Below are 58,551 nucleotides of genomic sequence, written 5' to 3'. Positions count from 1 at the left end.
TTTCCTTTAACTGGGTCTCAACATTTTTGGCTGCTCTAACGGCTGCCTTCATCGTACTTGCCATTTTGACTGTTGGGCCAAAGTCTGATGGCAATCCGTTAGCAAATTTCTCGATCTTGGCGAGTTCAGTCGGCACCAAGTATGGAAATAACTTCATCTTCTCAGTAAACGCAGTAGCATAGTCATCAATGCTCATTTTCCCTTTCTTCAAGTTTTGGAACTCATTGTTTAGATCGATCAGATCTATCTCGGAGCAGTACTGCATCTTCAACTGCTCCAGGAACGCTTCCCAAGAGATCTTCAAAGCTTCTCCTCGTGGCATCGTATCCGCCAACAATTTCCACCAGCTCAAGACTCCGGTCTTCAGTTGTCGAACCGCAAAGACGGTTTTCTGCTTATCACTACAGTTGCAGCTTTCAAATACCATCTCCATTTCGGAGATCCAATCCATAATCTCCAAAGGACTTGGGTTTCCGAAAGACTTGGTGGTTTGGCACCCAAGAAGTTCTTATACATACGTCCCTCTCGGTCGATTTCCCTCTCCGTGTAATTCCTTCTTACCACTGGGGGTTCCACTTGACTGACAGTGCGACTGTTATTCCCTTCTTCCGACTTTTTGTCATTTCGTTCTGGTTGTTCAACAGGCATTGAAGGTTCGCTTCTGTTATTAAGCAACAGTTGTCTCATTTCTTCCATCTGTTCGGCCATCATAGCCCGAATCATGGTTTACACTCCAGCCATTGTGACTGGCTCAGGTGCAACTTCGACTATCGACACCTGCTTAATCACTTCGGGACGAGGCTGCTGATTCCTGTTTCCATTTGCGTTCCCAGCTCCACTTCGGGTTCTTGCCATCTCGATATATACACCAAGTTAGGTGAATTTAGATCTTTATTTAGGATAGATGTTTAAATCACCCTTATCACTCCGAAACGTTTACATGCTAGTTTTAATATCGTAGTCGTACGTTTAGAATCCTAAACACATAAGGTTTCCAGATCTGCTCGGCAACAGACCATAGATCCGAACAAATAACAACATATTAGGCACAAAGCATTTAGCACATAAAAGCATTTTAGGCATAATTCCTAAAATAAAGTAGTGCTCGTGTCTAAAATATGGGAGACACTCATATCACGATTATCGCTTAGCATTCTAAGTTTAAGTCTAGAAATCCTACAAATTCCTAGTTCGCTTAAACTAATGCTCTGATACCAACTGTGACATCCCCATTTTCACGGCCAGAAAAGACCGATTTTGTTTATGCTTGTTTGAAAATCAGAGTAACATTTTACATAAAAGTGTTGCGGAATTTGTTCCCAAAACAAAATATGATATAAATTTTATCACAACATTTCTTAAAGAAATGTATTTCCATTACATTACAAAAACTCGGGATGTCAATCATCGATACAGACCATAAGCATAAACTAAAAAGAAATAAACATCTTAGGCCACAAAACACTATCTGGCCTCAAATCCGTAATCTCTCGTCAAATTATCCAACTATGCTTTTGCCACTACCTGTAATACAAGAAACTGAGTGGATCAGGTTGGGGAGCCTGGTGAGCATATAGGGTTTTCAACCCACAATAATAAGTTCATTATTTATTTTAATCAAATTACTACCCCGATTACCCGTTCCCGTTATCCTCACTTTACGTCCCTAGAGCATCTATTATAAGGGACCTATCCTAAGGAATTTCATCGGGATGGACACTACTGCTAAGGGGGTTCCTCAGCCATATGTGTCCGTAAGGCAACCATGGGGGGGGGGTGGAGTACACCGGTGAACACTTCGTTCACAAACACCTACAGGTTGCGAGCCTGTTAGCGTTCCACTGGACTTCCTAGAAAAGTCTGTGGTCGTCATCCATACTCCGCTAGATGACTGGAACAACGTCAACATTGAGGCCTCTCATCATTTTATTTCACCACACCAACTATTTTATCTACCCATGTTCTACCCAACATATTTGTAGATATAAAATACATACATGGTCCAGATCTGTAAAATAAAGCTTACATCTTTTATCCAGCATAACTTTTAAAGCATAAAATACATATATAGTCCAGATCTGAAGGAAAGAGGTTCAGATCTTTCATCCAACATAGATATCAAAGTATACAGTTTAGATCTGAAGAAAAAGTTTGGATCTGAGATGAGAAAGTGTAGATCTGAAGGAAAAAGTTTCAGATCTGAAAGAAAGAAGTTCAGATCTTTCATCCAACATAGATCTCAAAGTATACAGTTTAGATATTGTGACATACCCATTTTCACGGCCAGAAAAGATCGGATTTTGTTTATGCTTAATAAAAATCAGAGTACTTCTTTTAATAAAAATCTTGCGGAATTTGTTCCCAGAAAAACATGATAAATACGTTATCAAAGCATTTCCAAAAAAATGTATTTTTATTCATTTTAAAACATTTGGGATGTCATCGTTAATACAGAAACATAAGCATAAACAGAACTTACATTCATTTACACTAGTGATCTACATCTCTTTTAAATCTCTCAGTGTAATGTAACTTCATATCGACACCTGTGATACAAATAAACTGAGTGGGTCAGGTTGGGAAACCTGGTGAGTACATAGGGTTTTCAACCCACAATAATATAATTATTATGTTTAAACATCAAACAATCAACCCAATTACCCATCCCCATTATCTTCTTTACTCTTAAGGATCTACCCTAAGAATAAATTATTCCTCATTCATTCATTCCTAAGGATCATCCTAAGGAATCGACACGAAGTCCATCGTTGTCAATGACACAGCTGTCAAGCACAGTTGCTAGTTCTATCACTTAGGCGCAACTGCCAGAACTGTGACATTCTAGGTGAGGCGCAGCTACCAGTATTGTCCTTCGAGCACAGCTGCTAGGGTTATCTCGTTTTATTGACAGTATCGTTTTTGAGAGTCCACTCGCAATACATGTCAATGAGTTTTTAGAGTACACCGGTGAACACATCGTTCACAACACCTACAGGTTGCGAGCCTGCCAGTGTTCCACTGGACTGTTTAGAATAGTCCGTGATTGTCATCCATACTCTGCTAGATGACGGGGCCATAATTTGGGAAAGGCTTCTCACATCGTCCACCTCTCACACTCACCTCGTGGTCTATAACACCTCTCAACTCATCATCCAACTCATATTCCATCTATTACGTATACCCATGTTTTACCCAACATATTCTCGTAGATATATATATATATATATACAGTTTAAATCATTTAAAACATGTATAAAATCGTTCATCCAGCATAGATAGCAAGTATACAGATAATATGCACACATAGCACGTAATTTATATAAAATAGTTCATATCTATGTGTAAGATGAAAGTAACTATGCACTCACTTGAAAAGGTGGTGATTCTGAACTCAGACAACGCTTCGCTTCTTAAAAATAATTTCCTTCGACGAAACCTAGTATAAATACCACTAGGGTTTAGTTTTAACGTTAACCGCGACTAATTAATAGTCTAGATATTATTATTATTATATAAGCGTTAAATAACACTCAATATAACTCATAATAATAGCCCAAATAATTATTTTAAGGACCTAATAACATTACTATAATTATTTAAAAGTTATATTAAAAATTGCGTAGGCGTTCGTAGCTCACTTACAGTGAATTTTAAAGAAAACTGGGCTTTGCTCGGAGCAGCGTTTCCGAACCGAAAGACCCTTTTTCTCGGGACTCCGGGAGCATCGGGGCTTCCTTTGGGTGCTAGGGGTTCACCTAGACTTTAAGGGTGGTTTGGGGAGCTAGAGAGAGAAAGATCTTAGAGAGAGAGTGAAGAAAGGTGTGAAAAATCCGGAAGAGTTCGCACCCTTTTATAGCCTGCGAGGCCTCGGACTACACTGGGCGTAATCCTTGGCTACGCGGGGCGTAAGTTCGGATAGGGTGCCACCTCGGATCCAGCTGTCTCGCACTCGTCGGAAGGATAAGGCCGAAGGTACGCGGGGCGTACCGGATCTCGTACGCGGGGCGTAATGCGAGGCTACGTGGCGTGATCCGAAGCGAAGCCTTGGTCAGCAAGCAACGGCTCAGATGCGGCCACGTCATCCACTTCTCGCAGATTTCGTAATTTTACACTCCGACTTCTAAAAATCATATCTTTCGCATACGAGCTCTGTTTTCGACGTTCTTTATATCCACACGTAGGCGGGAACGTACTCTACAACTTTTTTTTAGACCCCGTCGGCTAATTTTGACTCGATTTTAAATGTTATATTTTTAACAGGCCGGGACATGATTGGTCCGTTAAAAATTCATAACTTCTTCATCCGACGTCCGTTTTCGTCTGTCTTTTTATCGTTACGCTACAAATAACGAGATCTTCGATTCTAGTTTAGTTTGTGTCGGCTAAAAACCACTCGTTCTAATATTCGAATTTCGAGCTGTACACCGCTAAGCCGAAACTTCGAAAAATCATAACTTCCTCATACGAAGTCAGATTTGGGCGTTCTTTTTTTGGACGCTCTCGCTTTAACGTATTCTACGACTTTCGTTTAGATCGCTAAGGCTGAATATCGCTCTATCGTAAATTCACTATTTACGCTTCCCGGTGCCGTGCCGGTTTTGCCGTAAAACTTCGACGGGTCATAACTTCTTCGTTATAACTCGGATTTCGGCGTTCTTTATATGTACGAAAACCTTGAGACATATTCTACAACTTGGTTAAGATTATTTATTCTAAATAATCTTTTGTCGAAAAGTCGTTTTCGACCCCTATTATCTCTAAATCGACTAGTCCGGATCTACGGGCGTTACAGATATGAAGAAAAAAAAGCTTAGATCTGAGGTGAGAAAGTGTAGATCTGAAAGAAAAGGTCTCAGATCTAAAAGAAAAGTCTTAGATATGAAAGATAAAGTGTAGATCTGAAGGTAAAAGTTTCAGATCTGAAAGAAAGAAGCATAGATCTTTCATTCAACAACATCTCAAGTAAATAGCTAACATATACCTATACACATAGCACATAAAATACTTCATATCTATGTGTAAGATGAAAGTGACTATACACTCACCTGATACGGAGTGATTCGGACAACACTTCGCTTCTAAAAATAATATTCTTTGACGAAACCGAGAAGTTTGCTTGAAAACCGGGCTCCGCGCGGGCAGAGTTTCAAACCGAAAAACTCTTTTTCTTGGAGCCTCCGGGCTCTCCAAGGCTTTCTTCTAATGCTAGAAGGTTTTCCTAGGCTTTTTGGGGGGTTTGGGGGGTGTTAGAGAGTAAGTAGAGAGAATAATAAGTGGGTTTTGGTATGAAAAATGAAGGAACTCTCGGGGGGTATTTATAGGCTGAAAAAGGGGTGAACTCGTCGAGTCGGTGCCACGTTTCGTCATCAGATTGTGCCACGTCACCCACTTCGCTGCAGCACCATGCCGACTTCTAAACCCCATAACTTTCGCATACGAGCTCCGTTTTCGACGTTCTTTATATTCATGCGTAGGTAAAAACAAGATCTACAACTTTCATTTTGACTCCGTCGGCTAATTCTCGACCGATTTTAAATTTAACAGTATGAGAAGATTATACTGTTAAATGACTACGTAAATTTCATAACTTCTACATACGGACTCCATTTTCGTCTGTCTTTTTACCGTTGAGTTCCTATTAGTGAGATCTTCAACTCTCATTTAGGTCGCGTAAGCCAAAAACCGCTCGAACTAAAATTCGAGTTTCGGGCCGTGTACTGCTAAGCCGAATCTTAGAAAATTCATAACTTCCTCATACGAAGTCAGATTTGGGCGTTCTTTTTATGGATGTTCTCGGTTTAACATATTCTACGACTTTCGTTTAGATAGCTAAGGCTAAAAGTCGCTCTATCGCAAATTCACTTTTTACGTCTTCCGGTGTCGTGCCGGTTCTGTCGCGAAACTTCGACAGGTCATAACTTCTTCGTTATAACTCGGATTTCGGCATTCTTTATATCCCCGAAATCCTTGTTTCGACCACTAAAAATTTATATAAAGATATTGGGCTTATCTCACACTTTAATTTTTTACGCATATTTTTATTCTTTATTTATTATACATTTATAAATAAGTAATAAGCACATAAATGCACATAATTCACATAATACTCAAATAATTCATCTTTATTACTTCAAAAAGAGTTACAATAGTTGACCTAGACTATTAAATCATCTACTAATTCCTAGCCCCGAAACACGGGCGTTACATGATCCATGCTCAATCTTGGTTGATAATTTAGATATTAACAAACTATAATATCCAAGTTGACTAAAGTATTCTATTCAAAACATGTTTTTTAAATAAAACTTCATTTAATTGATTCAATTCAAACAAGCTCTTGCATCAAATAATTAAATGCCATTAAAATCTTGCAACAATTACCAACATTCCTCATAAGTTCGGGAATATGAACATCTAATCTTTGATTACACTAATCTTGATCTTATAACAGCCAATTAAGTGCATGTTACTAACATCAAATCATAAAACATATACGAATTTCACAATTTGATTAACTAGATTGATAAGAACCCTAATTCCTTGATCAAGTGAAAAGAGAACTAATCAAACATATAATTAAAATCAAATCAAAGATTACTAGATGATAAACACAAAGTCAAGTGCAAATTACAATCTAAAAACAAACACTTAGAAATCTAGAATCGGAAATGACAAAGAAATCAGCCACACGTGTCTAAGTTAAACTACAAATTCAACAAGTATGATCTTCAAATTAACTTACAAAAAACAAATTAAAGTGTTTCCAAAGTGTTAGATGATGATATAAACTCACAAAACGCCCCCTTGAAGTTCCAAGTCGAAGTTGTGTCTGAATGTCCCAAAAACCGTAGATAAATCGGAAGTTAAGACTTTGAAATTCCATCAGATCACGTTACACGGCCCGTGTAACATATGCATTATCATTACACGGCCGTGTAATGATCATGATGTGCTGAAAAGTTTCCAAAGCGCGGCCGCATAACGTATGTATTGCCAAAGCGCGGGCCGTGTAATGAGCTGTGAAATAGCCAATTTCCAATTTTCTTCATGTCTTCAATTTAGCCCCGAAAGTTCCAAAATTTCACCAAGAGCTTCCCTTGACCATCCTAAGCATGCTTCAATCTTCAAATCACCCTGAAACATCCACAGAAAATGGTGAAATATCGATAGATCCTCGATTATGTCCTTAAATGCAAAATGTATGAAAATTACACTAAATATGCAATGCAATGCTACAAATAAACATGAAATTAACCTATAAAAAGGTGCAACTTATGCACCTAACACATATACAAACACATAGCCTGATAAATATACTATTTTTAATCTCTCTCGACCACCTGCCTAATTTATACAGTTAGGGGGTGTCTGTTTCACATGATGTTTTAGAAGAAACTGGAATCTGTCAAAAAGAATTGCGAATTGAAGTAACTGGATATGTCTAGCATTTGCTTGGCAGGAAATGTAATGGAATTCAATTCCATTACTTTGTATATTTCAGTTTTCTTTATAAATCTATTAGAGGATTTGGAATGTAAATAATGGCAAATGACAAAATTGCCATTCATTGACTTTTTGTAAATCATATTTGTTTTATGGTGAATTATATCGACATAGAGCAGTGTTTATTAAAAAAGATTACCTTAACATGATTAATTTTTGCCGTGTCTGCTTCGTGAACTCTTATGGAAACCGGAAGAAATTGGACTATAGCCGCCTAAAGTCGTTTTCTTTTACGAACATGGCGCTTGAGAAAGGTAATTGATGGTAAAGTTTTTGTATTTTTTATATTTATTCGCGGTTTTTGGAGTTTCTGTGTAAATCAATAATTTTTTTTAATACTTTTCCTGCATTTTTAAAGTTTTTGTGTAAATAAATAATATTTCATTTTACCTGCTTGTGCATGGAAAGAACAAAAATGCATTGCTTCATGTTTCTTTTTTTGTTATGTGTCCATCTGCCGAATGCTTCAAATTGTGAGGAACATTTCCCCCTTTCTCCCGAATGTTTTTCACTTTTAAAGTCTAATAATATATTTTCTTGCTATGGATTAAAAATAGCAAAAGTTGATATTGCCCCTGAACACTGTTTTTATATTAATAAAAATCAATTTCTATAGTTTTAGGACGTCATTGCCCCTCCACACTGTTTTAATATTAAAAAAATAAATATTTGCATTTTTAGGACCATATTGCACCTGCACACTTTGTATATTATTAAAACTAATTTTTTATAGTTTTAGGACCACATTGCCCCTGCACACTGTTATTATATTAATAAAATTCAATTTTTTCAGAAATACACATCAATAGATGAACACTCAGAGCTTAATGCATTCATCACTCCTCAATTCAATTCCTATGATGCCACCACTTACACCACTCTTTAATCAATGAAGAACCGGATTAATGAACTTCAGGTTAGTATCAATTATTTTTATCTTATCAATTTAATATTATAATTATCATATAAACAATACTATTTCTTACATTTAATCATTTCATAACTTTTCTCAGCAACATGGTTCTTCTCGAGCTTCTGAAATGGAAATGGAAATACTAAAACTAGACTGCAAAAGATCCATGCAAATGGTCCAACAATAGAAGAAAATGTATTAAATTTTGAATCAGTTTTGTGTTGGTTAGCTTTTAGATGGAGAAGGTGATGAAACCAACTTGATGCTCTAAAAATTTTCAACCTCTTCTTCTACTTATGATTTAATACCTTCTTACCCGTATCATATTTATCATGTTATTCAAAATTTTGTTGTGTTGAAGTTTATATATTTGAGAGTATCGACCCAAGTTCCAAATTTAGTAGCATTTTTCCCGTAAACTTAGACAATTTTTATTTATAGTAGCAACATACTTACAATTTTTCACGACTAATAGTAATATGTAAACCCATAATAACAACATAGTCATATTTTTATTCCCGATAATAGCAATATGTAAGTCCATATTAATATTTTGTACAAAATTCATAGTGAAGCCATCACGTTCTGCAAACAAATTGTCCATGCAAGAATATCTACATAAGACAGACCGAATTACTATATAACCATTTCTATCGATAATAAGCACGAAGTGGCCAAAATAATCGAAGCTGTCTAAGTCCATCCCCGCAAAGCGGGGCTCCTCATCTAGTTTAGATTGTAGGAGTGTTTTCCATTAATTAATTGCATCGTGTCAATATATTTGCATGTGAAATAATTTAGAACTAATATTTTTTGTATAAAGGTGAAAATCATAAAAAAAATGAATAAACAATAATAAAAGTATTAAATTTTACTTTTATTAACTAATTATCTAAAAAAATACAAAATGCAAACTAAAATAAATTGTTATTCATATAACTTATTGATGCACTTTACTAAATTATGATATAAAAATATCGAAGAACATTTATAACCATATTTAAAAAAATGTTACGTGATACGAGTTAAACAAAATATAAATTGAGAGAGAGAGAGAGTCAATAAAAAATAAAAAGTTTTTTTATAACCGAAAAACAATTTCGTGGATGTCTACTTGTAATTTTCAGCGATCACCCCTGGCCCGAGCTCCTTTATCAAGGAAAACCAAGCCCACAAAAGAATATAAGAGATTTCCCCACATTTGGCACTTAAAGAGGTATTACATTATTTGAACTCCCGACTTTCCGGTATTAAGCCCGATGCATTCACCCAATTAAGTTGGCCTTCATTAGCAAAATAATAATAATAATAATAATAATAATAATAATAACAACCTATTCTTTTTAGTGAATTTGTATTCAAGAGATTTATATAATATAATAGAAGTAGTTTTTTTATACCAAGGAAATTATAATTTTTTTTACCAAACCCAATCAATAAATTCATAAAATTATAATTCAAAAGTCTTTAAATTGATCAGAACCATCTAACCAAATGTTTTGAATAAACAATTTCAATTCCAAAGAATATCATGTCTTCACAAACATATTTCATTGATTTTTTTTTTTTAGAAATTAAACAACTACAACTTTATTCATTTTTCAAACACTCTATAAGTCTATATAACAAAAATGAAAGGAGATAAAAATATGAATAACCAGTAATGGGAGATAACTTTTTTTTATATAGATAAAATATTATAATTAATCATTTAATGTATATCATTAAAGATAATTAAATAAAGAAGTTGAAAAGTTAGAGAATTACAAATCAATATAATTAAAAATATAGAAAATATTTGAACTTGATTTAAATGATTTATTTATAAAACTTATATAGATCAAGGTTGTCAAGATCGGGATCCTATGTAGGATCGTTTTTGGGTTTGCAAGATCGGGATCGTAAAATCCGGATCGGGATCCTAAGATCCCACAAAATAAAATATAATTTTAATTTATAATTTTTAATCATGAAAAATATTTCAAACATTTAATGTTTCGTTCAAAAGTTATATAAACTTTAAAATATTAGTCATAAGTCACAACACAAAATGATAAATGGTAAATTGGTAATGGTAAAAGACATAAAGTGGTAAAAAAAATTCATTTGCAAAAAAAATAAAATAATAATAATAAATCAATGGAAGGTAGGATCGGATCGGATCTCGATCCTACGATCCTACATACGATCTTACGATCCTATCTGCGATCCTACCCCAAATACGATCTGTTTACGATCCGGATCGTTTTTCATACCTAGGATCGTACGATCGTACGATCGTACGATCAAGATCTCGATTTTGATAAGCATGATATAGATTATATAGATATACTTTTATATATTTAAAGCACTCACTAATGCTAAAAGGATACAACTTACCCTTTTCTATGTGAGTGTCAAAGATAGATAAAAGTTTTATCTTTGCAATGAGAATCTGTCCGTTAAAATGCAAAATTCTACAAAAGATGTTAGTACGTAAGGGAGATAAAAGTTTAATAAAAAAGTTTTAGGCTATGTTTGGCGTACTAGCTGAAAAGCTAGCTGTTAGCTGAAAAGCTAGCTGATAGCGGAAAAGCTAGCTGTTAAATAAAAAGCTAGCTGTTAAATAAAAAGCTAGCTGATAGCTGAAAAGCTAGCTGATAAAAAATAACGTTTGGTAAAACTAGCTGAAATATATAAAATTACATAAAAGGACATGTAGGAGTATGTGTTTCTATAATTAATTAAGGGGTGTATTTGGAAATTTTTAAAAAAGCTCATAAAAAGCTAGTCTAAGTAGCTTTTTCAAAAAGCTAGCTTATAAGCTAGCTTAAAAGCTACTTTTGGCTTACGAAACACGACAACATAAAAAAGCTCGGAAAATAAGTTAGCTTATCAGCTAGCTGTGGCACGCCAAGCACAGCCTTAATTGCAACCAATAAAAATGTATACCATAAAAGAAAAACGAAATATATATTTGAAAAAATCATTATAATAAATTAATAATGATGTTTTATTTCGATCAATAAAAATACATATCAAGAAAGAATATATATATATATATATATATATATATATATATATATATATATATATATATATATAAACATAAAATTTTAAATAATTATAATTGACCATTTATTTGTACTTTGATAAATGATCCATGAGTTTATTTCGAACTCACTATGAATATATTATGTGCTTTTTTTTTCTCATTTGCAAAAATAAAAAGTTTTCAAAGAGTTTCTCCGATAATAATGTTCATTTTGAATTGTCTAATATCGGTTTTCTTTATATCAAATTTCACATTTTAAACCATTATATCTTATTTACTTCTTATTTGTTATATTTCTTTAATTTTTCTTAGATTTCAATAAAAAATCAAAATATCTTTTTTTTTCAAAATTCATGATATCTTTATTGGATTTTGAAATTATGCTTAAAATTTTAGAATATATATATATATATATATATATATATATATATATATATATATATATATATATATATATATATATATATATATATAAAAGGAGTTAAACATGTTAGTTCAAAATATATTTTTTATAAAAATATTTATTTAATGCGACATAAAATAGTATGAATATCCAAAACTTCCGGTTCTAAATAAAGATATTATTTTTTTAAAATTTTAAATTTCTTTTATTCTCTCAACCCTATAATTATTTTTATATCTTTTGATGTAATGGTACTAGCAAGTTTCTAAAAGTTCTTCATGACTTCAAGATTTGTATTTGACGTCACATTTTAACAAAATATCGCTTTAAGTTATATACATATATCAAAAAGAATAATAGTATATATATATATATATATATATATATATATATATATATATATATATATATATATATAATATTATTAATTATATACAAAATTATCGTCTTAAGTTATATCTTACAAACGGCATGACTCGTCAGGACTCGTAAAAACTTGAGACTTGATATTACCGATAAATCATGTCTATCATTATTTAGAATCTTGGGTACTAAGAATCTATCGCTATTATATTTTGATTTTTAATGAACAATTTTACGAAAAAACTTTCTATATCTTATTTTTTTCCCTACTAAAAATACTTTTATACTTTTATTAAAGAACAATCGGAGTTTTATTAAACTTTCCATATAAGCCAAAGCTAGTTTAGAGTTCTTTTTTAACTTTCTTTATTCTCCATGAAAATTATCTCGGGTTTGCCAACTCTTCATACAAAGTCATCGAATATTCATTAACTTTTCATAAAAGTTTACATGAAAATCAATTGAAATTTGTTAATTTAAAAAACAAACAAACATAATATTTAAATCCAAAGCGTCTTTCAAGGATTAGTGGTTGGATTCTTTTCTTTATAAAACTGGTTTCCTATAGGGAAAAAGTAAAAGATAAAGACTTATACCATATTGACATATTCCTTTCATTAAACATGAATAGGAACTCTAATTCTTTAATTCATTTTCACCGTTTGTTCCAAATGTTTTGATATTTATATATTTTGATCTTGCTCCAAAAAATCCATATATTATTTTAAGGTGGGTTTACTAAAACGAACTTCAGTTATCTGGATTTTTTTACTTGAACAAAACATTCCAATATTCGTAATTTTTTATTCAAATTGTACACGACAAGTGTTGCGTATTTTGATTTCTTAACAAAGAAAACAAAATAATATTAACCAAATATCATTGCGAAAAGTAATACATACATATATGTAGATAAAATATAAAACCTCAAAGCAATTTAAGCAAAGCAACAACACGATAATGGGACACAATACATAAAAGTAGAAGGGAATATATTATAATAGGACATTATTACTCAGTGCTTGTGGAATGTCTCTGGGTCCTTCACAATTGTCACAGCACAAGTTGCAGCTGTCAACACGTAATTTGTCACGCTTCCCAGTATTATCCTGCAAATCACGATCCACATAATTCAAGTTACCAAACCAAGTCACGCTTTATGATTATTAGATGATTGATTATCAAATTAAAGAATTTCTGTAAGGTCATGAATGATGAAACATTATTCAAATCATATCGATCGAGAGGAAGGAATGGATACCTCTGGATGGTGGTGAGGCCTCTGCTACCCATAACCAAAGAATCCAGTTTCAGATCTTCAACGGCTTCCACCAGTTTCTCTCTTGCATCTCCCCAATACAATTTTGTCACCACATGTATCTATCAACCATAAAAATTCATATGAAATTGATCAAATACAAATACTGTTTAACAAGATAAGATAATGAAATCTATATACGAGAGATTTAAAACCTCTTTTTGTCGAGCTCCTGTATCCAGCGTGTCCAGAACTTCAATATCCATCTTCACATCGTATTTCGCCATCACTTCCGGTTCCCGGAACTCCACAAGTGGAATCAAAGCTAAATAATAACAACGAAAAAGGATGAAAAACGTTAAATACTAAAGTACAGTGATCGATCGGAAGGATGGATCATGGATAGACGATCTGATCAAGGGTAACTTACGAGAACCGGAGGCGACCCACAGTTGATTTCGAGATTCAGCGGTGGAATGAGGTTTGACATGGATGATGTAGAACGTGTCGCCTTTATCAGCTAAGTTGTCGATTGCCCATTTCAAAGCTGTTTTACTGCTGTTTGAGAAATCCATCGCTATGCCAACCTTCCGATCCTTCACCATATTTGCGAAACTCCGATGATCTATTATACTGTACGTGATCCAGAAGCAGATCTACAAGACTTTGATTCGATTTCTTTGGGATTGATTTGGTCTGTTGCTCTGGTCTCTGGAGGGAGGAGTTGGAGTTGGGTAGTTTTAAAGTGGAGCAAGGAACCATGCCGAGTTGAAACACGGTTTTGTGGCGGGGCGTGAAAGATCCGACCGGGTTACGCATGCACGATCCTTATCCATTTCTGTGTACGGATAAAACCAACACACTCCCACTCTTTGTTAATGATGAATAAAATCGAAAATCTTTTATGACAAAATTTCATAACTGGTCCCTTATGTTCATAAAATATTACAAGTTAAGGACTTTTATGAAAAATGTAACGCCGTTGCCGAGAGCCAAGAGGAGACAGAGATGCTGATGGATACGTGGAGAGGCTATGGGTGGGGGTTGCGCAGCAAGACCGTTGTCGAGAGCCAGGCAACAGAGATGCTTCGGGATAAGCGACGATACTATAGGCAGGGGATGCGCAACGAGACTATTGTCGAGAGCCAAACAACAGAGATGCTGAGGGATATGCGGCGAGGCTATTGGTAGGGGTTGCGCAACAAGACCATTGCCGAGGGCCAGGCGATGAAGATGCTGAAAGGTTGTAGGTAGCAGGGCTGCTGTTGTGATTGCGTTTTTGCTGGAGAGTAACCTCACTATAGCCGGATGTAATGTGGAAAACGTTTTATCGATCGTCCGAGCACAAGAAAACCATGATGATTGTGGGAGAAGAAACACCAAGAGCATGGTGTTAGGCATGGTATAAACGTATGATGTGCGACTTACGGTACGCGACGATGCGTGACTTATGTTGCGTGGCTTAGAGGAATAGCTTGGGCTTAGCAGCTAACGCTCATGGAGATGTCACGCGGGAGAGTATCGCGTGGAATCATATAGGCAAAGGTTGCAAGCCTTTGAACCTTGTTGGCGGGGCATGCCGCTGATGGAGTCGGGCTGAGAAGCCAAGCGACTCAAGGCAAGGGTGTTGAACCTTACATGCAGAGCTTTTTGAGAAGCCATGCGAATCAAGGCAAGGGTGTTGAACCTTGCAGGCGGAGCTTGCCGCTATAATGGAGTCGGGCAGAGAAGCCAGACGACTTGAGGCAAGGGTGCTGAACCTTGCAGGCGGAGCTTGCCGCTATAATGGAGTCGGGCAGAGAAGCCAGGCGACTTGAGGTAAGGGTGCTGAACCTTGCAGGCAGAGCTTGCCGCTAGAATGGAGTCGGGCTGAGAAACCAAATGACTCGAGGCAAGGGTGTTGAACCTTGCAGGCGGAGCTTGAGGCTATATTGGAGTCAGGCTGAGAAGCCAGGCGACTCGAGGCAAGGGTGATGAACCTTGCAGGCGGAGCCTGCCGATAGGATGGAGTCGGGCTAAGAAGACAAGCGACTCAAGGCAAAGGTACTGAACCTTGCAGGATTGGGCATAGCGGCCGACAATCTATGTGTCTGCCCCGGGTGATCAGTCTGGGCTGAAGTGTAATGGCACCTGATTACTTTAATGCATCATTAGTTGTAATGATAATTGGTGCCTCGTCTTCTAATGACTTTGTCGAGAGCTATGCAGCGATGCTACTTACAACTGGATGATGGAGCTGTTGTCAGGAGGAGCGTAGCGAGGATACTGTCAAGAGCTGGTCAACACGGTTGCTAAGAGCTGGGCAACGAGGTTACCGAGGTTCGATCCACGAGGTTGTTCTTTCGATCCGGAATATTAATGTCACCTCGGGAATGCACTATCATGCATAGTATCAGCCGGAAAGCGCGGTCGTTGATGGTTATTTCGAAATGCATCACGAGTAGTAGTAGCGTACTACTCTTCTCCCTCTTTTTTTTTAAAAAACACTGAGCTTAGTTGGACCACATCTTCTAGAACCGGATTTAGCTAGGCTGAATTGGAGCATGTGTGACATCCCCAAAATCACGGCCAGAAAAGACCGGTTTCATTTATGCTTTTAAATAAAATCAGAGTAATCCTTCGATTAAAAGAGTTGAGGAATTTGTTCCCAAAACAAAATATGATAAGGATTTATCAAAGTATTTCATAAAGAAATGTATTTTTCATTATATAACAAAATCTCGGGATGTCATGTTCCGATACAGACCAAAAGCATAAACAATACAAAATAGACCTTGCAACAATTACATATAACAACAGGTCTATAATCCAAAAATATCTTGACAATGTCATCCAACCTATGCCCTTGCGCCACTACCTGTAATACAAAGAAATTTAGTGGGTCAGGCTTGGGAGCCTGGTGAGCATATAGGATTTTCGACCCCCAATAAATAATTATATTTAATTTCACCAACCAACAATAACCCGATTACCCATTCCCGTTATCCTCTCTTTATGTCCCTAAAACAACAACTATTACAAGGGACCTAATCTAGGATTTTCATCGGGACGGACATTACTGCAAAGGGGCTTCCTTACCAATAGATGTCCTAAAGGCAACCATGAGGGGGATAGAGTACACCGGTGAACACATCGTTCACAACACCTACAGGTTATGAGCCTGCTAGTGTTCCACTGGACTGTCTAGAATGAGTCTGTGGTCGTCATCCATACTCCGCTAGATGACTAGATTAACAACGACATCGAGGCCTCTCATCATTTTATTTCTTCACACACTAACTGTCTACCCATGTTCTACCCAACATATTAGTAGATAAAATAAATACATTTATATACAGCTTAAAACTTGTCCAAACATCCATTCAACTAGTTCAAATAAACATATAATATGTAAACACATAGCATGTATTTTTATAAAGAATACTTCATATCTATGCGTTAGAAGAAAACGAATATACACTCACTTGATAAGACAATGGTCGGACAACACCTCGTCTCTTAAAATAAACTTTTCCGATAAAACCGGGATGTTTTCCTTGAAAACCGGGCTTCTTGCGGGCAGAGTTTCGGCTCGGAAACTTTACTTCTCGGGATCTTCGAGACTTCAGAACTTGCTTCGGGGCTCGGGAATGATACCGGGGCTTCGGGATATTTTTGGCACGCAAAACGATGCAAAACTTAGAGAGAAAGGAAGAAAAATGGCAAAAGAATCGACTGCCCTCGCATCCTTTATATAGGGGCTGAGCCTCGCACGTACGTTGGGCGTATGAAGCTACGCGGGGCGTACGCCTCGGAGGTCGTCATCGCTTACATCATCGGAGCACTCGAGTGCGAGGCGGGTCGCGCTTTGGTGTACGCTGGGCGTAGTTCGGATCAGATCAAGACTCCTTCGGATAAGCCTTGGTATGCGTGCCACGATCTTCAAAAATTCATAACTTTCGCATACGAGCTCTGTTTTTGACGTTCTTTATATCCACGAGTAGGTGAGATTATGATCTACAACTTTCATTTAGACTCCGTCGGCTAATTTTGATTTTATTTTTATTATATTATTTTTAGTAGGCCGGGACAGAAAAATTCCGTTATAAAATCATAACTTCTTCATCCGACGTCCGTTTTCGTCTGTCTTTTTACCGTTGCACTCCTAATGATGAGATCTTCAATTCTCATTTAGAAAGTTTCGGCTAAAAATCACTCGATCTCAAATCGAGTATTCGGGCTGTATAACGCTAAGTCGAAACTTCGGAAAATCATAACTTCCTCATACGAAGTCAGATTTGGGCATTCTTTTTATGCATGCTCTCGGTTTAACGTATTCTACGACTTTCGTTTAGATCGCTAAGGCTAAATATTGCTCCAACGTAAATTTCACTTTTTACGTCATTCAACGTTGCCGGTTCTGTCGCAAAACTTCGACAGGTCATAACTTCTTCGTTATAACTCGGATTTCGACATTCTTTATATATTCGGAAACCTCGTTTCAACTACCACAACATCATCCATAGATATCGACTTTATCTAACATTTCATTTTGACGCTTATTTTTATTCTTAATTCAATTAAGACACACAATTAAGCACAAAACACATAATACTCAATTAACACATTCTTATTATTTCAAAATGAGTTTACAAAGGTTAACCTAGACTATTACAACAACATTAATGCCTAACCCTAGAAACACGGGCGTTACAATTCTCTCCACCTTAGAATGATTCCGTCCCCGGAATCACACATCAACAAACAAATGCGGGTAGCGACTCATCATGTCACTTTTCGTCTCCCAAGTGAGATTTGGCCCATTCGCATGTTTCCATCGGACAAGCACTAATTCGACCATCTTACGTCGTAACTTCTTAGTCTTTCGGTCAACGATTGCCTCTGGTTCTTCAATCAACCTCTTGTTCTCATCGATTCTCAACTCCGAAAGCGGAATCATATCGGGAACTTCTCCCGTGAACTTCCTCAAATAACACACATGTAAAGTGTTATGAATTCCATTCAGTTCTTCTGGTAGTTCGAGCTTGTAAACTTGGTTCCCAATCCTCTGAAGAACTTTAAACGGTCCAATAAACCTTGGACTTAATTTTCCCCTTTTAACAAATCTTATAAGTCCCTTCCTTGGTGAGACTTTAAGCAAAACCGAATATCCAACTTCAAAAGTCATCGGTCTTCTTTTCTTGTCAGCATAGCTCTTTTGACGATCCTGAGCTGCTAACATTCTCTCCTTAATTATTTTCAACTTTTCAGCAGTTTGATGGACTATCTCCGGCCCATAAACTGCTTTTCCCCAGCCTCAAGCCAACAAGATGGCGTACGACACTTTTGTCCGTACAAAGCTTGATAAGGTGCCATCTTAATGTTCGAATGGAAACTATTATTGTAGGAAAATTCTACCAAAGGTAAATGTTCATCCCAATTACCTAGGAATTCCAGGGTACATGCTCTCAGCATATCTTCAAGTGTTTGTATCGTCCGTTCGCTCTGACCATCAGTCTGTGGATGGTAAGCTGTACTCAAACACAACTTGGTACCCAATTCCTCTTATAGACTTTTCAAAAATCGTGAGGTGAAACGACTGTCACGATCTGACACGATCGTCAACGGAACACCGTGAAGCCTGACAATTTCCTTCACGTAAGAATTCGCAAGCTTATCCATAGACCATTTTTCATTGGCTGCTATGAAGTGCGCACTCTTAGTGAAGCGATCAACGACCACCCAAATCATGTCGTGACCATTCTTTGTTCTGGGTAGTTTAGTGACAAAATCCATAGTGATGCCTTCCCACTTACCCATGGGCACAGGTAAATATTCTAAACTCCCGTATGGTTTCTGATGTTGTGCCTTGACTCTTGCACAGGTCACACACTCGGCCACATACTTCGCAATGTCGAGCTTCATCGTCGGCCACCAGTAATAGGGTTTTAGGTCCCTATACATTTTAGTGCTGCCCGGATGAATTGAGTACATGGTTTTGTGAGCTTCTTCCATCAGAAGATCTCTTATTCCTCCTGACTTGGGTACCCAAATACGATCTTGGAATACCTTCAGTCCATGACCGTTTGCACCGAACACCAACGTTTTGCCCAAACGTTCCTCCTTCCAGTCATTCTTTTCAGAAGCTTCTTCTTGAGCCTTCTTTATACTCTCCACAATTGTTGAGACAACTTCTATTCTCAACGCTCTTGGCCTTTTTCTTTCAAGATTGACTTTCCGACTGAGAGCATCAGCAACAACATTGGCTTTACCGGGGTGGTAAAGTATCTCACAGTCATAGTCCTTAAGTAATTCTAGCCAGCGTCTTTGCCTCATATTCAATTCTTTCTGATTAAAGAGATATTGGAGACTCTTATGATCAGTGAAAAGTTTGCACTTCGAGCCATAGAGGTAATGCCTCCATATTTTTAGAGCAAATACTACCGCTGCCAACTCCAAGTCATGAGTGGGGTAGTTCTTTTCATGCTCTTTCAGCTGTCGAGACGCATATGCTATCACCTTTTCTCTTTGGGTCAAAACACAACCCAATCCAACACCGGACGCATCACTATAGACAGCGAAGTCTTCAACTCCATTGGGTAGAGAAAGTATCGGTGCTTCACATAGCTTCTTCTTTAGCAACTCAAATGCTTCTTTGTGTTTATCACTCCAAGCATAAGTAGCTCCTTTGTGAGTCAAAGCTGTTAATGGAGTAGCGATCGAAGAAAAGCCTTGGATAAACCTTCAGTAGTATCTGGCTAATCCCAAAAAGCTTCGGATCTCCGTGGGGCTTTTTGGTTGTTCCCACTTCATCACAACTTCGATCTTTACTGGATCAACCATTATTCCTTCTTGGTTGACCACATGACCCAAGAATTCGACTTCTCGGATCCAAAAATCACATTTGGAGAACTTAGCATATAGCTTCTCCTTCTTCAAGACTTCTAACACCTCGCGCAAGTGTCTGCCATGCTCCTCTTGGCTTTTCGAATAAATCAAAATGTCGTCTATGAACACTATCACAGATTTATCAAGGAATGGATTACAAACCCTGTTCATTAAATCCATGAATGCTGCGGGAGCATTGGTTAGTCCAAACGACATAACCAAGAACTCGTAGTGTCAATATCGCGTTCTGAATGCAGTCTTCTCTATATCCTGCTCTCTTACTTTCAGCTGATGATATCCTGACCTCAGGTCGATCTTTGAAAAATAACTTGAACCTTGTAGTTGATGGAACAGGTCATCAATCCTCGGTAACGGATATTTATTCTTTATTATTGCCTTGTTCAGCTCTCTGTAATCGATGCACAGTCTCATACTCCCATCTTTCTTCTTTACGAATAACACCGAAGCTCCCCAGGGTGATGAACTAGGTCTTATGAAACCGTTGTCCAATAACTCCTGAAGTTGCATCATCAGCTCCTTCATCTCCGTCGGTGCTAATCGATAAGGTGCTTTTGCTATTGGTGTCGTCCCTGGTAACAAGTCTATTCTAAACTCCACTTGTCTATCAGGCGGTAATCCAGGAAGATCTTCGGGAAATACTTCCGGATAATCACACACGACAGGAATGCTCTTCATCTCCTTTTTCTCCTTCTTTGCGTCAATCACGAATGCTAAATATGATGTACACCCCTTGTTCAAACACTTTCTGGATTTCATTAGGGAAATGATTCCGGAATTCACTCTGCGTTTATCCCCATACACCATAAATGACTCTTTCCCTGGCGGGTTCACTTTCACTATTTTCTTTTTGCATAAAATCTCGGCATCATTGGCGCTAAGCCAATCCATTCCCAGCACGATGTCGAAACCATTTAGTTCGATAGGCAACAATTCCTCGTGGAACTTATTCCCATTCAGGTCGATTAAGATGTTTTTCATACGATGGCTAACAGGTACAAACTTGCCACTAGCAACTTCGACTAATAAAGCATTATCTAGTCTATCAACAGGCAAAGCTAGTTTTCTACCAAACTCATGCGAAATAAAGGAGTAGTTGGATCCAGAATCAAACAAAATTTGGGCAGGCAAATTGTTTACGAGAAAGGTACCTGAAGCGACATCAACTTCTTCTTTAGCAGCTTCCAGTGTCATCTGGAAGGCTCTCGCCTTCGGCTTTGGCGGAATGTTGGGTTTTGCTGCCTCCTTCCTTTTCGGACAATCCCTCGAGATGTGCCCCTCCTCACTGCAACCATAGCAAACTTTCTTGGTGAGGGTGCATTTGTTGGCATAATGCCCTGGCTTTCCATATTTGAAGCACGTGGCTTCCCCGCCATATTTCCCATGATGCTTCTTCTTGCATTTGTCGCACCATTTTGCTTCGCCTCCTCCACCTCCTCTCGAACTAGACTTCGAGAATTTACCCTTTTTGCTGGACCCCGAGGGTCCATCGATTTTCCTCTTTTCACCAACTTCTGACCTCTCCAGACCTTTCTCCCTGATCTAGGTCTCAACATTTCTAGCAGCCCAGATGGCGGCTTTCAACGTGGTCGCTTGCTTAACCATTGGACCATAGTCCGCTGGTAGTCCGAGGGCAAACTTATTGACCTTAGCGAGTTCTGTTGGTACTAGGTACGGAATAAGCTTCATCTTTTCTGTGAAACTAGCAGCGTATTCAGTAACGCTCATTTTTCCCTTTTTCAGATTATGAAACTCATTATTGATTTCCAGAAGGTCCTGCTCGGAGCAGTATTGCAGTTTCAGTTGTTCCACAAAGTCTTCCCAAGACATTTTGCTCGCTTCTCCCTTGGGCATAGAATCAGCTAACAGCTTCCACCAACTTAACACGCCAGATTTCAACAAAGGGATCGCAAGAGCGGTCTTCTGCCTGTTGCTGCATTCGCAACTTTCAAACATTGTCTCCATTTTGGAGATCCAATCCATAATTTGCACCGGCGTCGGGCTTCCGGATAGACATGATGGCTTAGATGCCATAAAATCCTTGTATTTACATCCTCTTCTATCATTTCCTCCATCACGATGGTTTTGTCTAACAATTGGTGGGTTGGCTTGACCAACAGTACCACTGAAGTTTCCACCTTCAGACGGCCCTCCATTCACTTCGGGCTCCTCAACTTGGATTGAAAGTTCTCCACGATTTTGTTGTAGCAGACGTCTAGTTTCTTCCATCTGACGATCCAACATCGTCTGAATCATCAATTGCACACCAGCCATCGTCACCGGCTCAGGTGCAGCAGCTACAACAGGTATTTGCTCGATTACAGGTGGTCGATTCCTGTTTTCGTTTGCGTTTCCAGCGCCACTTCTTATTCTTGCCATCGTTGATCTATGCACCGAACAAGGTGAATTTAGATCCTCCTTCACGATAGATAATTATCCAAATCACTCCGAAACGTTTATATGCTAGTTCTAATATCGTCGACGCACGCTTAGAATCCTAAACACATAAGGTTTCCAGATCCGGTCGGCAATAGACCATAGATCCGAACAAATAATATCATATATGGCAAACATATAACATTTAGCACATAGAAGCATGTTAGGCAATTTTCCTAAAATAAACTAGTGCTCGCACCTCAAAATCATCGCTTAGCATTCTAAGTTTAAGTCTAGAAATCCTACAAATTCCTAGTTCGCTTAAACTAATGCTCTGATAACAACTGTGACATCCCCAAAATCACGGCCAGAAAAGAACGGTTTCATTTATGCTTTTAAATAAAATCAGAGTAATCCTTCGATTAAAAGAGTTGCGGAATTTGTTCCCAAAACAAAATATGATAAGGATTTATCAAAGTATTTCATAAAGAAATGTATTTTTCATTATATAACAAAATCTCGGGATGTCATGTTCCGATACAGACCAAAAGCATAAACAATACAAAATAGACCTTGCAACAATTACATATAACAACAGGTCTATAATCCAAAAATATCTTGACAATGTCATCCAACCTATGCCCTTGCGCCACTACCTGTAATACAAAGAAATTTAGTGGGTCTGGCTTGGGAGCCTGGTGAGCATATAGGGTTTTCGACCCACAATAAATAATTATATTTAATTTCACCAACCAACAATAACCCGATTACCCATTCCCGTTATCCTCGCTTTATATCCCTAAAACAACAACTATTACAAGGGACCTAATCTAGGATTTTCATCGGGACGGACATTACTGCAAAGGGGCTTCCTTACCAATAGATGTCCTAAAGGCAACCATGAGGGGGATAGAGTACACCGGTGAACACATCGTTCACAACACCTACAGGTTATGAGCCTGCTAGTGTTCCACTGGACTGTCTAGAATGAGTCCGTGGTCGTCATCCATACTCCGCTAGATGACTAGATTAACAACGACATCGAGGCCTCTCATCATTTTATTTCTTCACACACTAACTGTCTACCCATGTTCTACCCAACATATTAGTAGATAAAATAAATACATTTATATACAGCTTAAAACCTGTACAAACATCCATTCAACAACTAGTTCAAATAAACAAATAATATGTAAACACATAACACGTATTTTTATAAAGAATACTTCATATCTATGCGTTAGAAGAAAACGAATATACACTCACTTGATAAGACAATGGTCGGACAGCACCTCGTCTCTTAAAATAAACTTTTCCGATAAAACCAGGATGTTTTCCTTGAAAACCGGGCTTCTTGCGGGCAGAGTTTCGGCTCGGAAACTTTACTTCTCGGGATCTTCGGGACTTTGGAACTTGATTCGGGGCTCGGGAATGATACCGGGGTATTGGGATATTTTTGGCACGCAAAACGATGCAAAACTTAGAGAGAAAGGAAGAAAAATGGCAAAAGAATCGGCTGCCCTCGCATCCTTTATATAGGGGCTGAGCCTCGCACGTACGCTGGGCGTACGAAGCTACGCGGGGCGTACGCCTCGGAGGTCGTCATCGCTTACGTCATCGGAGCACTCGAGTGCGAGGCGGGTCACGCTTCGGTGTACGCTGGGCGTAATTCGGATCAGATCAAGACTCCTTCGGATAAGCCTTGGTATGCGTGCCACGATCTTCAAAAATTCATAACTTTCGCATACGAGCTCCGTTTTCGACGTTCTTTATATCCACGCGTAGGTGAGATTATGCTCTACAACTTTCATTTAGACTCCATCGGCTAATTTTGATTTTATTTTTATTATATTATTTTTAGTAGGCCGGGACAGGAAAATTCCGTTATAAAATCATAACTTCTTCATCTGACGTCCGTTTTCGTCTGTCTTTTTACCGTTGCACTACTAATGATGAGATCTTCAATTCTCATTTAGAAAGTTTTGGCTAAAAACAGCTCGATCTCAAATCGAGTATTCGGGCTGTATACCGCTAAGTCGAAACTTCGGAAAATCATAACTTCCTCATACAAAGTCAGATTTGGGCATTCTTTTTATGCACGCTCTCGGTTTAACGTATTCTACGACTTTCGTTTATATCGCTAAGGCTAAATATCGCTCCAACGTAAATTTCACTTTTTACGTCATTCAGCGTTGCCGGTTCTGTCGCAAAACTTCGACAGGTCATAACTTCTTCGTTATAACTCGGATTTCGGCATTCTTTATATATTCGGAAACCTCGTTTCAACTACCACAACATCATCCATAGATATCGAATTTATCTAACATTTCATTTTGACGCTTATTTTTATTCTTAATTCAACTAAGACACACAATTAAGCACAAAACACATAATACTCAATTAACACATTCTTATTATTTCAAAATGAGTTTACAAAGGTTAACCTAGACTATTACAACAATATTAATGCCTAGCCCTAGAAACACGGGCGTTACAGCATGCGAGCATTGAGTTGTTGATTCTCCCCTTGTAAAAGTAGCCCATATTTTATTATTGTTGATGTAGCCCGATAAAATGCCAATTTGCTACGAACCCGAAATATGTTAGAGCCCATTTAAGAAATGATTACCCCAAGTTCATATCCTTTTTTGTTTTTTGTTTTGTTTTGTTTGTTTGTTTTTGAAAATGCATTGAGTGATTCCAATTGCTGCGCATCTTCTACAATCAGGCTTGTTGGGCGAAATCACAACACTTGAGCATTGACTGATAGGCTAATTTATTCGAATCTTATAGCCCAAAAATTACAATACAACCCGTTTTCTAGAGGGAGCCCACTTGTTAATAATATTTTTTTCTTTTTATGAGGCCCATTGTGACAACCCGAAATTTTTTGCCTTGAAAGTCCAGCCATTCAATTCAACCGTGTGTCAGACTCGTTTCCGCTATCTTTTAGCATTGTTTAGAGTCTGTTTAAGGGTTCAAAACTGTCGCACCCCCAAACCAGAACGGCGGAAACGTTCGGGGGTGGAGGACTTTTAGGTAAGTATCACAACACATGCAATATAGTAATCAAAGTACAAACAACCATTGCATTAATAAGTATAAGTTTTACATAAGTGTTTAAACATTACATATTCAAACACTAAAGTAGGTATAATAGAAGACAAGAGTCGCTGTACGGTACTAGGTAGTCTTCTCAAAAGCTTCTGGAGTGTACCTGTCTACTGGATTCCTGAGAATACAAGTTATTTGAAAAGAGTAGATCAACATTTAAGCTGGTGAGTTCATAAGTATTTTAGTTCTGTTAAGTATACCCTAAGTTCTTTGAATGAGTTCACTCGTTTCTCCAGGAAATTCTATATCTCCTGAGGTGATTAACTGATAACCTCAATAGTTTCCCTCTGTAATTACTTAGTTTATACTGATTATACATAACATAATATTGAATTGATAGTTAAATGGGTGTATCTGCCCTAAGCCCACAACCAAACAAGGAACAGGAAGTAAGGCGGAAGTCACACATTTCACTGTCAATCGGACATTACTTATGTACGACTCTGATGTAATAACTAAGGAATTATAGAATTAACCACTAAAGGTCTTTTATGTTATACTAGTTTACAAAGATTGAGTGACTAAGTTTCATTTGATAAGTGGTTTAATTCCATAAACCGTTTCCTTTGTATAAGTGGTTTAATCCCATAAACCGTTTCATTTGTAAAAATGGTTTAATCTCATAAACCGTTTCATTGGTAAAAGTGTTCTTAGTTATATCTGTTCTACAGTAACAACCTTAGTATTAATCATGGAGAGTATTCTGTTATCCATAATACTGCCTTGTGGTTTTAAATGTTCAAAACCAGAAGTACAATACTTGATTTCATGATATATAGCTCTTACTGTAAGTAAAAGCTACTGAAGGTATATCTGGTCGGGATGTAATTAACTTTTCTTACTGTTATAAGAGAAGTATATTACTTTGTAATTCACTCGTTGTTTTATCCATGTGAGTCCTATTAACCATACTAATATGAAGGAAATGCCTGCAGCGACGTTCTTCAGGCGTCGGAATGGTATGATATTTGACACCCTAGGCCTGCCGGCCAAACTGTAGCGAACAGTAAAGGTGCGGGATTGTCAGTCCCATATAGATCTATACACAAATTCACGCTCTCCCTACAAGAGATTCTGGCTAATAGTTCAGGACTTAAAAAGGTCGTACTTAGATAAGCACACCGTGAAGGGTCTCACAAATTTATTGTTTCAACGAGATTTCCGATGTATTATTGTTATTACCTGATGAATGCTAACTCTGGTACTTTGTATCGTACCCTTGGTTAATGCAAACCAGGTAAGATGTATTATTACCTCGAGTTTGCTAACTCGGGTACTCTGTATAGTACCTTTGCTAATGCCAACCCGGCAGAATGTATTATTACCCGTGATTGCTAACTCTGGTACTCTATATATCGTACCTTTGTTAATGCAAACCCGGTATGATGTATTATTACTCGTGATTGCTAACTCTGGTACTCTGTATATCATACCTTTGTTAATGCAAACCCAACATTACCACGTGTTTGCTAACCCTGGTACTCTGTATCATACCTTTGTTAATGCAAACTAGGTATGATGTATGTTTACTTCTTTAATACGTTATTCGTATATTAAAGGTATTATCCATATCTTGGTATAGTTGAATGAATTTTTGGTAATTTCCTTGGAAAGTATACAGTTGTAATTCATACTTGTATCTTTAGTTTTGAATGATAAATTATACCTATTATAATTTATATGTTCTATCTGATTAGCATGGTTTCTCATGGATGAACACATTTGCTCAGCCTGATACAAAAGTGAAGATACCAAAAGGAGTAACCTTTGGTACTCATATATGTATAATATATATATATATATATATATATATATATATATATATATATATATATATATATATATAATTAAGAAGGAAACGACCTTCGGACAAACAATACAACCCTAATTCCACATCCAAACAAGGAAAAGGATATAGGATAATTCATTAGTCCTAAACCCTTCAAATCTTATTTATATATTTATACATATATAAACATGATTTTGGCATTTATACTTTGAAATAGCTTATAAAACATTTTTCAAAGAATTTAACGGAGTTTTTACATGACTTTAAAGATTTAACATGGCTTCACGTTATTTTGGAAGTATTTGATAATTCTTAAAAGCATACGGAATCATTTTGTGTGATTATTATCACATACAGTTATTAACACAATTTAATATTGTGTTAAACTTGTATCCCCCCCCCCTAAAAAGTATTTAAAAACCATTGAAACGGTAAATTATAGGGGTATGAACTCACTTTGATAAGCGGTGATTCGGGCAGCGTTTCGTTTCCCGGAAAAGAGTTTGTTTGACGAAAAACCGGCTCAAACCGGGTAGAGTTTCGACAGGAGAGAAGATGAATTCTCGAGAATTCCGGGGCTCCGGGGCTTGCTTCGGGCTTTAGACGTGATACCGGGACCTCGGGGTTGTTTGTGAAGTTATGGAAGTGAGAGGAGTGAAAAAGGGCAAAAAATGGGGTGAAAAACCCTTCCATCCGAGAAGGCTCGCACCCTTTATATAGGGGTGCGAGGGTTCGGCCGAGGAGGACAGGTGGCGAGGCGAGGGGTGAGTCAGCAGGACACGCGGCAGCTCCTGCGAAGGCGGCTCGGATTCGGACCATGTGCGAGGCACGTGTTTCGGACAGGTGGGCTCTTCGGACTGGACCGGACTTCGGTCCAATGAGAGACTGACACGCATGCGAAGGGGGTGTCTCCGGGGTGTCCGATGCGAGGCTGTTCGCTTCTTAGTGGACCTCGGCTGCGGTCCAATCAGAAGGTGCCACGCATGGCTTCGGTCCACTCAGCAGCTGCCACGTGCGAGGTGACGTGTCACATGCGAAATTGCCCGGTTTTCCTATTTTTCTTTATTTTTGTGCCAAAACTTGCGAAAATCATAACTTTTGCATACGAGCTCCGTTTTTAGCGTTCTTTATATGAACGCGTAGGTAAAATCATACTCTACGACTTTCATTTAGACTTCGTCGGCCGGTTTTAACTTTATTTTCAATATTATTATTTTAAACAGACCGGGACGGGAATCCGTTAAAAATTCATAACTTCTTCATCCGATGTCCGTTTTCGTCTGTCTTTTTACCGTTGTGCTACTTTTGACGAGACCTTTGATTCTCGTTTAAGTTGCGTCGGCTAAATATCGATTAATTTCTATTTCGAATTTTTAGCTGTCTACTGCTAAACCGAAACTTCGAAAAATCATAACTTCCTCATACGAAGTCAGATTTTTACGTTCTTTTTATGAACATTCTCGGTTTAACATAATCTACAACTTTTATTTAGATTGTTAAGGCTAAAAAGCCTTTTATCGAAAATTCACTTTTTTACACTGAACAGTGTTTTGCCGGTTTTACCGCAGGTTTTCGATTGGTCATAACTTCTTCGTTATAACTCGGATTTCAGTGTTCTTTATGTTTTTGGAAACCTTGTTACAAACTCTACCACCTGGTTTATCCCAATTACGATTATTGATTAATTTATTTTTGACCAAAACTTGACTGGTGTCACATTATCCCCCCGTTAGAGGGAATTTCGTCCCGAAATTAAGTCTAAAGTGATACTCATGGACTAGGTCTTATCTTTCCTTTCCTAAGTGAATTCAGGTCCCTGGTTTGTAATCCAGTGAACCTTCACTAATGGGATAACACTTTGCTTGGTTCTTTTGATTTCTCTATCCATGGTTTTCATTGGTTCTACTACAGAGTGTAGACTTTTATTTAACTTGATTTCATCTAGTGAAATAACAAGTGTTTTATCGGATAGACACCTATTTAGATTTGATATGTGAAAGATGGGATGAATGTCATTAAGTTTTTGGTGGTAGTTTAAGTTTAAAAGTACAAGACCGATTCTGGTAAGAATCTCAAATGGTCTTATGTACCTTGAATTTTGTATTCCACGCTTTCACAAGCGCATCTTGTCCTTCCAGGGTGAGACCTTCATATGACAAGGTCATCAATCCTGGAATTCCAAGGGTTTTCTTTTATCGAAGCCGTAGCTTCTCTGGTTAACTCTGGAAGCTTTATGTCGCTTCCTGATTCGTATTTTGTTTTTGGTAGTTTCTTGGATGAATTCCAGATCAGCGAGGGTGCTGTGTGGAAATTGGATCTCTAGCTAGTTGCGTATTACCTACTTTAGTCCAGTGTAGATAGGATTTGCACTTGTGACCACAGAAGGTTCTGAATGGAGCAACTTGAATGCTAGCGTGTTAAAGGACTCGACTAATTGGTAAATGGATATCCCATTCTTTACTATAGCCGATCCGATAGAATTATGACTACTCTGGTTCCTAGAGGTTTTTGAGTGACGGCCTGAACTGGGAGATGATTCTATTATCTCAGTGGAGATAACAGATATTGGCATACCGTGCACTCACACGTTCTAGTTATCTTCTCTACTTGCTACATTTTCAGGTTTCAAGGCTTCATGTTGAGCCTCCTTACTCTATGTGGAGAGATTTGAATGGGTTATCATAGTCCATGATTGGCACTATGACCTGGGTACTCTTTCCGACTTAGGGTGTCAGCTACTATATTGGCTTTGTCGAGATGATAACGAATTTCAAATTCGTAGTCATTTAGTAGCTCGACCCACTGTCGTGGTCTCATGTTGAATTCCACCTGGTAGAATGCTGACTTTTGCTCCGAAGTTCATGATAAGACTCATACTTGGCTCATCCACCATTACCTCGTGTATACAAGTCGTATATAATTTAGATTTCACAAAAACGTTCGGATGGGTGACTCTGCCCCAGGTCCACAACCAAACAAGGAACAGGAGATAGGGCGGAATCACACATCCTTAATCTTGTTAAGTCTAACTTATATACCACTCTCGTGTATACACTTAGCAGTGATAGAATAACTTAATGAGTTCTTAGTCTCTATTCTTGAACTTGACCTATGGTTCGATGATTTTCCTATGAGATCTATTGAGGTACTTTGGTAGTTACTAAATTCGAAGACTACTTCGGTGCTTTTCGTTTGAAGTTTTCTGTCTACTGAGTAGGCTAGAATGGCGTGGTACTCTTCGCATGGGTACTTCTGAAGTTTTGAAACGAGAGACAACCTAAGGGTTTTGTGTTATAGATTGAAAGAATTTCATCTTACGGCTGATTAAGGAAAAGTTCTCTTATACAGCATAAGAATTTTCACATGGTAAGGGCCAGGCCAAACCATGTCGGATGAGAATGTCAGAATCTTCTCGACGAAATAGATATTAAGTTGTGCTGGGACGAATGATTACTAGGATGATATCTTATGAACCTAAGTTTTCAATGTTTATGGTTTTATTCTGTTATTATCACTACGAAACCCTTTTTGATTCGAAATTGGCGGGTACTACCAATACGAGGGTTCTGATAATTTGAAATTATGAACTTTCATGAAACGACCCTTACTTGGTCTCTCTATAATCGCTTGGTGTATACAAGTCATGTATAATTAATATTGGTAAGAACTTTGACTGAGCAACCCTGCCCTAAATCCACAACCAAACAAGGAACAGGAAATGAGGCGGGATTACTCACTCTAAGTCTACAAATCTTAATTATAAATGACCCTTATGTATACACTAAGTCATCATAGCTTACCTGTTAGGGTTTCAAATTTTATATAACTGTTGTGATTTAATTTGAACGGAAGAGTAATCATAATTATAGATAATTATCGGGTTTTGGAAGCGTACCAAAATATAGCAGGGTTCTTTGATGCTTTCCCATGTATTGGGATCAAAATCCTCCTGCTCCCCCGTCGTTCTTCTCTGTTGGACAATCCCTCTTGTAATGTCCTATTTCACCACAAAGGTGACATATGGGAATGGTTCCAACATCGGTAGTTGAAGTGATGAACTCAACCGGAGTTCTACAGATGCGGGCGGTATGCCCCTTCATGTTGCATCTATTGCAATGCAGCTCTCGGCAAACTCCATGATGATGGTAGTTGCACTTGCTGCAGTGTGGGAGGTTTCCTAAGTACGGCTTGGTTGGTGCTAGAATAACAGGGCTGACGGGGGTATTGACTGCCCCAGCTCGTTGCCCTCTGTTAGGTTCTTGAGTTGAACAACTCCCTTTCGTGTTCTCGAACTTTCGTTTAAGGATATTAGGCTTAAGGTTCGAGGTGTTCTTACAAGTAGGTGCTTGTGGCTGTACTTGGCCATCACCACGATCGGGGTTACCGATAGCATTACTACTAACATTTGCACTGTTAGCATTAAGGTGTGCCATGACAGCTGCTACAGCTATTGTGACCGCAGCTTGAAACGTAGCCGCATCTATCTGAAGGATTGGTGTTTCACTGGTGGGTTGGTTACACTTCTTTGGAGGCATGATTCTGTTACATGATAAGAAAATGAGCTTGTGAGCGACTATCGTGTCTCTAGATGTATTCTAACCATTTGTATCTATGAATTAATCTTTTGTTTTGTTATATTGTTCTCAATGATTCGACCTGCATCCCTATGATGCAGTCTTGGTAAGGAACATAGTTAAGTTTCTAGAATGGTTAGGAACCGAGTATCATCCGAACTAAGTTACCTTGGTTTGGTGGATATCGTTTCCCAATTTTCGAAAATATTCGAAAACAATTCATAACGGTGTCTACATAAAATAGACTTATGAATTTGAGAAGTAATCACTATCAATTAAGATTTCGTGATCTGATTTATTGTTATTAGCCGTGACAGGAAAAGAGGATAAGCTCCAAACCTAATGTGAGTAATGAAATCACTAACTCACTAGATTGAACTGATTTACTAGTTATAACTTAGATGAAAAGGTGCTCGAACACTTCACATGAATCATGCGTGGTTTTCCTTTGTTCTATTATGGGTGGTAATGATTTGTTCTCTCCTGGTATCTATAGGGTGTCCTTCTCCTCTGTAGGTATATTGAATTCCCGGGCTATCTTACTTCCGATTCTGATACTGATCCCCATTACTTCGTAATGAAGATTTTGAATCTCGGAAGTTCATGCGAATATCTCATTGGTGTCCTTAATAGGGTAAAGGCACTAAATGATTTCTATAGTTTGTTTACTTCTCCTATGTTTCTTTCTTGGGATTCTCCTAATGAAATTCTGTTGGATCCTCCTTGATTCTTCTATTGATTGCGGGAGTAACTATGTTTATCTAACGGGTTTATACGAGAATGGGAATGTCTAAAGAATCTATGAGAAAATTTGAATTTTTACGAATGTGATTCTTTCTGGTCCTTCTATAATCACATGGTGTGTACCGATTATATATAATCCAGATCAAATAGACCTTTGAATAAGTAATCCTACTCTAAAACCACAACCAAGCAAGGAAAAGGAAGTAGAGTGAAAATCACATATTCTAAGTCTATAAGATCTCGGCTATATATGATCTTAACGTATCCACTTAGTAATTATAGACTTATCAGAAAAGATCTTTTTAACATTTCCCCAGAGGTATGAAACATACATCCATGTTATTTTAGTTATGAGTTTGATTCTTGGACTTCTAGATACAAGAACTTAACAAGTTTTCAATTTTCTTGTTATAGCATCCTAAAATACCCCCATAGTATTTTAGTCTTTGGTTCTAGAATTCTTCTGGTGCTTAGGTAAGTTTTAGACCAGTTGCAACACTACAATCACTCCCCTAAACACATGTTGGTCATATCCCGGATGAATATAGTTGATCAGACTATATTGATCCCAGATATGATTACGTCACTGTCTAGGTTTAACTGCAATGTCCAACATCTAAATACTTTAGTTTTGTTCTTCTTGTGATACTCATTCTGGTATATATACTCCGCATGTACTTATACTTTTATAAAATATTAATATATTTTTAAAGTATAACTCTTGGTCAGAGTGTTTTTTATCCCAATGGGTTTATAGTTGTATATCTTTTATGACTGATATACTGAGTTCACTATAAACACTGCTCTGATACCAATCTGTTGCACCCCCAAACCAGAACGGCGGAAACGTTCGGGGGTGGAGGACTTTTAGGTAAGTATCACAACACATGCAATATAGTAATCAAAGTACAAACAACCATTGCATTAATAAGTATAAGTTTTACATAAGTGTTTAAACATTACATATTCAAACACTAAAGTAGGTACAATAAAAGACAAGAGTCGCGGTACGGTACTAGGTAGTCTTCTCAAAAGCTTCTGGAGTGTACCTGTCTACTGGATTCCTGAGAATACAAGTTATTTGAAAAGAGTAGATCAGAATTTAAGCTGGTGAGTTCATAAGTATTTTAGTTCTGTTAAGTATACCCTAAGTTCTTTGAATGAGTTCACTCGTTTCTCCAGGAAATCCTATATCTCCTGAGGTGATTAACTGATAACCTCAATAGTTTCCCTCTGTAATTACTTAGTTTATACTGATTATACATAACATAATATTGAATTGATAGTTAAATGGGTGTATCTGCCCTAAGCCCACAACCAAACAAGGAACAGGAAGTAAGGCGGAAGTCACACATTTCACTGTCAATCGGACATTACTTATGTACGACTCTGATGTAATAACTAAGGAATTATAGAATTAACCACTAAAGGTCTTTTATGTTGTACTAGTTTACAAAGATTGAGTGACTAAGTTTCATTTGATAAGTGGTTTAATTCCATAAACCGTTTCCTTTGTATAAGTGGTTTAATCCCATAAACCGTTTCATTTGTAAAAGTGGTTTAATCCCATAAACCGTTTCATTGGTAAAAGTGTTCTTAGTTATATATGTTCTACAGTAACAACCTTAGTATTAATCATGGAGAGTATTCTCTTATCCATAATACTGCCTTGTGGTTTTAAATGTTCAAAACCAGAAGTACAATACTTGATTTCATGATATATAGCTCTTACTGTAAGTAAAAGCTACTGAAGGTATATCTGGTCGGGATGTAATTAACTTTTCTTACTGTTATAAGAGAAGTATATTACTTTGTAATTCACTCGTTGTTTTATCCATGTGAGTCCTATTAACCATACTAATATGACGGAAATGCCTGCAGCGACGTTCTTCAGGCGTCGGAACGGTATGATATTTGACACCCTAGGCCTGCCGGCCAAACTGTAGCGAACAGTAAAGGTGTGGGATTGTCAGTCCCATATAGATCTATACACAAATTCACGCTCTCCCTACAAGAGATTCTGGCTAATAGTTCAGGACTTAAAAAGGTCGTACTTAGATAAGCACACCGTGAAGGGTCTCACAAATTTATTGTTTCAACGAGATTTCCGATGTATTATTGTTATTACCTGATGAATGCTAACTCTGGTACTTTGTATCGTACCCTTGGTTAATGCAAACCAGGTAAGATGTATTATTACCTCGAGTTTGCTAACTCGGGTACTCTGTATAGTACCTTTGCTAATGCCAACCCGGCAGAATGTATTATTACCCGTGATTGCTAACTCTGGTACTCTATATATCGTACCTTTGTTAATGCAAACCCGGTATGATGTATTATTACTCGTGATTGCTAACTCTGGTACTCTGTATATCATACCTTTGTTAATGCAAACCCAACATTACCACGTGTTTGCTAACCCTGGTACTCTGTATCATACCTTTGTTAATGCAAACTAGGTATGATGTATCTGTTGGATTAATGTCTATGTCCATAACTATATTTGGTATGTACTTGACCCGACCCGGCATGGTCCATTTGGGTTGCATGGCATCGGGACAATTGGATAGACAAGATGAGGAAAAAAAAGGATACTAGTGATTTATATTAATATATTATAAGTTCTAATATATTAATATATAATCATATTATTTAATTAGTATTGATCAAGAATTAATTTATAATTAATTAAGTGATTAAAAGGAACTAATTAAATATGGACTCTTAGATATATATGTGTGATGGGCCAAGTTCATTTAGGTTGGGCTAAGCTTTCACGGATAGTCCATGGAGTGTTGAACCCATGGATCATATGAAATGAAGGGTCGTGGGTTTAACCCTAATCTCCACACTATATAAAGATGTCCTTGGTTGGTGAAATTGGCACTAGTGTGTGTACACAAAAAGGGCAAGGCCGATTTCACTAGAGAGAACCAAAGTATCCTTATTCTCAAGGTTATTCCAAGTGTTCATGGTGTTGTGTGAACCATTTGAGGTGTCACACTTGGGGCACTAGGCACTCAAGCTTCATGAAGACAAGTTACATAAAAAAGAAGGTATGTATTCTATCTATTTTATTACCCAAGTATATGATATTTGTATGCTAGTATAGGGTAATATCTTAGAAACTTCATATTTGCATGTATAATAGAGAAAACATAGATCCAAGGTATTTAGGGTTGTATGTGCACCATAGGATGTTGTAGTATACTAAAACCCAACAGTGGTATCAGAGCCATGAGTTGTTTTCTGTTATATTGATGCAAATGTTTTATTTTCAAAGTTGAAAAAAAAAAGAAAAAAAAACATGACGTTTGTCAAATTTTAAGATAATTACTTGTTTTTGTGAAAAACTAATTATTTGTAAATTTTGAATCATTTGCTATATGAGTTGAATTAGGTCAAATTTAGTAAAAGATAAAATGATATGATTATTTTATTAGTTTTAAAAGTTTGATCCAAAGAGTTTTTTGAAACCTCCATAAGTTATGGATATGAAAAGGTTTTAAAAAAAATTGATTCAAAGTTTTTTATGGAGTTACAAAACTTGATCTTAATGTTTTAAAGAATTCCATAACTTGTTCTTAAGTTATGGAACATGAAAAGTTTTTTTTGTGTTACCTTGTTTTATGAGTTAATTTAGATTAATGAAAAAAATTGTGTGTTAGTTGTTTTCAATCCAAATTGATCTAGAAATAGTTCATAAAATGTGTTTTTGTAACTTGTCCTCAAGTTATATGAAAAGTCACATTTATGAATATTAAACCTCATAAAAATTGTCATAGGTTACAAAATGAAGAGTTTTGCCCTCATTAAATGGTTTTATGACTCCATAACTTGTCATCAAGTTGTGGAGGTTCAAGAGTCTCTTCATTAAATAAAATGTTTAACTTTAATTAAACTCATAAGTTATGCAAATCCAATAGTTTTGAATAGTTTCAAAACTTGCCCTCAAGTTTTGGAATTTGTAAAGTTTTCCCCATGAATACTTTAATTCCATGTTAGCCCTTAGAATTTTAATAGTTAAAATTCAACCCTTATACTTTATAGTATTATAAGTTAATAATAAATATATGTATAAGAGCAAGTCAGTCTTACCGTTAGTAGGCCTCATTCACGAAGCCGATCTATAAATGGGTATAAGGTTACTGCCTATAAAATGACAGTTTAATGGGTGTCTACTCTCACCCACCGCTTCCTTGACTGGTGGAGGGTCGTTAGCCGAACGGGTAGGAGAAGGACTATAATTCTCCCTTCATTAAAAGTACTAATGATAAATACTAAGTAACTAAACTTTTTATAAATTCCCAATCTTAGTTACATAGGAAAATGTGAATTTGGTGCTAACCCATGAAATTACACTTTGCACTTTGTTTAAACCGTTAGTGGAGCGTGTGTGGTTAACCGGCACACTAACCTGGATTTAACAAGGTAGGCAAAGGGTAACTTAATGTTTATCATAGTATCGGTGGAGCGCGTGTGGTTAACCGGCACATCGATTAATGGGTAAATTATTAAGGGTACCAAGTATATTTGCATGGTTATTCACACCTTGTTTTGTGATCCTCGGCATCCCAGCCACAAAACCTGAAGGGCACACTCGAGATTGAAACATGTCATTGAAAAGTTCAATGAATCTCAAAAGATCTAGGAGTTTCAAATCCAATTAAAAACCTAATAAATTATTTCGTTTTTCATGGTGGAAATTGGTGAATCGTCATTCACCTACCTTCAAATATTTTATAGCATGGATTACGGCATCCCTCTTCCAAGTTATAAAATAGTGTGTTGGGTCCTAGCCTTAATATTTCATATTGGGTGTTATATTAAGGACTTTGAATCAACTATCTTGAATATCTCCCAAAAGATGTCTAGCTCAGACATCTATGATCTTCCCAAATCTCTTGGAACTTTACTTCCTCCACCTCCTCCAATTATTCTCCCTAACCCACAAGTTCAAGGTCACTCAAACCCTATTGGCAAGGCAAGGTCTAGATGTGATCACATCTTGGAGATTAAGTCACATATTGACAAGCCGGGAGAGTTGGGTGTCAAAGTCTTGAGAAAGTTGGTGGTTCAATCACTTTCTAAGTCACATATTGAGTTCCTTTAGGACTTCTATGAAACAGACTATGACAAGACCCTTAATGATCTTATCTATTTGCTTAGTACTGCTGAATCAGCAATGATTTGGAAGGCTAGTAAAGCAAATCTGATTAGTATATGAACTTCCCAAAACGTTCAATGGACATTGACAATGGTAACATTGGATACCCAGAAAAAGCATTCTCTTCCCAATGGAAAGGGATTGGCCATAGTCAACCCGGTTGACCAAATGGTAAAGAGAAAGGCTAAGTCTGAGATAGTCCCATTACCAAAGAGTCCATATGTTTATCTTGCCAAAGGAAGGGGCATTGATTGCGAAGCTGCCTATTTACCTGAAAGATCATAAGGTTGATCAAGTCAAGAAGTTTGACTCTTCTTCAGGTAAAAGTCCACTATCTAACTCTGTTAAGTTTCTATTATGAGATTCTCATTACATGATGTGACTGGGTCACATGTTGATGCTTTAAGAATCAAAGAAAAGTGAAGAAACTTAAAGGAAGTACATGCTGATTCTGATCACGAAGATGGATTTCGATCACATGGTTTGGTGATCAGAATTTTTGAAGCTGTTACTTAGGAGTTATGATATATTGCTTAGGAATAGATAACAACAAGTTTTTCATATGCATTTGTACTGTAAGGATAAGTTTTTTCCGCAAAGTTTTGAAATAAAATAAAAGGTTTTAATTTTATATTTATTTTAAATATCCCTACAAGTGGCATTTGTGAAAAATCGTTGTTTATATGATTCCATTGATAGCAATATTAAGGAAAAAAATGGACTTGATTCTTTCATTTGTAGTAGTGTCTAAATTTACCAAATAAGGAAAGATTCTCATCACCCAAGTTTCAGTTGGATAGAAACTTGGAATCATGCAAGTTGTATAGTATGATAAACGAGAATTTTCATCTTTGGAAAATTAAGACTAATTCCTTGTTCACATGTATATGTGAGTCAAGTGAAGGACTAAAGGGATCGAGTACACATTCTTGTGCACTGGTCATGTCCACCACAAAGCTCGTTGAGACTATTCGTCATGATTTACTAAAGCTTAGTAAATATGGTTATACTTACAAGTTTAAGTATAATTCTGAAACATTGGAAAAGTCTCAATGTATGGAAGAACGAATGAGAAGAATCAACTTAGGCATAAAGATAAAAGTTTCTCAAATCTGAAAAGATGGGAGAGTACTTTAGTATCATGTTTTGTGATCATCTTAATGATTAAAGAACCACATCACAACTGGTCTTCTAAGGACATCTTAGTGCATTCTTATGACTAAGAAGAGGAGTCATGAATTGTTGAAATGGTTAAATCAAGAAGATGATTCATACTTCGTTCCAAAACAAGTCTTAGAGTCATACTCCAAGATTGTAAGTTGAGTGACATATCTTAAAGAAAGGTTTAAAACACTTGTCAAATGTAAGAGTAAAAGTGTCCTACTCTTATACATTTGAAATTGGTAAGTTGTGATGTTTTGGATAAAACAAAGACCAACTTAGGCCAATTGTGTGAAGTGTTTGTCTTGATTAGAATCCACACTATCTCTTGAATATTTGACAAGAAAGTCTTATAGGTCAAGAAGACAGTGGGAGTATAAAAGATCATGAAATAGTTTCAAGAACTAATCAAGAATAAAACCTGTATTTCATCACTAGCACACGAATAGAGGTTTATAACCTATCGTGTTGACATTTATGTGCCCATTCCAGTTAAAGTTAGCTTTGCATATGAGTTCTGAGAGTTCTCAGTTGGTTGCATAACAACTTGGAAGCAATGGCAGGCCCTTGAGCTGCCAGGTGGTAAGAAATTAAGATTGAGTTCAATCCATATGTGTTTGGATTTGTCATTACCCTTGTCTTGTGACTATGGTTTTGACGATTCACATGGATAAGAACACATACACCATAAAATCTAAGGTTCATAAGGTTTCTCTCCGATTCATGAAAATGATGGTGAGGAAACACTTCCACCAAGTAGATTTGAAGCAGATGGCAAAAGGTCTAAACAATTGAGACTATGATTACGGCATCCCTTTTCATAGTTCTGAAATTGTTTAGACACACATGCATTCTATCTAAGGAAAGGTGTATGATTTTTATAAAGTCTTATCAAGGCAATCTCGTCTCAGAAATCTGAACTTTGGTAAGAAAGTCAATAAAGTATTGATTTCTAGAAGTCCAACTGATTTCTGAGTACATGTCAAAGCTAGTGGAAGCATAAGTGTTATGCTAATAATCATCATGTTAGTGGGAGCATGATAATTATGATAAAGGTTGCAAGTTAGCAATGTTAATTATAGAAAACAAAAGTTTCAATTTGTGGAGTTGCAGGGGTTGAAAAGTTGTTTTTGCTATAATTAAGGGAGAGGAAATTATACTTCATTTCAATTTTAAAAGCTTAGATTGAGGTTTTAATCATCTTTAGTCAAGGATATATATGAATTTTGTGTTGGAATGACTCAACATAAGGAAATTCTATATATAGGTCTATTATTTGCGTTCTAAAATTAGATTATGATTACGGCATCCCTTTTCATAATCTGAATTATGAGAACTTGGCAAATAGAAATATTGTAGCAAAAGGATTGATCTAGTATCATGTCTTTATGTGAGACATCATGAATCGTGTCCCATATGCTTCGGATATAGGATCGATTGCATGTGCTATAATATTCATTCTTTCTAAAATTTTCCAAATGCCTGGGGCATTAAGAAGGGAAAACGTCTAGAATTGGATATGACTAAAAGGATTAAGCAATTGTGGAGGACAATCTAAGGTTTACCAAAGATTGGTTGCTCAGGGACAGTTGGAAGTATAGTGCTAATTTTGGAAGGACCATATTGACATATTCTGAAAAGAGGCATCTCTTGTTCAGAAGTGATAGTCAAAATGAGAATATGGAGTTGTCTCCATAGGTGGAAGTTATATGTGTAAGATTAGAAAACTTAATGCAAGAAGGATATTCAAAGCAATGTTGTTGGAATTAGTTTCCATGGAGTTGATCTTCATTGGAATGCCCTGTAATGACCGTTGACAAGTCTTTATGACCTTGTACATATTCATTACAAGAGGGTCAGTGCATACAAGTTTAAAATCTAAACAGATTTCAGTAAATGATAAGAATTTGGAATTCTTACATTCTTCGATAAGGAGTTGGGAGTGTGAATCATTGAAATTATGTTCAATTGGTTTATTTCACAAAGTAAGGATCATAGAAAAACATAAAGTGCATACTTGGTGTATGGCAAAGCTATTGTTTTGAAAAACATAGTGTACTTGCTTGGAGCATGGGACAACTAGTGTTTTTAATTCAAGTATAAAGTTGATGAAACCGAAACAATGAATAATGAGTAATCAGTATGGTGATAAATAAAAGTGTCTTATTTATATTCATAGGTTTTGATACCATATTAGATTCAATTATTCTTGTGTTTCATTTTGCATGTTTTGACTTCCAGAATAAACTAGGTTATTCTTCCCGAATGACTAAGTTATTCAAACTATCCACAGTCGGTCATATGTTGGAAGTAGATATGAATCAAGACTGTCATGGGTTGGCTTGTAGAGGTCTAAGATGTTGGACAAAGTGGTGCTACAACACTCATGAGTGCTCATAAGTTCTGAGTATTGGATTCAACCCACGCTCATTTGAATCACTTCATGGATTTTATCACGAGTGATCATGAGACGATAATATCCTATATTCTTCAAACCTAGAGATATGAGTTGTTACTATGAGTTGGTTATACATTGATTGCACGAAAACGCATTGGTAACTCGATGTTATAAAACGTGCCCTTGTGTATGATTCAACAAGTAGTAGAACAAGCCATATGAGTCGAAGTTTATCCATTCCTTTTACCTTCGGGATAAAAGCGATATCTGTGGGCCCCTCGATGATTTAGCGATGACACATGTAAGTGCTTGGCCAAGCCAGGACTGATTTGATTTGTTCAATCAGTCAGTCGTCATAAATCGGAAATCGGGAAACAACAAATGGACAGAGAGAATGATTATAATCCATGTCTCAGTCCATATGATATCTAGAATGGAGGAATATATGATCGCTTATCTAATGGACAAGTCATTGACAAGATCAGAGTTCAGTTAACACGTCAGAGTTCGACAGAAGCTTTTGAGAGCTACGATTGCTAGTCGGGTTTTGAAGTCATACTCAATAATAGTTTTATACTTATCCAAGTGGGAGACTGTTGGATTAATGTCTAAGTCCATAACTATATTTGGTATGTACTTGACCCGACCCGACATGGTCCATTTGGGTTGCATGGCATCGGGACAATTGGATAGACAAGATGAGGAAAAAAAAGGATACTAGTGATTTATATTAATATATTATAAGTTCTAATATATTAATATATAATCATATTATTTAATTAGTATTGATCAAGAATTAATTTATAATTAATTAAGTGATTAAAAGGAACTAATTAAATATGGACTCTTAGATATATATGTGTGATGGGCCAAGTTCATTTAGGTTGGGCTAAGCTTTCATGGATAGTCCATGGAGTGTTGAACCCATGGATCATATGAAATGAAGGGTCATGGGTTTAACCCTAATCTCCACACTATATAAAGATGTCCTTGGTTGGTGAAATTGGCACCAGTGTGTGTACACAAAAAGGGCAAGGCCGATTTCACTAGAGAGAACTATAGTATCCTTATTCTCAAGGTTATTCCAAGTGTTCATGGTGTTGTGTGAACCATTTGAGGTGTCACACTTGGGGCACTAGGCACTCAAGCTTCATGAAGACAAGTTACATAAAAAAAAAGGTATGTATTTTATCTATTTTATTACCCAAGTATATGATATTTGTATGCTAGTATAGGGTAATATCTTAGAAACTTCATATTTGCATGTATAATAGAGAAAACATAGATCCAAGGTATTTAGGGTTGTATGTGCACCATAGGATGTTGTAGTATACTAAAACCCAATAGTATCTTTACTTCTTTAATATGTTATTCGTATATTAAAGGTATTATCCATATCTTGGTATAGTTGAATGAATTTTTGGTAATTTCCTTAGAAAGTATACAGTTGTAATTCATACTTGTATCTTTAGTTTTGAATGATAAATTATACCTATTATAATTTATATGTTCTATCTGATTAGCATAGTTTCTCATGGATGAACACCTTTGCTCAGCCTGATACAAAGGTGAAGATACCAAAAGGAGTAACCTTTGGTACTCATATATGTATAATATATATATAATTAAGAAAGAGACGACCTTCGGACAAACAATACAACCCTAATTCCACATTCAAACAAGAAAAAGGATATAGGATAATTCATTAGTCCTACGCCCTTCAAATCTTATTTATATATTTATACATATATAAACATGATTTTGGCATTTATACTTTGAAATAGCTTATAAAACATTTTTCAAAGAATTTAACGGAGTTTTTACATGACTTTAAAGATTTAACATGGCTTCACGTTATTTTGGAAGTATTTGATAATTTTTAAAAGTATACGGAATCATTTTGTGTGATTATTATCACATACAGTTATTAACACAATTTAATATTGTGTTAAACTTGTACCGGGACCTTCGGGGTTGTTTGTGAAGTTATGGAAGTGAGAGGAATGAAAAAGGGCTAAAAATGGGGTGAAAAACCCTTCCATCCGAGAAGGCTCGCACCCTTTATATAGGGGTGCGAGGGTTCGGCCGAGGAGGACAGGTGGCGACGCGAGGGGTGAGTCAGCAGGACACGCGGCAGCTCCTGCGAAGGCGGCTCGGATTCGGACCATGTGCGAGGCACGTGTTTCGGACAGGTGGGCTCTTCGGACTGGACCGGACTTCGGTCCAATGAGAGACTGACACGCATGCGAAGGGGGGTGTCTCCGGGGTGTCCGATGCGAGGCTGTTCGCTTCTTAGTGGACCTCGGCTGCGGTCCAATCAGAAGGTGCCACGCATGGCTTCGGTCCACTCAGCAGCTGCCACGTGCGAGGTGACGTGTCACATGCGAAATTGCCCGGTTTTCCTATTTTTCTTTATTTTTGTGCCAAAACTTGCGAAAATCATAACTTTTGCATACGAGCTCCGTTTTTAGCGTTCTTTATATGAACGCGTAGGTAAAATCATACTCTACGACTTTCATTTAGACTTCGTCGGCCAATTTTGACTTTATTTTCAATATTATTATTTTAAACAGAGCGGGACGGGAATCCGTTAAAAATTCATAACTTCTTCATCCGACGTCCGTTTTCGTCTGTCTTTTTACCGTTGTGCTACTTTTGACGAGACCTTCGATTCTCGTTTAAGTTGCGTCGGCTAAATATCGATTAATTTATATTTCGAATTTTTAGCTGTCTACTGCTAAACCGAAACTTCGAAAAATCATAACTTCCTCATACGAAGTCAGATTTTTACGTTCTTTTTATGAACGTTCTCGGTTTAACATAATCTACAACTTTTATTTAGATTTTTAAGGCTAAAAATCCTTTTATCGAAAATTTACTTTTTACACTGAACAGTGTTTTGCCGGTTTTACCGCAGATTTTCGATTGGTCATAACTTCTTCGTTATAACTCGGATTTCAGTGTTCTTTATGTTTTTGGAAACCTTGTTACAAAATCTACCACCTGGTTCATCCCAATTACGATTATTGATCAATTTATTTTTGAACAAAACCTGACTGGTGTCACAAAAACTCAGTACAATCAAGCTATGGGTTTCGGGAAGTGTCAGCTAAAGTTCTTCGCGTTGAAATCGAGCCGAACATTCCATCAGAGGGAGTGTACGGCTGTACACATGAGTGTACGGCCGTACACCCATGTTGGCCGTACACCACCTCCATAAGTAGGATATCCTTTCATTTCTAGTCATTCCTCACACTTCCAAGTCAAGAAAATTGATTTCTCTCTCAAGTATCATCGAGTTCTTCATCCTAGATCATCAAAAACGTAAGTGTTTCTTCCATCTTTGAGTTGTTATCCGTCTTAACCTAGTAACACCCTTTGATTTCATCCATGTAAATCATCTTTTTGGGTAGATCTTCAAGATCTTCATCTTTCACCAAGAACACCAAGAACACACACTTGTTCTTGGTGGCTGTGAACCCTCTTTGAGCCTCCAAATTGTAAGTATCCTTTCCCTATGCTTAGTATATGTTAGGAACTCTTGTTAAACACCCTAGAAACGACCTTTAGCTGGAACAAGAGGAGTGTACGGCCGTACACCCTTGCATGGCCGTACACACATCAAAACACCCCAAAAGGGCCTCCAAAATGCAAACTTAGTTCATATTCTTGTTGAGCATGAGACCCACTAGTTTCCTCATTGTGGAATCACACTTTTGTGCATGTTTTAACATGAGTGTATAGCCGTACACTCCTTGGCCATACACCCATGGCCGTACACACCAAGTTGTGGCCGTACACACCCATTTGATGAATCACATGTGATTCTAACACTTAGTCCAAGTGTTTCCTAGTCCCTAAGGGTGTTTCCTTGCATGTAGTTGCTTCTAAACACTATATTCATGCCAATATATGCCATTATATGTTATTAGGACTCGTTGTGTCTCGGGACTTCATTCGTGGAACTTCTCATCCTTACGCATATATTCGATTGAATCACCCACAATAATCAATCTTTTAAATGTTTTAAATGCTTTTAAGGGGGAATGCAAGTAGAACACAATGATAATTGTGTAAATGTTTTGTTATAAACATCATTTCAACAGATTGAGTATGTCTTTATAAGTGATCAAAACATTTCAAAAACTCTTTTTAAGTTATGTTACTTTATAGTTTATAAAACTCCGTTTTTAAAGTACAATCATAACTTAGTAGATAAATGAGTCTTTTTCAGTAACAGTTCAAGTAAACATACTAGTAAACTATAATAGGTATAGTTTAGGGGTTCAGTTCATAGTAGATACTAGAACATACTATAAAGAGAAACAGGGAGGTAGATACAATACACGGTAACATAGAGAACATACTATAAAGAGAAACAGGGAGGTAGATACAATACACGATAACAGAGAGAACACTATACACTATAACAGAGAGAACACTATACACTATAACAGAAGAACAAATCATGATTAACTACATTATACCAATGATCACTAACTCATTGTTCTAAACAAAAGGTGATGATAAATATGGTATACAAGATCAACATAACTTTAATGTGCGACTATTTCACGGCTTAGCAATTTGTTTGCTGAAGACGCGTTTTGTAACCAGAATCTCTTGCAGGGAGAGCGTATAGTACGGGTACAACCACATCACATTATGACCTTAATAAAACAAACTAGTTTTAAGGTAATCAGTACTTTAGGATGTCAATTTAAAAGACAACTATGTACTTACATTTTCCCATTACTTTCATATTGTGACAGTTCCACTTGAAAGTTAATGCAAACTATTTTCGAGTTAAGATAGTTATAAACTAGCGAAAACTTACATTTTACAAGCAATAAACAGAACAATCGAGTCTAGTACATTCAGTAGAAAGGGGCCTATAATGCTAACTTTATGATTCCTTAGTTTATACATCAAGGATATATATTAATCGGATCCGACAGGTAGTAGGATGTGTGATTTCCGCTTCATTTCCTATTCCTTGTTTGGTTGTGGGCTTAGAGCAGATTCACCCAGCCTACTATATATTCGATCTTAGCTATATATATATATATTTCGTATACACCAAGTAATCATAAGTAGTACCAGGTATGGGTCAGGTCATAGGACACTAATTCAATGCACCGTTTTCTAGTACAAAACATACTTTTCAAATAGAACATTTGGTAGACAAAACTAGAAACTTACCAGTAAAGGGTTTAATCCATTTTATAAACCAATATAACTTAAAAGACCTTTAGTGGTTAATTCTATAATACCTTAGTTTATACATCAGGATTATATATAATTAATATCCGATAGGTAGTTGGATGTGTGCTTTCCGCCTCATTTCCTGTTCCTTGTTTGGTTGTGGGCTTAGGGCAGATTCACACAATTAACTATCTATTCGATATTAGATTATATATAGTTAGTATAAACTAAGTGATTATAGAAGTAACTATTGTGGTTACTATTTTTACTAAAAGAAATAAGGGTTTTCTTAAAGAATCTTTTCATAAAATATAAAGGAACTATTACAGTTAACTCCGTGAGTACCAAGTGAATACACCAGGGTTATATACAACGAAGATCTAACAAACAATGAGATGTGTGCCTTCCGCCTCATTTCCTGTTCCTTGTTTGGTTGTGGGCTTAGGGCAGATACACACAACCTCTTTATAACACTTCGGAAAGATTTTGCAGTCTTTTCTTATGATGACCTGGTCGAGAGAGTACGATACATCGGTGTAAAATTGTTTGTTTACTCTGAGTTTTATATAACTTGTATCCATTTAGTACTCATAGAAAGGATTGTAGAGTCATTTTTACTTATCTTTCATCAAAGCAGGAAATATAGGATTTTCTGGAGGAACAGGCAAACTTTTCTAAAAGAACTTACAACTTACTTACAACTTACTTACATCACTAAAATCTTATGAACTCACCAGCTTAAATGTTGATCTACGCTTTCAAAATAACTTGTATTCTCAGGAGACCAGTAGACAGGTACGCACACTGGAATTCAGAAGATGGAGCATAATAGCTTCATGTCTTGTTTTGTTATTTACTTTGTAGTCTATTTTATGTGAACCACATACTTTGTAAACACTTTCTTTCTAATGAAATGGTTGTTTGTTACTTTGATTACTATGATGCATGTATTGTGATACTAAACATGACGTCCTCCGCCCCCAAACGTTTCCGCCGTTCCGGTTTTGTGGTGTAACAGATTGGTATCAGAGCATTGTTTATAGTAAACTAAGTATATCAACCGATAAAAGATATACAACTATAAATACAATGGGGCCGAAGTGCTCTGGATAATATTATATTTTAAAAATATAACGATACCTTATAAAAGTATATATACATGCTTATACATATATACATACTAGAACAAGTATCACAAGAAGAACAGAACAAAAGTATTTAAAGGTTGAACACTACGGTCAAACGTGGGCAGTTATGTAATCATAGTTAGGATCAATATAGCCTGATCAACTATATTCTTTCGAGATGTGACTGACATGTGTTTGAGAGTGATGTGGTGTTGCAACAGTCTTAAAACTTACCAAACTCTAATCAAGGGAATTCTAGATCAGAACATAAAGTTAAGATACTATAGGAGTATTTTAGGCACTATATAAATAACTTATGTGATAACTTAAAAGACCCTTACGGATAGGTCTATAATCTTGCAATGTATACTTCCAAGGTTTTATATAATTTAGATTTTATATACTTAGAATTTGTGATCTACGCTTCACTACCTGTTCCTTGTTTGGTTGTGGTTTTGGAGTAGGATCACTTATTCGAAGGTCTATTTTATCTTAAATTATATACAACTTGTATACATTGGGCAATTATAGGAGGACTCTGTAAGGATCACCCCATAATGTTTCACGTAATCTCATAGATTCTTTAGACACTTCCATTCTCGCACGACAAACCTAGATAGATGTAACCACTTCCTCATAGCAGTCAACAGAAGAGTCAAGGAGTAACAAGAACATGTTCATGAGAAGTTTTCAAAGAAGGATCAGCCGAAGTAACCAAAACGTCTTATGCGTCACACTAATAAATAATAATCTTGTATAACTTAATGAGTGAGTGGAGACACTGCTCACACTATGTGTTAGGATTATTTTCTTTTCGTGCAACTGGTAACAGTTATTCAGGTCACAAATATTCATTCGAGGATAGCCACTTCTAATTCATAAAGTTTATTTTGCATAGACTCTTTTATGAATTGTTTCCAGAACCCTATGAAAAGTCAGAACCATATACACTCAGAACTAGGATAACCTAGTCTTTCAGCTTTTGGCTTATAAACCACTGCTATAGACTTATTCCATCTCATCTTTGTATTCTTTTAACAAAGATGCCTCCTCGTCGATCAGCGAGACGCACTACTCCGATAACTCCAACTCAAATGCCACAATTCGATCCTGCTGCTATCCAAGCAGCAATATCCGCCGCAGTGGCAACTGCTCTAGCTTACATCGACGAAAGTGGTACCTTCGGATCTGGTAGCGGTACCCACTTATCCAACCCCGGAGTTACTCGCGAACACCCAAGGGAGTATTCGTACAAGGACTTCATGAACTGCAAACCCAAATCCTTTAATAGAAATGGTGGAGTCATCGCTCTGATGCGATGGTTCGAGAAAATAGATTCGGTCTTCGCAATCTGTTCGTGCCCAGAAGGGAGCAAAGTGAAGTTTGCTTCCTGCACCTTCTCCGACAGAGCCCTGACATGGTGGAATATCCATGTTAAGTCACTGACCCTATCAGTGGCTAACCCAATAGGTTGGGAGAACCTAAAAGAGATGATGTTGGAGGAATACTGCCCGATGGGCGAAGTTCAAAAGCTGGAACAAGAATTATGGGAGCACACTATGGTCGGCTCAGACATAGTGGCCTACACTGACAGGTTTAGCGACCTGGCAGCACTATGCCCCGGGATGGTTACCCGGGAGAGCAAGAAGATAGAAAGATACATCTGGGGTTTATCTGCCCCGATTCAAGGAGATGTACTGTCTCCTAACCCAACTACATTCGATAGTGCCAAACGCCTGGCCCAGCGACTCATTGACCATGGAGTCCGCCATGGCGTGGTAGTCCCCGTTCCCGAGCCATCAAAGGGAGAGGACTATAAACAGAAGTCGGGGAACAAGAGGAAGAAGAAGCGAACAACACAGGAACCCCCAAAGGAGCAACAAACGAGTATTATATAAGCCGCCACAACACCTACTACTCCAGCACCTACCAGTCGATATGCTGGAACTCTCCCGAAGTGTGGAAAGTGCAACTATCACCACACCGGAGTATGTCGGGAAATGCAGTGCCTGAACTGCCACAGAAAGGGACACATAGTCCGTTTCTGCAGGGCACCGGCTCAACCGATCTCCCAAGTCCCCGGAGTTGAAGAAAACCATGCCTTCTATGGCTGTGGTGAGAATGGGCACTATAGGAGGGACATCCCGATAACAAAGAACTCAGGAGCGGGTGGACGGATTCTGATGATCACCACAGGAGAATCAACCCGGGAGTCGCCAGTGAGCAACGGTACGTTTTCTAAAAGATCCGTTCAAGAGAACTAAAAGATCCGTTCAGAGAAGCTATGATGGCTTAGTATGTACATCAGGGTTGTGCATAGTTAAGATTTTGTAGACTTAGAGTGAGTGATTCTGCCTTAATTCATGTTCCTTGTTTGGTTGTGGATTTGAGGCAGAGTTACTCAGTCGACTGTCTAATTCATCTTAATTATTCATAACTTGTATATTCCAGGCAATCGTAGTGGTACCGAGGAGGATCGTAGTATAAAGTATCGACACTAGTTATCAAAGCACTTTCACGGTATGTACTCGCTCATCGCGGTACGATACATAGAAGTGTTAACATCAAGGAGAAAACAGAAAGCACTAGAAAGTATACACAGAGTACATTATCGAGCACACTAGGGATACATCATCATATAACAGACATTTCTTTCAAATCAGCCAAACTTTTGTTCAGTAAAGAGTCCGTTGCTATCATTCGTCATGAGTTGGCGTGGTCCTCACCATACCAAGTTAATATGTTTCCATCGCCTTGACCGTCGAATTCACGAAACCTTCGTCCTTCGTAACGACAGTCCGACCCAGACTTCGGAATCGTCTACCTCGTATTCTGTAATGCCCGTAGATCCGGGCTAGTCAATTTAGAGACGATAAGCATCAAAAATGACTTTTTGATGAAAGATTATTTAGAAAGATTAATCTTAACCAAGTTGTAGTATATGTCTCAAGGTTTCCGGATATATAAAGAATGCCGAAATTCGAGTTATAACGAAGAAGTTATGACCTGTCGAAGTTTCGCGACAAACCGGCACGGTGCCGAATGTCGTAAAAAGTGAGTTTTTGATAAAACTACTTTTTAGCCTTAGTAATCTAAATGAAAATCATAGTGTTCGTTAAACCGAGAGTGTGTATAAAAAGAACGCCCAAATCTGACTTCGTATGAGGAATTTATGATTTTTCTAAGTTTCAGCTTAGCAGTAGACAGCTAAAAACTCGAATTTTAGATCGAGTGATTTTTAGCCGACACAACCTAAACTAGAATCGAAGGTATCGTAAATAGTAGTACAACGGTAAAAAGACAGACGAAAACGGACGTCGGATGAAGAAGTTATGAAATTTTAACGGATTTCCTGTCCCGATCTGTTAAAAATAATAATATAAAAATTAAAGTCAAAACTAGCCGACAAAGTCTAAAAGAAAGTTGTAGAGCGTAATTTTACCTACGCGTGCATATAAAGAACGTCGAAAACGGAGCCCGTATGTGAAAGTTATGGATTTTAGAAGTTCAGGGCACAAAAATCAAGAAAAGTCCGAAATCCGAGGAATTTCGCATGGTTGGTGTTCGGCCACGTCACCCTCGCCTCGCCTGCTGACCCGTGTCCGATGCTGATGACGAGTCTGAAGCGTGGCCCAATCTCAGACCGACGCGTGTCCGCCTCGTGTCAGCTGCTGATACGACCGAAGGGAGGTCCAACCGAAATCAGGCGCGTGTCGCATCCGTGGAGGTGTCCGAAGCGAGCCACGTCTCGCCTACAAGCTTCCGACGCGCCTTCGCATCCGAGCCACCTCCGAGCCTCGCAGCTGCTGCGTGGAGTCTTCTTAGCCACTGAACTTCGGTCTCGCACCCTATAAATAGGGGGGTTGCGAGATCTCCCGGCTAGATTTGGAAAATTGCCACTTTTCACCCCTTAAACAATATTTTTATCATTTTGACTTTCCCCGAAGCCCTGATATCATTTTCAACACCCGAAACACGTCCCGAAGTGCCCGAAGACCCGGAAAAATTTATCTTTTAGGTTTTGAAGCTCCAACCTCGCAGGACCCGGTTTTTCATTAAAGCCCTCAGTTTTATTGGAAATGATCGTTTTAAGAAACGAAGTGCTGCCCGATTATCGTCTTATCAAGTGAGTGCATAGTTACTTTCATCTTACACATTGATATGAAGTATTTTATATAAATTACGTGCTACATGTGCATATTATCTGTATACTTGCTATCTATGCTGGATGAACGATTTTATACTCGTTTTAAATGATTTAAATTGTATATGTATTTTATATCTACAAAATGTGTTGGGTAAAACATGGGTAGATGTAATAGTTGCTATGTGACAAAATAAAATAATGAGAGGCCTCGTTATAGATGTTATTGATGATCCAGTCATCTAGCGGAGTATAGATGACGACCACGGACTATTCTAGACAGTCCAGTGGAACGCTAGCAGGCTCGCAACCTGTAGGTGTTTATTTGAACTGTGTGTTTACCAACAGTACTCCATCCCCCACATGGTTGCCTTATTTGACATGAATTGCTGAGGAATCCCCGAAGCATGTGTTGTCGCCCCGATGAAAGTCCTTAGACTAGGTCCCTTGAGTTAGATGTTTTAGGGACGTAAAGTGAGGATAACGGGAACGGGTAATCGGGTTTGTTTGGTTTGATAAAGTTAATAAACTTATTTATTGTGGGTTGAAAACCCTATGTGCTCACCAGGCTCCCAAGCCTGACCCACTCAGTTTCTTGTATTACAGGTAGTGGCACATGAGCATAGATGTTTGGATGAGAGATAAGGGATTATAGGCCTGTAAATATGAAATAATGTAGTAAGGCTTATGTTGTACTGTTTATGCTTTTGATCTGTATCGAACATGACATCCCGAGTCTTTTAATGAAATACATTTCTTTGGAAATGCTTTTGATAAATCTTTATCATATTTTGTTTTGGGACAAATTCCGCAACACTTTTATTTAAAATGTTACTCCGATTTTTAAACAAGCATAAAAAAAATCGGTCTTTTCAGGCCGTGAAAATGTGGATGTCACATATTCTAAACCCCGAAGTACTTATGCGAAGAGTACTTTGCCCTCCAAAGCCTTGTCGACGTATGTTCAGCAGACCTTCCCGAAATACCATTCGTTCAGAAGATCAAGTTCAAGCACAGAGGCTAAGGACGAATACAACCCACCTATCACTATTCAGTGTATACGCGAGGGTGGTATATGATTATGATTACGCAGATTTAGTATGTGTGCTTCCACTCTATCTCCTGTTCCTTGTTTGGTTGAGGACCCGGGGCAGAGTTGCACATCCGACCGTCTAACTAATCTTAATTATATACGACTTGTATACATGAGGTAATGATAGATGAACCAAGTATGAATCCTATCATGGATATTAGGGCAAAGTTGCCCAGGTCTACGAGTGTGTATTCTACAAATCAGAGGAGCACAACCCCAGTAGTACTGCTAAAAAAGCTAATTTCGGAACAAAATTCCATCTAACGGGGGGACGATGTGACAACCCGAAATTTTTTTCCTTGAAAGTCCAGCCATTCAGTTCAACCGTGTGTCAGACTCGTTTCCGCTATCTTTTAGCATTGTTTAGAGTCTGCTAACTTAGTTCATATTATTGTTGAGCATGAGACCCACTAGTTTCCCCATTGTGGAATCACACTTTTGTGCATGTTTTACAATGAGTGTACGCCCGTACACTCCATGGCCATACACCCATGGCCGTACACACCAAGTTGTGGTTGTACACACCCATTTGATGAATCACATGTGATTCTAACACTTAGTCTAAGTGTTTCCTAGTCCCTAAGGGTGTTTCCTTGCATGTAGTTGCTTCTAAACACTATATTCATGCCAATATATGCCATTATATGTCATTAGGACTCGTTGTGTCTCGGGACTTCATTCGTGGAACTTCTCATCCTTACGCACATATTCGATTGAATCACCCACATAAGGTGAGTTCATACCCCTATGATCAATCTTTTAACTGTTTTAAATGCTTTTAAGGGGGGAATACAAGTAGAACACAATGATAATTGTGTAAATGTTTTGTTATAAATATCATTTCAACAGATTGCCTATGGCTTTGCCGGTTTTACCGCAGATTTTCGATTGGTCATAACTTCTTCGTTATAACTCGGATTTCAGTGTTCTTTATGTTTTTGGAAACCTTGTTACAAACTCTACCACCTGGTTCATCCCAATTACGATTATTGATCAATTTATTTTTGAACAAAACTTGACTGGTGTCACAAAAACTCAGTACAATCAAGCTATGGGTTTCGGGAAGTGTCAGCTAAAGTTCTTCGCGTTGAAATCGAGCCGAACATTCCATCAGAGGGAGTGTACGGCCGTACACATGAGTGTACGGCCGTACACCCATGTTGGCCGTACACCACCTCCATAAGTAGGATATCCTTTCATTTCTAGTCATTCCTCACACTTCCAAGTCAAGAAAATCGATTTCTCTCTCAAGTATCATCGAGTTCTTCATCCTAGATCATCAAAAACGTAAGTGTTTCTTCCATCTTTGAGTTGTTATCCGTCTTAACCTAGTAACACCCTTTGATTTCATCCATGTAAATCATCTTTTTGGGTAGATCTTCAAGATCTTCATCTTTCTCCAAGAACACCAAGAACACACACTTGTTCTTGGTGGCTGTGAACCCTCTTTGAGCCTCCAAATTGTAAGTATCCTTTCCCTATGCTTAGTACATGTTAGGAACTCTTGTTAAACACCCTAGAAACGACCTTTAGCTGGAACAAGAGGAGTGTACGGCCGTACACCCTTGCATGGTCGTACACACCTCAAAACACCCCAAAAGGGCCTCCAAAATGCAAACTTAGTTCATATTCTTGTTGAGCATGAGACCCACTAGTTTCCTCATTGTGGAATCACACTTTTATGCATGTTTTAACATGAGTGTATAGCCGTACACTCCTTAGCCATACACCCATGGCCGTACACACCAAGTTGTGGCCGTACACACCCATTTGATGAATCGCATGTGATTCTAACACTTAGTCCAAGTGTTTCCTAGTCCCTAAGGGTGTTTCCTTGCATGTAGTTGCTTCTAAACACTATATTCATGCCAATATATGCCATTATATGTCATTAGGACTCGTTGTATCTCGGGACTTCATTCGTGGAACTTCTCATCCTTACGCATATATTCGATTGAATCACCCACAATAATCAATCTTTTAAATGTTTTAAATGCTTTCAAGGGGGAATGCAAGTAGAACACAATGATAATTGTGTAAATGTTTTGTTATAAACATCATTTCAACAGATTGAGTATGTCTTTATAAGTGATCAAAACATTTCAAAAACTCTTTTTAAGTTATGTTACTTTATAGTTTATAAAACTCCGTTTTTAAAGTACAATCATAACTTAGTAGATAAATGAGTCTTTTTCAGTAACAGTTCAAGTAAACATACTAGTAAACTATAATAGGTATAGTTTAGGGGTTCAGTTCATAGTAGATACTAGAACATACTATAAAGAGAAACAGGGAGGTAGATACAATACACGGTAACATAGAGAACATACTATAAAGAGAAACAGGGAGGTAGATACAATACACGATAACAGAGAGAACACTATACACTATAACAGAGAGAACACTATACACTATAACAGAAGAACAAATCATGATTAACTACATTATACCAATGATCACTAACTCATTGTTCTAAACAAAAGGTGATGATAAATATGGTATACAAGATCAACATAACTTTAATGTGCGACTATTTCACGGCTTAGCAATTTGTTTGCTGAAGACGCGTTTTGTAACCAGAATCTCTTGCAGGGAGAGCGTATAGTACGGGTACAACCACATCACATTATGACCTTAATAAAACAAACTAGTTTTAAGGTAATCAGTACTTTAGGATGTCAATTTAAAAGACAACTATGTACTTACATTTCCCATTACTTTCATATTGTGACAGTTCCACTTGAAAGTTAATGCAAACTATTTTCGAGTTAAGATAGTTATAAACTAGCAAAAACTTACATTTTACAAGCGATAAACAGAACAATCGAGTCTAGTACATTCAGTAGAAAGGGGCCTATAATGCTAACTTTATGATTCCTTAGTTTATACATCAAGGATATATATTAATCGGATCCGACAGGTAGTAGGATGTGTGATTTCCGCTTCATTTCCTATTCCTTGTTTGGTTGTGGGCTTAGAGCAGATTCACCCAGCCTACTATATATTCGATCTTAGCTATATATATATATTTCGTATACACCAAGTAATCATAAGTAGTACCAGGTATGGGTCAGGTCATAGGACACTAATTCAATGCACCGTTTTCTAGTACAAAACATACTTTTCAAATAGAACATTTGGTAGACAAAACTAGAAACTTACCAGTAAAGGGTTTAATCCATTTTATAAACCAATATAACTTAAAAGACCTTTAGTGGTTAATTCTATAATACCTTAGTTTATACATCAGGATTATATATAATTAATATCCGATAGGTAGTTGGATGTGTGCTTTCCGCCTCATTTCCTGTTCCTTGTTTGGTTGTGGGCTTAGGGCAGATTCACACAATTAACTATCTATTCGATATTAGATTATATATAGTTAGTATAAACTAAGTGATTATAGAAGTAACTATTGTGGTTACCATTTTTACTAAAAGAAATAAGGGTTTTCTTAAAGAATCTTTTCATAAAATATAAAGGAACTATTACAGTTAACTCCGTGAGTACCAAGTGAATACACCAGGGTTATATACAACGAAGATCTAACAAACAATGAGATGTGTGCCTTCCGCCTCATTTCCTGTTCCTTGTTTGGTTGTGGGCTTAGGGCAGATACACACAACCTCTTTATAACACTTCGGAAAGATTTTGCAGTCTTTTCTTATGATGACCTGGTCGAGAGAGTACGATACATCGGTGTAAAATTGTTTGTTTACTCTGAATTTTATATAACTTGTATCCATTTAGTACTCATAGAAAGGATTGTAGAGTCATTTTTACTTATCTTTCAACAAAGCAGGAAATATAAGATTTTCTGGAGGAACAGGCAAACTTTTCTAAAAGAACTTACAACTTACTTACAACTTACTTACATCACTAAAATCTTATGAACTCACCAGCTTAAATGCTGATCTACGCTTTCAAAATAACTTGTATTCTCAGGAGACCAGTAGACAGGTACGCGCACTGGAATTCAGAAGATGGAGCATAATAGCTTCATGTCTTGTTTTGTTATTTACTTTGTAGTCTATTTTATGTGAACCACATACTTTGTAAACACTTTCTTTCTAATGAAATGGTTGTTTGTTACTTTGTTTACTATGAGGCATGTCTTGTGATACTAAACATGACGTCCTCCGCCCCCGAACATTTCCGTCGTTCCGAATTTGGGGCGTGACACCCATCAACTTAGGAGAAACCCAAAACATAAGCCCACTTATGAATAATCTACCCATTACTCCAATTTTTTGTTGTGTGATACGTATTCGATCAAAGGCACGAAGAGATACCACATGTGTGGACCTATCATCTCCAGCTTTTCCTTATTGATGATTGCCTAGTTTCTCACATTCAAGGAGGCAAAAAGAATGGATTGCATCTAGATCTTAAGGAGGCAGGTCAACGGATGGTCTTAGTTGCTCCTTCATTGGATACCATCGTTGATTGTAAGGGAGATCGGAGCAAAGCTTGTCGGCGGCACATATATCTGTAGATGGAGATAGGCGGTTCGACGACTGGGGGTTAGTGGGTGGTTCGACGATGTGGAGTTGTTGGGTCGTTGTTGTGGGTGATCCAGTGGCGCTTTGGTTACAACGACTGGAGGTGGATCGAGAAAACAGGGAGATGGTTCGTTGATGATGATTGATAGTACTTGAACTTGCAGATTATCGGAGACTATAAGCAATCCGGCAGGGATGGCGAAGATCGATGGTGAAGCTTGCTGTTCGGTGTTGATAGGTGGTCTGGTGAATGCTTCTTCGTCGGATTTGTGGCATGGGATGGCATACTTTAGTTTTGGCGGAGGTTCTTTGCCAAACGTATTGGCGGCTGGAGATGATTTAGTGGTGCCCTGGATCGCATCGGTGATGACTGTAGTGGTGGAGTTAGTCGACCAGCAACGTTTCCTCAGAGTTGGAGGAGGCTGGCGGTGGTCACGCTACAATCGCTAGCGGCGAATCAAGGAAAAAGAGCCAGACGATGTTGTTGAGGATGCTTCATTGGAGTTGGCGGAGTCTGGTGATGGCGACGCTCTGGTTGTCGTCACTGGTGATCTTTGAACCATCCGGTGATTGGCAGACATTTGTTGTATTCTGGTTGGCGACAGCTGCCCTTTGTCGTCGTCGTTGCTTTACTGGTTCACTTGTGCTGCACGTAGGCGGGTTGCAGGTGGGGTCGCTTTGGCTGTGACAACTGCTAATGACAAGGCTTTGTTGGAGGGGGTAGTCGGTCGTCGATGTCATCAGTGTGGGTTAGTCATGTGCTGATTCCGGCAAGATGATTGGAGAACCCGGTATGGA

The 58,551-nt window shown here is 37.5% G+C and overlaps 1 protein-coding gene across 1 annotated transcript; it reads right to left on the bottom strand.

Moving 5' to 3' along the window:
* Positions 1 to 13,079: 13,079 nt before the first annotated feature.
* Positions 13,080 to 14,220, bottom strand: LOC145138538 (universal stress protein PHOS32-like). Its single transcript, XM_079072612.1, has 4 exons — positions 13,905 to 14,220; positions 13,690 to 13,799; positions 13,478 to 13,596; positions 13,080 to 13,325 (listed from the first exon to the last, which is right to left on the bottom strand). The coding sequence occupies exons 1-4, from the start codon at positions 14,077 to 14,079 to the stop codon at positions 13,232 to 13,234; spliced, it is 498 nt and encodes a 165-aa protein (XP_078928738.1). The 5' UTR covers positions 14,080 to 14,220; the 3' UTR covers positions 13,080 to 13,231.
* Positions 14,221 to 58,551: the final 44,331 nt, after the last annotated feature.

The sequence above is a fragment of the Lactuca virosa genome, chromosome 9, assembly GCF_052849685.1.
Source record: "Lactuca virosa cultivar CGN04683 chromosome 9, Lactuca_virosa_CGN04683_v6, whole genome shotgun sequence".
NCBI classification, from domain to species: domain Eukaryota; kingdom Viridiplantae; phylum Streptophyta; class Magnoliopsida; order Asterales; family Asteraceae; genus Lactuca; species Lactuca virosa.
Note: the sequence above shows the minus strand (reverse complement) of the source record. Positions and strands in the feature narration are given on the sequence as shown.

Excerpts from the sequence above, each read along its gene's own strand:
- LOC145138538 (XM_079072612.1), bottom strand. The coding sequence starts at position 14,079 with ATGGTGAAGGATCGGAAGGTTGGCATAGCGATGGATTTCTCAAACAGC. Across the intron at positions 13,800-13,904 it reads GTGGGTCGCCTCCGGTTCTC|CTTTGATTCCACTTGTGGAG; the intron begins GTAAGTTACCCT and ends GTTATTATTTAG. Across the intron at positions 13,326-13,477 it reads GGCCTCACCACCATCCAGAG|GATAATACTGGGAAGCGTGA; the intron begins GTATCCATTCCT and ends CGTGATTTGCAG.